General features: G+C 39.2%; 3 protein-coding genes across 3 annotated transcripts; all 3 read left to right on the forward strand.

Moving 5' to 3' along the window:
- The first annotated feature begins 8,300 nt into the window (after positions 1-8,300).
- LOC124283383 lies at positions 8,301-9,434 on the forward strand. The gene is made up of 2 exons (XM_046719433.1): positions 8,301-9,024; positions 9,134-9,434. Exons 1-2 carry the CDS (start codon positions 8,441-8,443, stop codon positions 9,294-9,296), a joined length of 747 nt encoding a protein of 248 aa, XP_046575389.1. The 5' UTR covers positions 8,301-8,440; the 3' UTR covers positions 9,297-9,434.
- Positions 9,435-9,647: 213 nt separating this feature from the next.
- Positions 9,648-40,226, forward strand: LOC124283405. Its single transcript, XM_046719456.1, has 22 exons — positions 9,648-10,294; positions 28,219-28,238; positions 28,439-28,559; positions 28,914-29,697; positions 29,907-30,037; positions 30,302-30,412; positions 30,648-30,697; positions 31,087-31,129; positions 31,290-31,381; positions 31,963-32,032; positions 32,115-32,218; positions 32,327-32,390; positions 32,870-32,916; positions 33,087-33,126; positions 33,272-33,321; positions 33,653-33,728; positions 33,943-33,992; positions 34,164-34,206; positions 34,405-34,490; positions 35,475-35,618; positions 36,162-36,216; positions 40,210-40,226. The coding sequence occupies exons 2-22, from the start codon at positions 28,224-28,226 to the stop codon at positions 40,224-40,226; spliced, it is 2,193 nt and encodes a 730-aa protein (XP_046575412.1). The 5' UTR covers positions 9,648-10,294; positions 28,219-28,223.
- An 883-nt stretch (positions 40,227-41,109) lies between these two features.
- Positions 41,110-45,942, forward strand: LOC124283384. The gene is made up of 2 exons (XM_046719435.1): positions 41,110-41,178; positions 44,876-45,942. The coding sequence occupies exon 2, from the start codon at positions 45,136-45,138 to the stop codon at positions 45,553-45,555; it is 420 nt and encodes a 139-aa protein (XP_046575391.1). The 5' UTR covers positions 41,110-41,178; positions 44,876-45,135; the 3' UTR covers positions 45,556-45,942.
- Positions 45,943-72,089: the final 26,147 nt, after the last annotated feature.

Consider the following 72,089-nt stretch of genomic DNA (forward strand, 5'->3'; position numbering starts at 1 on the left):
CATTGATGGAGTCAAAATTGAATAACGTTTATTGAACTACACAGAAACTTTGTTTTCATCACTACTGTGACTATGTTCACTGCTACTTATCACATTTTCAATAGCAACACGTGGTTAATGAACCCTTACAACTAAGCCCTCTTCTTGGGAACATTCCCAATGAATGTATGACGTTCTTGAAACCTTTTTAGTATACATATATCCATCACAACAAAGTCTTTAACCACCTGTTATCTTTTTAATTTCCATCTTGTAATGCTATGTAAATATGTAAACACTGAAGTTAATGCCTATGAGATCAAACTTATATACTCTATTCAGCTTTGGTGAAGCGCAGAAACTATATACAAGGGAAACCTGATAAGTAAAATTTCAAGGGACTCGCCCAAATTGTTTACTTATCAGGTATTTTACTTATCCAAACTTATAAAAACCTGCAAATGACAACCATATGCATGTATATGTATGCATATGTAACAATGTACAACTTATCATCCTGAGCAGAGCATGTGTGAGAGTAGTAAGGTTAGTATTAATTGTAATTAGAAAAAAGAAATTCAAAGCAGCAAAGAAGCTTTGGTGAAGTGCAGTTAATGCCTCATCTCTTTAAAAACAATATATCCTGAGCAGTGTGAATGTTAAGGTGTAATAGGAGTAAGGCGAGCTCAGTGGTTAAAGCGTTTGCTTGTCACGCCGAAGACCCTGGTTCGATTCCCCCACATGGGTACAAAGTGTGAAGCCCATTTCTGATGTCCCCCGCCGTGATATTACTGGATTATAGCTCAAAACGGCTTAAAACCAAACTCACTCATTCACTGGACTGTGGGGACTGGTTTTCCTCGTATTATGGCTATGGTTTCAAGTACTTTCGTCTCAACGTCAACATTCAGGCATGGGGCATTCGTAAAAAAGGTTGACGTCGTTCAGAGACAGAAATGAGTCTTTGAATTTTGCCCAAGATGGACACATCTTGCCGACAATACTTTAAAAGCCCGACCGGCATGATGGAAGACTTTTGTTCATTTCCCCTATACCGCGCCTTGAAGGTCTCGATAACGTCCCGAGACATGCTATCCCGGTCGTGCCAAAAACTGAAACGCGTCTACCGGTGGTATAGCAAGAAGTAAGGCAGAAGGGGGTCGTTGTCGGCACAGGTACTACAGATACGTACCCCAGGTACGCTTCTGTATACAGATTTGTACCCTAAACAAAGTCAAAATACAGAAACTACCCGGTACCCTAAAAGGCGGACGAGTCCATATTCCTCAATCCAAAACCGAAACCGCGGGTGTAGTTGTTCCCGTTCAACTGATTGCGAGTGGTATTCATATGCATCGCGAAATATCCGTTTCTGTGTATTCTCATTACTTACATAAAGTAATCAAATGTATCTAATACAACAGCCTGACAGTTCCGATCAAGAATGCGACACAATGGGAATGGAATCGTCCTAGGGTACGTTTCTGTATTCTCATTATGGCCAGAAACGTATGCAGAAACGTACCTGGGGTACATATCTGTAGTACCCGTGCCGGCAACGACCCCAGCGACAGCTTTTACTCTTACAACCACGTTTCCTGCACGTATACTCTCGTGGCGTGCGTATCGACCGACTTGTACTCCTTATGGCATCGTCAGGAATACTTGTAAAGTATCAATATCAGGGTGAGTGTTCGGTGTTCGGCTATGTCATTAAGGGTATGCAGAGCGTACAAAACAGACGGACGATTAGCAGGTGTGACAGTGTGTACACGTGCATGCGTCTATTAAACATACTACATGCATGTAGTTGAAACACCTCCCACGCAGGACTACATTCCATGTATTTTTCCTGTCTGAGACCTGTAGAAATCTTCCGTATCTCTAGCTAGTTTGCGCGCGCGCGTGCGTGCACGCACGCACACACACACACGCACACACACACACACTCTCTCTCTTTCACACACACACATTCTCTCTCTCTCACTCTCGCCCAGACACACACATTCTCTCTCTCTCTCCCACTCACTCTCTCTCACACACGCACACACATTCTCTCTATCAGGGAGACTATATAATGTTGTAGATTATCCCTGTTTCTATCTATCTCTATCATTCTCTCTCACACACACATTTTCTCTCACACACATTCATTCTCCCTCCCTCTCTCTCTCCCCCTCTCTCTCTCACACACACACACACATATACACACACACACCCGCACGCACCCGCGCGCACAACCCCTGATATAGTCTTAGATAGAACACTTGGTAGACCCTGTAGGCGTCATGGTCAACGCTGACGTCATCTCGCCCTTCGTGCCCGTCACCGTCGTCCTGCACCTGTTCTCCTACAACCCCAAGGGCGATCACGTCGTCTTGAAGTCGGCGATTGTTGGTAGTAGGACGTCGAGGACGTTCCCCTGATTGTAGACGAGTGTCACGGGTGACGTGTTCATGGTTTTCGTCATTATGTTATACAATATTATCATCTTCCTCGGTGTCTTCCAGGAGAAGTGTGACCCTTTCCACGTCTCTGAATAATTCATAATCATGCACGTCCGCCGTGACCAGAGATCAAAGTTCATCCCTTCCTAATATTATAATTTTCCAAACATGTATAAATTTAAGAACCCTCTTAGCTCAAAATATGTGTCAGTATTAAAGAGGTTGTCTACGTTTGTTGCAATATTAGCTTGTACTCTAAGACACGTCGTTAACTGTCATGTCGGCCATGTTACGTGTAATACCGCTATTTGTAAATGTATGCTCTTGTACCAAAATGAGTGGATATTTTTAGAATAAAACCTTGAACCTTGACAGAGCGATCGTCGTCGCCCACCCCGTCTATTTCGTTTAGCCTCAGGACATCAGACATAATATCCAACTTCTGACTCTCGGTGAGGGACTGTAGATTCGTGTTACCTTCTGCTGCCATGCCAATGTTTCGACCGTAAAATGATAACTTTTAGGGCGGTGTCCGCCCGGGAAGGCCACATTTGAAAAATACCAATTCCCGCTAAAGCCACATTTCAAGCACAAACCTCGTTGCCGCGAAAGCCACAATGAGTAAGGGAATTATTACCGTTTTGTCAAATAAGCGTCACCCATTGACCACAATGGATTAAAATTGTTTGAGTGACTTGTCCTGTGTTTAGCTGACATATGATGGGCGGCTTCTGTATTCTCGTTGAAGCTTTTAGTTAGCATTAATCTTTTTATGCTTATTTTGTTCTTTAATCCTGCATTCTCTGCTTTTATTGTAGATTGTATTATGTTAATTCCTATGTATAGGGAGAGCCACACCATTTTCAACTCTGTTTTTCTTAAATGTGGCTTTCCCGGTCTGTTATTAACCGTTAGAGCTATGTATTGGCAAAAACATTGTATTGCAATATATTGCGATTCAGGTACCCATATTGCGATACATACTGCGATACGATGAAAACGTATGTGTTTGGCAGTAAGTGACAATATTTGTACATATCGATCCAATTTTCTATAAGTCCCCCAAAATATATGTTCTGATAATAGCAGTCTCAAAATTAGGTTGCATAGTCAGCTATTTTCTATTTTATACGATTTGTTGCACTACAGTTTGCTGTTTTGTAATTGAATAACGAAGGAAAACATTTGCTGTGAATGAAAATCTGTGTACATTTAAATGTAAGCTATAAAGATACTCACGAAAACTTTATATATGTTCTTTACCCAATTTACCGGTTCTCAGAAAAGATACTACATTATGTATCGTTTGAAAAGTGTATTGCGGTATACCGGTGTACCGGTAACACCGTGCAGTCCTAGTAACTGTAGGGAAATGTTGCACCAATACGAACTAGTTTTGTTTAAAGACTGAGTGAGGGAACTGTTTAAATATGTTATTTTATTGTTCCCAAGAGTACACCGTTATACAGCAATAGACATTTTCAGGGTTTGGCCCACAGAATTCAAGAGTACAAACCAACAGTGAATCCAGGCTTATTGTTGAGTTGGGAATATAGATAGCCATTTTTTGTCGTGATTCTGAAGACTATTATTTATTTTCAATTACCCTTTTTACACTGACACTTTCTCTCAAAACAACCAACAATATTTGAAGTTTTGGAGCGTGTTGTTTAATCCCACATAAATGGATATATTTTTAGCAGGTAAGATAATATGATTCAATAATCTATCAATGTATAATGTTCCAAACCAAACAAAGTATTTTGTTACTTCAATTGTGTTCTTTATTATTGTTGTTAATCCAAACAAGTTCATTCAAAAATGTTTGTGATTCTCTACATTCCCATTAAACATGACAAATACCCTGACAAGGGGCGTAGTCGGGAACACGGGCATATGGTGACTGATTGATCATTGTAGTGTCAACAAGGACCTCTCATCAGGTATGATTGTACATATGAACCTGTCACGTGACGTAGTCGGGAACACGGGCATATGGTGACTGATTGTCATTGTAGTGTCAGCAAGGACCTCTCATCAGGTATGGTTGCACATATGAACCTGTCACGTGACGTAGTCGGGAACACGGGAGCATGGTGACTGATTGGTCATTCTTGTGTCAATATGAACAGGCACATGACCACTCTTGAATAATTCTTTACAGGGGAAACATTGTGCCCTAGCCTGTACTCACTCCGATACAAGAGGGCACTAGCTGAGGACATGTGAGAAGCTTCAAGGAGGAGCATGGAGTCGCTGAAGACAAGTTCACACCAATTGTTCCTGTCGAGAATGCTGTTCCTACCGTCACGGCTACTGTGTTGATGTGAGACATCCCAACCCCCAACAAGCCATCAATGTCATATTTTCAATGGAGGCTAGACAATATGACATCAATGTAATGTTCCCACTGGCATTTGGGCAGTATGACATCAATGTAATATTCACAATGGCATCTGGGCATGAATACACAATGTCATTTAGAAAGTGGTCAAATGTAACATATGTTATACTTGGGAGTACACTTTCTTAATAAGGTACAAATTCTAGCACTTTTTGAGTTGCGTCCCATCCGGGATTCGAAGCCAGACCCTCAGAGTCAGCTGCCTAACCCGCTCAGCCACCGCGACTTCCACAGAAATGGAAGTCGGACAACTGGTAGTCTAGACTGAGGACTTTGTGTAACCCTCTGATAATTGTAAATTGGCACGGCTTCCACGGCCGAAAGCTATAATTACACAATGCCATTTAGAAAGTGGTCAAATGTAACATATCCCATATTTGGGATAACGCTTTCTAAATAATGTACAGATTCTACTACTTTTTTTTACTTTTCTAGTATTATTCGAATCCCGGATGGGGCTCAACCCAAAAAGTACTATAATCTGTACTTTATTAAGAAAGAGTAATCCCAACAATACAATATGTGGCAACTGGGCAGTATGGCAACAATGTAATATTCGCAATGGCATCTGGGCAGTATGACATCAGTGTAATATTCCCAATGGCATATGGGCAGTATGACATCAATGTAATATTCTCATTGGCATCTGGCCAGTATGACATCAATGTAACATTCTCAATGGCATCTGAGCAGTATGACATCATTGTAATATTCTCAATGACATAAGGGCAGTATGACATCAATGTAATATTCCAAATGGCATCTGGGCAGTATGACATCAGTTTAATATTCCCAATGGCATCTTAGCAGTATGACATCAATGTAATATTCCCAATGGAGGATGCGAAGTATGGCATCCATGTAATATTCCCAGTGGCATCTGAGCAGCATGACATCAATGTAACATTCCCAAAGGAGGATGGACAGTATGACATCTATGTAATATTCCCAGTGGCATCTGAGCAGTATGACATCAATGTAATATTTCCGATGGCATCTGAGCAGTATGACATCAATGTAATATTCTCAATGGCATCTGAGCAGTATGAGATCAATGTAATATTTCCCCAATGGCATCTGGGCAGTATGACATCAATGTAATATTCCCAATGGCATCTGAGCAGTATGACATCAATGTAATATTCCAATGGAGGATGAACAGTATCACTTTAGTCTTATATTACTGACGGAGGGAGGAAAGAATGACATCAATGCAAATTTCCTAATGGAAGCTAGACAGTATGACATCAATGTTATATTCCTAATGGAACCTAGACAGTATGACATCAATGTTATATTCCTTATGAAAGCTAAACAGTATGACATCAATGTTTTATCATCCAAAACTGTGTTCCACAGGAGATATCGCTTGTGTGAGATCAGGCGATATCTCCTAGGAGATATCGTTTTGACAGTAGATTTTGCACAATGCCCTCACAATGCTATGACGTCATGAACTTGATGACGTCACAATGCTATGACATCGCTGCACTGCAAATCTTATGGCAGTACTGTGTTCAGAGATGTACATTTTTCATTGAAAATTAATGAAGAGTGATTTTGGATGATAAATAGAATCTCACCCTCGTGTCTTCTGATATCGAATATATCAACACTCGTTGATAAAAGTAAAAATATCCTCGGCAAGCCTCGGATATTTGTTATTTTATCAACTCGTGGTGATATATTTGATATCAAAAGACACTCGGGTGAGATTCTCTATATATTCCTAATGGAACCTAGACAGTATGACATCAATGTAATATTCCTAATGGAAGTTAGATAGTATGACATCAATGTTATATTCCTAATGGAAGGTAGACAGTATGACATCAATGTTACATTCCTAATGGAATCTAGACAGTATGACATCAATGTTATATTCTCAATGGAAACTGGGCAGTATGACATCAATGTTATAATCTCAATGGAAACTGGGCAGTATGACATCAATGTTATATTCTCAATGGAAACTGGGCAGTATGACATCAATGTTATATTCTCAATGGAAACTGGGCAGTATGACATATTCCTGATGGAGACAGGAAAGTATTACATCAATGTAATATTCCCAATGGAAACAAGGCTGTATTAGTACATAAAACACTGTGCAGAAGTGGCCAGGAATGTCCATAGTTAGATACAATGTACCAATTTTACACATATTATAATAAGTATTAAACTGTAAAATAAATTCCCATGCCATTCACCTCACATATTTTCTGCTTCTATTTGTTTACATACTCATTTCATTTTAAAAGGAAGAAGTATTTTAAGTCATGTTTCAAGTTGCTGAATGAATGAATGAATGAATGAATCAGGAACATTGTTTGTTCGCTCCCTTATGCTAAGCTGGATACCCACTAGCCCGATACCAAGGTTCGGTAATTAAAATAAAGAACATGAAAATCAATTCTATTCCGTTTCAGTTTCACATTTCTACTTTTGTTTGCGCTACTATGTTTACATGCCGATACTATAGCGCACATCGACCATGTAGCTATAGAATGCTGTCATTGGCATTTTTTGCAAACAATAGTTAAAATAAAGCACACGAGTAGTGCAGGTGATTTTGCTCTTAATAATTGTTTCTCGAGTAAAAACATGGTTGAGAGTAACAAATATAAATCTTCATGGTGTATCTCCCAGTTCTGGTCGCAGCATACGCCGTGTCAGACGACCACACGTGGTGCAGAGTAGAGGGGCGGAAGTTAGAGCTAGACTCAACTTCGAGGAGTCGGAAGAACATAACGCAAATCCAGACCATAATGTAAGGCTTGGTTAGCCATATATGGACTGTACCGTCCTTTACTGTGTAGCCCTGCCGTCCTTTACCCAACAAATGTCATTGGCTTCAGCAATGCTATATGACTGTTTGTGTCGCTGATTTGTTGATAATTAAACAAACGTAATTCATCATCAAGTTGTATGTATTGCATAATGTTACATGTGATGAAACAGAGCAAAAAATAGGAGGATGTTGAGTTAGCTGTTCGGTAATATGAATTGTTTGATTACATACACGCTTGTTTTGTGTTGTTTGGGAGAGCTAAAACAGCTAAAACGATCAACTGACGTCGCAAACGGGCGAACAGCCGAAACACAAACGGTTACGACAGCCATGAATGACGTCACAGGTCGATGTACAACGCGTCATTACCCCCATGAGCGCACAAACGCATCACACACATACACACACACACACACGGTCACCGACCTCCAAATGGCGATCACCCAACAATACAATTTGGCCGCCATTTTGTTTGTGACGTCATCATTCGGAGGGGTCCTGAATTTACGAGATCTCGTCGATCTACCGACTCCAGTGTTCTGCTAAGCAAATAGATCACCTCGGAAATCCGCTGGTATCACACCACTCTCTGTGTTCGAGTTATCATGTGCATAACTATGCTCTCATTCGCTGTGTATCACGTGATGTGTTGACGCTGTTGCCACGCATACGTATGAGTCAATACCACATTAGGTACGGCGCAGTTTGACAGACACCTCGGTTTCATGCGATCTGTGCTTGTGCCTCTGTAGGAGATTGTATTAACAGTCAAACTTCTGTGTTCATATGTGAAACTTTAACACCAGGTTTCCAGATGCCATGATACTATGTGACTATTGTGGAGATGAAATACAGCCAGATTTACCAGGCGTAAATGTGTACAACAAGGATGTGGACGTGCGTTATGTGACAAAGCAGGATTGTATACCAGTTGGTTTTACGTGCGTCGATGTATGTGTCAAAGATGACAAAATCACATATCTGAAAGAAGGGAGCTCCTTACCGAAAGGTTTTGACTACGTAACTGTTTCTGTCATAGGTCGAGACGTAGTATATGCAAGGAACCAGAACTTAATACCAGCAGGTTTTGAACAAGTCACTGTGTACACCAGGAATAGGGAAGTAAAATACGCAAGACAAGGGGACAGCCCCCCAACAGGCTTTGATCAAGTTTCAACCTATGCAAAGAATGAAGAAATAAAGTATGGGAAAGCAAGTCATCTTACCCCAGTAGGATTTGAACAAGTGACTGTCTGTGTGAAAACAGAAGACATATTATATACAAGGCAAGCAGAGCATAAACGAAAAGGTTCTGAGCCCGCGGCAGTATATGTGAAAGATAAGGACATAGCACGTGCAAAGTGTCGCCAAGTAAAAGGAGCATTTCACACAGAGTGCCTGAAGTAAGTATTGCATTTTAACCACGGAATAAGAACATTTTGTTGGGTTGTTTTTTTGTTTTATTTCTTGCGTTTTATTCCGTGCATTTGTTCTGACAATTTTTCATTTCAGTAACTATATTCCACGGCGTGAGGAGGCAGCTTGTAAATTCCTGGAAAGGGCTTCACCAAAAAAGCAATGTCTTGTCTATTGGGATTCATGTCAAGTACTTATTTGGAGAAGGGACAGTAAACCAAGAGCAGAGAAGAAGAAAAAAGGAGAAGAGAGATCGTAAAGCTATTGAGTTACTGAGAAAAGTATCGGCTCTGCGGAATTCCAACTCTGGATATATACTTATTCATCTTGTTGGCCTGGCACCTGGAGATACTTTCACTGGCGCATTTGATGAGTTTGCTGACCCCAAACTTCACGATTTGATGTTTACAAGAAACAGGCACTGAGCAGTTGTTATGCTTGTCATGACTTTGGCGACTTTCACGTGCTGTATGTTGGAGCTTCTTTAAATGTAACGACTTCTAAATTCAATACGAAAACACCACTCGATGACCGCATCGAAGATATTCGTGCAGAAACGCTCAGAACATTTCTTAGAGAGGGGAAAACCCGTAAGCGAAACATTCCATACACTTCCTGGTTTGACCCGGGCACATCACCTTCAGAATGTGCACGAAAACAGATCAATTCAAATGAAAAGTCACTTTTCTCAAAAGAAAGATGGTCGAGCAATAGCACAGGACATCATCAAGAATCATAAACTTGCAGAATATATAACCGCATTTACTAAAATTGAATGTGGTGGCTCCTTTCTTTATGGCGTCCATGAGGAAACTATTTTCAAGAAGGGATATGGTTATGAGACTAGAGTAAACCGCATCCAACCAGTAGTCCTGAAGGACAGAACCGTTTTCGGGGACACTTTAGGGGATAACATCAAGAATACTGTCCTGGTCTGTGACTATGATGGAAATGAACTATGCCCAGATCCAAATATTTTCCAAATTCATTTTATTCCTTGCACACCAGCGGAGGAATTAGTTTATCGGCGAGACAGTGGAGAAGCTGTACATGATGGACATGGTGATGAAGATGCTGTAGTTGTTCATGTTGCTGTCAGACCAGTGAGTGGGATAGTGTTCCATGACAAACAAGGACCGCTTGCATATAGATATGACAGACAATTCAAACTGATCACACGGATAGATATCAAGGACTGGGTTCGTGCCCTCACAAAACGGAGAGTAACTCAGCAGTAAACTGCTGTAACGCACGAGGGTAAGTTACTAAGGTTCATCTAACCTTATCAAATCTATATAATCTAATAGTATAATATAATCTTGGTTTAGGTGAGCGTCGATCGCGTGTATGGGATATATCATTACTTCATGTCGAGAAAGATTAATTAAAACTTAATGGAATGGAGAAGCCTTCACAGATTTCAATTGCAAGTTTGATTTGACACACAAAATATAACACCTAAAAATGTGCATAACTGGTGTGTGGAAAGAACGTCACAGTTTGTGAGATGAACCACAGAATGTGCCAAGTTTTTCATCTTGTTTTAGTAAATTACAGTTTTTACTGTTTGATGATGATTTAACCAACAATACGTTCATTTTTGTACTTCAAATAAGCGAACAAACGAATTCATTGATTTGTTGGAAATTACTCCCATTCACGTTTACTGACAAATGTTATTTTAAGTAAAAGTGTCGCAAAGGTTTGGTCACCTGTCTGAAACCCTGTCTTAAAATCTCCATTTATATTATATCATGCATACGTTTATCAGATCTGTTAACTGTAAAAAGGCATTTTGATGTGTAGCTATGAGACAACATACATGTACGACACACGAAACAACCTTATGTGATATATATTCAGTGAATATCTCTACAGTTTCCTCACATAAACAAAAGTATTCATTAAAGGTGAACAACGTTTATAAAGAAGGCGAACGAAGTGAAGTCCTAAATACTTAACAGCAGAGGACGTAACGTGTACGCGAGACGGTCTTCCGTTATGCGAGGAGGTCACTCATTCACGTGACTGTTTGACTGCGGACAGGGATATTATTTTTTGTTGTTGTATTATTATAGTATATTTATATAGCGCACATATCCATGCAAATGGTGCATGCTCAAGGCGCTGGTATTTTCCCCTCGATCATTGGATGTCAGTTTTAACGGCACATCGTAATATCAATCTCAACTCCCTGGGTAGAATACTACTCCTGCTGCCACTCGGCGCACCGAGTTATTGTGGCTTTCTCATCCTAACGAGGTACCCATTCACAGTTGGTTGGACTGGAACACATAGTCACAGTACTTTGTCCAAGTTTACTGCACTTTGCTGTACCCGCAACTAGGTGTTTGCACCTATTCATGTGGCCACCATCTGGTCATATACCAACGGATTGGTGGGTTCTTTTAAGTGCACAAGGTTGTGTACTTACACTAGGGGTTGTGACAACACTGAAAGAGCCTGCACACAAAGTTGACTCCCAGGTTTTAACCTCTCTGGACCACTAGCCTAGCGCCTTAGCCAGCTCGCCCACCGCGCCCCGTCACAAAAAAAACGCGTTTAAAAGTGTTATCAATGAAAATACATTAACTTGCTAGGGCCATTGACAGTTGTTCAAGTTCATGAACGACATGAATGAAAACGTCAAAATCAAAATCAAATACAGTCAAATTTGCACAAAAACGTGCATTATTTAAGCAAAATTTGACGATTAATAACAGCGAATTTCACGCATATGCATATTTTTCAGAAACCTAAATTTAGTATTTTCTGAAAGCTATAATAAAAGCTGTATATGCAGTTTTCGAGACACACGAACGTACACCTGTTTCTTATTGCGTTGAAAAATCCAGCATAAATACTTCATATTTACTTTCTTCGAAACTGTGCGAAGCCGTTTCGCGTAGAAGTGATTGAGGAAGCTAGCTATTAAACCTTTAGCCTGCTGAATTAGTTTCAGCATAAGGTGTTGTAAGATTCGGGTGATTTCAAACAGTCGGTGTGTCATTAAATAAGGGACAGCTGAACCAATATTTTGCACATTAATACTTGGTAGAAAAATTAACATTATTAGCTAAAAATATCCTGATAATTTCCAAACATACACAGGTTAAGGTCAAAATAGACATATTATAATGTAACTTTTGTAGAGTTTACCAGAATTACTTGATTGAACAGTGGAATGGGTTTCATGTTAGGAATCTGTATAATCGTTAAATTAGGGCAGGGTAGGGTACGGTTAACTTTTCGCGAACACCTAGTATCATCACTATGTCATAGTGATTCATAAACACATGCTCTGTCATCGTATCGCATGGTGACAATCACTGGATTGTCTGATCCAGACTCGATTTGATTACAAACAACATCGTACAGCTGTAATACTGCTGAAACAAATCTAAACTCATGATAAAGACAAAGTTGTACAGTCGACTCTTCGTTTAGCACAGATTTCGTATGGATGTGGTAAAGGTTTTGTCGCTTCTATTATTATGACTTTTCACCAGTCCTAATTTCAAGTGTTATGGTCATTGTTTTCGACGCTAACCTACATTAAAATACCGGTTTTGCATTCTGGTACGCGTACGAAAACCAACCTCAACATAAAATATTGCTATTTCAATTTGAACAAAGTTTACACGACTTTCATGTGTAAACCCCGGCGAATTTAACGAACTTATCATTCTACGAGAGTTCCATTTATCATTTTCAGTTGAATATGACGAGTGGAAAACGAAACTTAAGATCGCGAAATCTAAGCTTCAGTTTTCCTGTAGGTGCAAAGGTCACCGGATGTAATGTCACAGACAGGGGTTGTCTGCTAATAATCTTTCGTTATTGAATACTAACAGTAAATTTGGAGATAGTTCGTGTGTCAAACCCAAATGTAACACAAATAACTATCTAGTATGATTATTCATAGCTCATAGGAAAAACACAATGTGTTTTTCACCATATAGTTCAGATATCATAAAAGCTTATTGACCTTGTATGCGTCCGTGACCCAGGAACAGTAGTTTATCAACAGTCCACATTTAAGTTTCTCAGTATCTTTCATTTGAACTTTTGTTGATATTAGGAAAATCACTTGATTCGTCACTTGATATGTTGAAAAGAAACATATAACTGTAAGTCTTGCTGATGATGCTTTGATTTTTTTACTCTGTCTGACGCAATAACGACATCGACATCGGCAGCTGTCCGGCCTCAACAACAGGTACGGGGATATGAGGGTGACAAAAATTGTGTTTTAAAATAACATTCACGCTTTTCTTATTGTGATAAAATATTAGCAAATGCATAATGCATATATACTCTCCCCAAAAAAGAAACGCATCATGAAAATAGCAATTTCATGTAGCAATGAATTAAAACGTGATTCATTTTACAAAATGTTTTGCTCTGTTTATGGGTCCTATGGTGTTTATGTTTTGAAATATCACAACAAAACGCACCATCCGTAAAATACCCGTATTTAACAGCATGATTTTCAATTTCGGCGTGTAGTGTCACAGATTTACACAATTCACATGCAATTCACCTGCAAGTTGGGGATCAGATAGTCTCAATGATAGGTATAAAAGGTTGATCGCTGTCTGTCGATTATTCACTGTATTTGGAATATTGTTGACGAACGCAAAATGCCACGTCTAAGTGAAGCCGACCGTCAGATCGCCATTGGTTTGCTTGAAGCTGGCCAGTCTCAACGTGCAGTTGCCCGACGCATGAATGTTCACCAAAGCACCATTTCACGGCTCTGGGAGAGATATCGCCGGCAGAATGCGGTAGCAGACGCCCCTCGTAGTGGGCGACCTCGAGCGACCACTGCGGCGCAGGATCGCTACATCCGGGTACATCACCTGCGTCATCGAACAGCTACGGCGACCAGTACAGCTCGACAAATACCCGGATTGAGGAGGCTTTCTGCACAGACCGTCAGGAACAGGTTGTGAGAGGCTGGTTTACGTGCCAGAAGACAACAACATCGCCGACATCGAGTTCAATGGTGCACCAACGTTCAGGCCTGGAAGCTACCGAATTGGCGTAGAATCTGGTTCAGTGATGAATCACGATTTCTATTGGAACGACGCGATGGAAGAATGCGGGTGTACAGACGTCGACGTGAACGTTTCGCCGACGCTTGCGTTCCCCCAAGTAGACAGATTCGGCCGGGAAAGTGTTATGATGTGGGGAGCGATCACCCGCCGTAGAAGAAGTGATCTGGTGATGATCCAGGGCAACCTGACAGCTCAACGGTACTGTGATGAAATCCTACGCCCACACCTCCTTCCAATCATTGATCGCCAGAGGGAGTTGTTTCAACAGGACAATGCCAGGCCCCACACAGCACGTCACACTAGAGATTTCCTCCAGAACCAAGACATCAATGTGCTCCCCTGGCCCTCAAGATCACCGGACTTAAACCCGATCGAACATCTTTGTGATGCCCTGGACAGACAGGTGCAACGCCGTAACCCTAAGCCCCAGACACTTCAGCAACTCGCACAGGCACTACAGGCAGAGTGGGCTGCGATTGGGCAACACGAGATTCTGAGACTTATTCGTTCGATGCCGAGGCGATGCTGTGCAGTTCTAGTTGTCCACGGTAGTCACACGAGGTATTGACTTCAGCGCCACCATTATAATTACAATTCCTATATGCGCTTTTTTTTCTTTTTTTTCTTTTTTTTGGGGAGAGTATATTCTATACTAAAATATAGTATCAATAACAGTTTCACATGGATTGATTTTATAAAAATAATTTCATTTTGCATGCAGGCAAAATTATACGTTTCACTTCTGGAAGAGTTTGAATTACATGCATAAATTTATGCAATGAATTAAAATCCTTGGTGAATATTGACGATAGATGTGTCAATGCTTAATGTTTCACAGCTGTTCACATCTTTCAACATTTTCAGATATTTTCATACGTTAATAGTTATTAATAATATCATTAATCATTTACTCTCCCAAATGGTCATGAGTAAAGACTCTAAGAATGTACATTTATCTATGTATTAGCAAAGTGTAAATAACTAATCTTCAATCATTGTCTTTCATCAGAATATCAGTGATGTGGACAACTAACTATTTGATATAATTATATTGGATACAACTATACCATAAGATATATGGACAGGTTTCACATTATTGTGTGTATTTTGTTTCAATACAATATCTCAAATACACATGTGATGATTTAGTTTATTTCTCAACAGTAGATCTTTGTTTTGTGAATTATTTTCAATAACAAATACCTGGGGTCAGATATGCTGTTCGGGTGACAATATATTTATCAGAAAATGTTATCATTTGATGAAAGTCAACAGGGCACATATGTCGATTTTTCGCTGTTAAAGTAAATGGAAATTACCTTACCTTACCTTAGTATCTTTTCCTGGGTTTCTGAGCAATGACATAATATGTTATTTGTCTACAGAACTTTCGTAGATAGTTGATGTTTGCTGACGTGCTTGATATGTGATATGCACCTATTACCTATAGTATGTAGAATTGCTTCTGCCATCATAAAACATGAAATGTCAAGAATAGTCTTCTTTGAATTTTGAAATGTCAAACCTTGAGCACTCTTTCATTAAGGACCTGTAAGTGTTTGATATTGTCGTTGCCACCCACGTATATGTGGTATATTAAATAAATATCTGAATACATTTAATAAATTAGGTCAAAACAGGACATACAAAAAAATGTATTGCATTGCTCAATTAAGGGAAACAAAACCTGCCTGCACCTGGTGCCACCTTAGGTGATGACCTCGACGCCCCAGACAAAAACAGATTGCACCTCAATATATAATTTATCAAGTATTTTGGGTTTTTGTATTGATGATTTACAACATCACCACAACAAAGCGTATTCTGGTTCTGATATCATCTGCTTCATAAAATTTCAAAACATGAACAATGATTAGTGCCATCATTGCACCAAGCTAACTCCTCATCATTATATTTTTAACAGCAAAATATGAACATGTACATTGTGCAAGTAGGTATAAAAGTGAGGTTGCACTATCTGTACCAATTCTAAAGCGAACCTTGCATTGGGTCACTAAGCTAGTATTTTTTTGTGTGTAAAAATGGACACACGTCAAACAATGTAAAATACTTGGTAGATTTAAAACTTTGAAAGCTCTGCTTTCTGAGGCAACCAAATTATTTAAATTTTGCTTCTACTCGGAGAACGAAAAATGTGCTGTTTACCTATTTCAATGTCTAAAATAAACACATATTGAGAGCGAAATGTTCACACATGCGATGAATATTTCTTGAACCCACCATTCCAAGAAATCTAGGTATCATAAATCTAGTTTCTTACACTAGATCTGATTTCACTCGTTTCTGTGAACTACAGGTCCTCCATCAGAAAAAAAGTTTCATACATCGACATCTTGTCCTTTTGTAACAAAAGACACATAACTATATTATGTTATTGTTATGACATACTGACATTTTATAATATCCCCCAGCGTCAAAACATTATTCGAAAAGCACCGACCCCAAAATCCATTACGACTTCGGATTTGTGAAAAAAATAGGTTTTCCGCACCGGCGGCAATATATTGCAGTTTTCAACAAAAAGTAAAATGACCAGTCAACAGTAACCAAGGGAAAGTGATTTAAAAGTTAATTATACAATATATCTTGCACCTAAATGTTGTTTGTTCACCAAAGAACAAACATATTGGTCAGGTTGTAAAAAAAAGATTGCATTATAAAGAATATATTTGACTGAGTACCACTCGACGTGAAGTGCCAGAAGTTAGCAATGGCCGTTGATTGTGGCTTTGTGCCGAGACATTCGGGGAATACATCTTTAATTTGAAGGTTTTCGTCTTAAGGTACACAAACTACTTAAAGTTGATATATTTAGAAAGTGAGTTTTCATGCATTCAATACATAATTCAAATGAGACGTAAATCCTACTTTGTCAACAGTTATTGCAAGTTTTCTTTGGGGTTGTGATTATAATGCTCTCCTGTCAAATGGATATGACAGAAGCATTGAGAGAATTAATTGGAGGTAACCGATGCCTGACTAAATTGTTCAGTCAAAACGTCCTTCTTGTTACGTGGACTGTCTGAAGCGAACATAATATATAAGGCGAAATATATCTCGCGTTTTAAAACATTTCTTCTTCAGAGCTAAGAGGATAGAATACATTTCCACAGTAGCATGGATGACAATTTCTTATATTACTTGGATACTATATGGTGGAAGTAAAACCATTGCAAAACTATCACCGAGAGAGGGTGTCCCTTCCACCGATGTAAAACCAAAGCGCCTGAGACTTCACAGTCTTCATTTGGCTTTCATAGTGGTCCGTTTTGACGACAGACTTTACTCCTATGTGCAATGTTCACAGAAACGTGATTTTAACATTCTCTGAAAGCTTCCTCAACGGAGTTCTACCTCAAGTAAGGTGTGCCATCGAGTTGAAACATATCTACTGTCCTCCCACTGCTCGTCACAAACAAACCGCCCTCGCAGTACCGTTACGCGTAAGAGAGACGCCTCTCATTATCATGTGCACGACAGTATTGAGAGACGGGTCATTCGTAGGCGTGACATTCGCGAGTTAGACAATGCCCGGACATGTCACCTACGGCAGTCACAATGTCAGTGCCGGAAAGTTTATGAAACCGGATACCATAGAATAATATGGTGTCTGATCCAACAAAATTATTAAATGGATCTCGAAAAATCTGATATTTCTTTTACAAAGACATGAACAGTTACTCGTACATAATTGGGCCATGCAATTAATTCCAGCGAAAAAGGTTGGATATATTAAAGGGATGGCAATACTTTCTGTCAAACATTGCGAGCTTTTAAGGAAATATAACGGAATGTGAGCAAAATAATCGTTTTTTTATGACATTTATCCCCTCTGTGCAAATTTCACAGAACATGGTTTTAATTCTTTCCTGAAACCTTATTCAAAGGAGATTTACGTTATGCAAATACATTTTCAGATTAGGCTGGGATATTGATTCGGTATTGTTGCGGACAAAGGAACAAATTGCCTCACATTTCAGCGTTTTAACGTCAGAATTCAGGTAAGGGTATATGGAGTGCAATAAGCACATGCCTGTCAATACAATGAAATTAACACTCGATTACTACTTTACCAGTTTCAGCAATACATAACACACAAGGAACGATTTGAACTGTCTCTCTTTGATAATTTCTCGTATCTACATAGTACCATATTAATTCATTGCAAAACTATTACTATCCATTCAATTTTTAAAAAGTATTATTCATATTATAGTTTCATTTACAAGTGTAAATGTAAAACCCATGTCTTCCATCAAAGAAGGTGAGGTGAAATTGGGTTTAACGTCGTGCTTGAGAATATTTCGCTCATATGACGACATGCATGCGTGTGTATGTGTATGTGCGGCTGCTTGTACTAGCCCAGACTTAAGCTGGTTTTATAGTGCTAGCCCACTGAGATACCATGCCGCAGTGAAGCATGAATACCCCACTCAGACACAGTATACTGACTCCGAGCCGACCAGTCCTTATTGTACCCATTAATGCTGAGCGCCAGGCAGGGACCAACAAAGACCATGTTTTAACGTATTTTGGTATGACGCCGTCGGGGATCGAACCCGCGACCTCCCGCTGTCCGTGCGGACGCTCTAACCACTACACCACGGAGGTGGTTCCCATCAAAGAAGTATGTTACTTGTTAAAGTAGTGAAAGAACTTAAGCGTATTAAAGCTTAAAATGTATATAATTTCATAATACAATGTGGCAGGTAAATTTAAAAAGGTGTAAATGTCTCAATTGGGACTGACATTGAATGATCTGTCTTCGAATATTTTAAAAGACAGACAGGCAGACAGACAATATTTTATCTACGTCTCACTGTAGATACAAATGATATTTACAAACATTCAAAAGAGTAAAATGAACAGAGAATTATGAGAGACAAAAATCATTTTAAAAACCTAAAAATTATCAGAAGATTATTAAGCATAAAAAAATGTATTCCTTCTGTTGAGGATTAACAGGCAGATTTTGGCTAAACATGAAAAAGATTAGGATTGTTGAATATAAAACATAATTTGTCGATATCAGGTTTATCTAATATACCTGTACATAAATTAACACTATCATTTGAAAGTAGACATTTAAATCATTTCCTATTTTCTAAAAGAATATTTTCATAGCGACCAGTTTCAATTCTTAAGGGGGCTACGCCACATCTAAATTTTGCTAATGCAGATCTGTAGTGTCTTGGCAAATGCATTGAAATACAGGTTTCAGTAAAATAACAATTCATATATTCTCTATACAACCTAAGTTTATTGCGCCTCGTTCTTCCTTCCTGTTTACTTAACTGCTCATACCAAGACGTAATATACCCATTCATGATAAAATTCTCAACAAAACGACAAATAGACTATTTATGAATATTAACAGGTGCGTTTAAAAAGTGTTGGCAACCAGTACCTTGAAACTTTTTCCTTATTCTAAAATTTCATTGTTTAACTCCCATTATTGCACATCTGTAGTGTTAGCCCACATAAAAACATGATTATTTAATCCACCTTCCATGTTGTGCAATCGACACCTATTTCTAGCGATACAGGATCACTGTCTAACAAGGTATGACGAAGAAAGGTATGGCCCTATAATGAACAGCATTTACTGCTGATACTAGCTTTTTCACTGTTTCTTACATACGCCCGCTTGGCCTGTTGTACAGCTTTGCCAACTGTCTTATGTAATGTGACAAAGCGGTGTTTTAGAAGTGGCTTGCCAGGTCCATGCTTGCATTGGCACCATCGCTTTTCTACCTCGCACATTTCCATTCTTGAAGTTGGTCGTATAGAGATAAGACTTTATGGATGTTCAACTTCTTTATTTTAGCAATGGCGACGTTTCGGAATAGATTCTTACACAGTTTTCAAGCATATGGGGGGAAATGAAGGGGTACACCAGTATATATACAAGATAAGATAAAGAGATAACAATAACAAGGGTGGAAAACAAAGCATCAAAGAAAGTTACATGATGAGCTACAATAGCATGATGATAAGCTAAGATAACATGAATGAGATGAGTGGGATTACCAAGACAATTACTGACTGTAGGTTAATTAGGCAGAAGCCAGGGTGGTGGGGGGATTAATTAGTGGGAAGCCAGTGAGGAAACATCAACTGGGACACTGTCAAAACACTTTCAAACAACACACATGATTACACTCAGCGTAAATTGGACGAGGCATTACAAATACGCCGTTTTAACCCCTCTATTAACAGGGATCACGGCTATTACATCCCATCAGCTTACAACCACCTAATCCACAAATAATTACCCACTCAAACCACACTGGCTTCTAATCACCTGCCTAACTGACATTCCTCACACTGGCTTCACACTAATTAATCCCCCACCACCCTGGCTTCTCCCTAATTAACTTAGTCACTAATTGTCTTGGTAATCCCACCCGTCTCATGTATGTTATCTTAGCTCATCATCATGCTATTGTAGCGGTCTACTCCCATTTGTGAGAACTCCCAGTTGTGAGACAGTGGAGTAGGTACTTAGCAAAGAAAACACACCTTACTACCCTATCTGATAGAATGGATTAACCCCAGCTAATTATGGATTAGCTATTTAAATGAATCTTGTGGAGGTAATCTTAATGAAACTCTAAAAGATAAAGTAATTAACCCACTCAGATAAATGGCTTTAAAAAATAAAGACTTTGTGTAGGTAACTTCGTGATCATTTGAAAGAGAAATTAATTTACCTACTCGGATTTATGTGTTTGAAAAATCTAGCAATAACTGTTGTAACAATAATTAATCCAAATGTATTTATTAACCTTTGACTACTCTTTCCGATCACCATTATGGCAGGCCTTCCACAAGTAGAATATATCACCAGTTCAGGATAATCTTTTTCAGTAATTCAGTATCTATTGAAAACAATAAATGCTCTTCAACGAACAATGTCTTCTGTGTTAATTAACTCATTAATGAACTATGCCTCCTGCGGGTACTCCTCAGCAACAGGGCTGTTCCCACTTTCATCGTAGGGATGGGGAAGCACCACCTGTGTGCACTGAACCATTAATTAATGTGTCTCACAACTTGGAGTTCTCACAAATGGGAGGACACCATTGTAGCTCATCATGTAACTTTCTTTGATGCTTTGTTTTCCACCCTTGTCATTGTTATCTCTTTATCTTATCTTGTATATATACTGGTGTACCCCTTCATTCCCCCATATGCTTGAAAACTGTGTAAGAATCTATTACGAAAGGTCGCCATTGCTAAAATAAAGAAGTTGAACATCCATAAAGTCTTATCATCTCAATCCTTAACGACAAGACTAAAAGATATGTATATTCAAACATGGTGTGAATGGATAACCTTATCAAATAAATGCATGTATTATTCATTGTCTAAAAAGCCATAGTCATTGAGCCATATCTATCCTTTGTTAATGTAAAAAAGTTTAGAATAGCACTGACACGACTCAGGTGTTCTTCTCTTGATTTGTTGATCGAAAGAGGCAGATATGTGAATGTAAAAAGAGAAAATAGATTATGTACACTTTGTAATTTAAACGAAATAGAAGATGAATTACACTTCCTCCTAATATGTCCATTTTATGACCGGTTGCGAACCAAATATATTATAAGATATTACTATATCCATCCAAATCTGATAAAATTATCCTCATTTTTAAGTAGTAAATATCCAGTTCTTCTCCAAAATATGTCAATGTTCATTTTCTATGCTATGATTACCCGATCCAAATCCCTCTCAAATGTAACATAACTTTATGCCGGAGATATCAAGTCCAATCCCGGACCTCCCAATGTAAGCCCAGATCAAACACTCTCTATATTTCGCTTAAATGTTAGAAGTTTTCGTCACACGCAAAGGTATTTGTCTGAAATGTTGTCAGATTATGATGTTGTATGTTTGACTGAAACTCACCTTGATGAATCTGGTTCTGATGAAAATCTAAAATTGGATGATTTTCATAACCCCGTTAGAAAGGATAGAAATACTTTAGTGGTGGTGTTATGATTTATGTTAGAAACAATGTTAATTTTAAAAGACTAGAAAATATAAACGACGAATCCATCTGGATTGAAGTATTTCTTCCCAAGAAACCATGAATTATATGCGCAATCTACAGACCAGAATATAATAGAGAACAGTTTTGGAGTAGACTTGACAACGCTATTGAAGCCGCTCTAGACATATCGAGTACAGTTACTGTTACTGGTGACATAAATGTAAATATGTTGTCTGCCAGGACTCATGCTGTCCATAACATTCTGGATAGAAAAAACTATGCAAAATATTATTCGTGAACCGATTAGAGTTACAGAACATGTCAGTACTTTATTAGATCCAGTTATTGTAAGCGATGATGTTGAAGTCATAGACTGTGGAGTGATAGATTACGGTAGAAACATTAGTGATCATAAAGGTACCTACGTTAATATCAATGCTCATATATCTACACAAGTGGCTTATACTAGAGACGTATGGTGCTATAAGAAAGGTGATTTTGAAAAATTAAATCAACTAATCGATTCACAAGACTGGTTTTCCATGTTTAATAATTGCAATGATATCAATGAATCTTGTCAGTTAATTTATGAACACTTTAGTTTTATCACAAAGCAGTGCATCCCAACAAAGGTTGTCACCATCAGACCCAATGATAAAATCTAAATTAGATTTAGAAAAATAGCTTTAAGAACACGGAAGGATGTCGACTTTACAAAATATGGAAAGCAACGTAACAAAGAAAATAACATGAAAACTTATGCCAAAGAATATTTTTACTCAAACTTGGATGAATTATTATTTGAAATGTATACAGAAAACAAATCTTCTTATTGCTAAACTTTACATTACATTGTAAAATCTTCCGGTTCCAGCTCAACTATTCCATGTTTAAAAGAGAACAGTAACGATAAGCACCCATCTATGTTTTCTGATTTAGGTAAAGCTGACAAGCTCAAAGAATATTTTCAATCAATTTCAAATCTTAATGAATACATAGAACTTCCAAAGTTTTGTCAAAGGACTGATGCATCAATTGCTATAAAAACTATAACAGTGAGAGAAATTTCTGATATCATTAATTCAATTCCTTCCATGAAAGCAACTGGACCAGATAAAATTAGTCATCAATTGTTAAGAAAACTGTTAACTCTATAAACAGTGTTCTTTGTTTATTATTTAATTTTTCTTTCGATCGAGTACTTCCCCAAATGTTTGGGAAAAGGCCCATGCTATGCCGCTATTTACGAAAGGTGACAATTCAATTGTATCTAATTATATGCCGATATCACTAATCAGTTGTGTCAGTAAAATATTTAAAAGGGTTGTTTTCCAACATCTTAATAACTACTTTCTTGATAACAAATACCAGGCTGGTTTTCAGCGAGGCCACTCTACTGTACATCAACTTATAGAAATTTACCCCAATGTATGTACATCGCTTGATAACAAAGAAAACTATTGTATGGTATTTTGTGATCTTTCTAAAGCTTTGGATCGTGTCTAGCATAGAGGGCTTTTTATTGAAATTGGATATATATGGTGTTAAGGGTAACTTACTAACTTGGCTTGCTACTTAAATAAGCAAACGTACTCAATCAGATTTGTGAATGGCACATTATCTCATTCGAGAACACTACCAGCCGGAGTCCCACAGAGTTCAGTTTTGGGTCCGTTTTCATTGTGTATGTGATCGAAATAGCCGTTGAATTAAGTTGCGCAACAAGATTGTTTGCTGATGACACATCACTCGGTGCACCTTCCAATAAAATGCAATCATTGCAAGTAACTATGAATGAAAATTTAAGCTCGTTAAGTGATTGGGCTAAGAACTGGTTACTCAATACAACCCAGATAAGACAGAAGCTGTATTGTTCTCTACCAGAGATAGTGACAAGCTAGACAATTTAAATCTTGACGGCTGTAACATTAAAACTGTACCTTTTCATAAACATCTTGGTGTAACATTATCTTCAAATGGAGGCTGGTCTCATCACATAACTGATATTTTACAGAAAACCTCCAAAATGATAAATTCCATGAGAAAGTTAAAGTTTAAGTTATTTGTGTGTTAAAAAGTACAGCGCTAAATAAGATCTACACTGTTTTCAATCGTCCTCATTTTGAATATGCGTGTGAATTATGGGATGGATATACAGCTAATCAAACTAACTCCTTAGAACAGTTACAGTTAGAAGCAGCTCGTATAGTGACAGGACTTCCAAAATATATTACTCGTGATCATTTGCATTTTGAAACTGTTTGGAAAACCCTTAGTGAACGTAGAAGAAAAGAAAACTTTGCTTATTTTATAGGATTCTTCACAATATTGCACCATCATACCTTCAGGAATTACTACCTACATATCTTGGACATAAATCATCTTATAACCTCTTTAAACTTCTCCCTTCCATTTACGAGATTGAAACTTCCTTATCATCTTTTTGTTCCATCTACTATACGAATGTGGAACAATGTTCCCATAGAAAAAAGAAACATAGATTCTTTAGCAGGTTTTAAGTTGAAAATTGAAAGTAAAATAAATGCCTCCCCACCTCTCTTTTGGTCTGGTACAAGGAAACTGAACATTATTCACACAAAACTAAGGTACAATACAAGTCCGCTTAATTACGATTTATTCAGAATTAATTCAAGATCAGATGCTCCTTGTACTTGTGGTTGTTCTCGTGAAAATTCATGGCATTATCTCTTAGAATGTTCTTTGTGTACAACGCAGCGTAAAGAATTGTTTGTTAATGTAAATACTGTCGTCAAACATCGCATACCCATTAATCTAGATTTATTGTTATTTGGTCATGTTACACTATCACTATATGAAAATGAATTATTATTTGAACATGTATATATATATTAAGCTCACTTAAAGATTTTTGTAGTTTTATTCTTGTATATATTATACACAACCTCTTTAAAGACCTTGTAAATTCATTCCATAAATCCCTGTTGTCAATGTTTTTTATATTGTAAATATGACATATGTAAGTTCTGGGAGAGGGCGTTCCTAAGTTGGATAACTTGTGCCCAATTCATTTCATTTTCGAATAAAATATGTTTAAAACAACTTTATGTACTATGGGCCTGTGGCCTTTTCAGTGCAAATAAAGATTATTATAAATAAGGAAAAGGGACGCGGTTATTGGAAGTTTATTGAGACGAGAGGAATATATAATACTAGTAACTGACTTACTTAATAAAACCAAACGTGAATACGCAGACATTAAACAAGATTAATGATGAACACTTACCTTTGACTATCAGTGACACTCTATTTTTGGAAAGTTAGAGGAAAATCCATTTCATACTCTTCATATCTTAAGAAAAGCAGAACTACAAAACATAAAGAACTAGAGGAGAGCATACGTCGAATAGAAGACGAAATAAGAAGTAACTTCTAAAACGCTAATGGATCATTTTTTGCTGATTTATCTCAAAATTAACATGAATTGGAAAAATTAAAAAGAAGACATGACAGGAATCCAAATTAGAAATAGAATCCAATGGTTTGAAATGGGGATAAACCTACAAATTAATTTTGTCATTTGAAGAATACAAACCATGCAAACAAACTTATTAACTCTCTCATCATTGATAATGGTAAAGAAATAGCAGATGGACGAGAAATAATAGTGGAACAAAAACAATGTTATGTAAACCTCTATAAATCAAATTGTGACATAGATGATGACATTAAAGCTGTATTTGAAAATATTGCCATTCCTTCTTTAAACAAAGAGCAGTCAAATAAACTAGAGCGTGGCATTAGTGTTGAAGAACTTTCGCATGCAATTAACTCAATGAAAAATAATTAAAGTTTAGATGGTTTCCCTATCGAATTCTTTATTTACTTCTGGATAAATCTGAAAAATTTGATTCACCAATATATAAAAGAAACTTTCAACAAGACTTCTATGACAATGAATAGAGGAGTAATTACTTGTATCCCTAAATCAGGTAAAGATAGAACATTTCTGAAGATTTGGCGACCTATATCTCCCCTAAACGCATTATATAAAGTTATGAGCACTTGTATAAGAGGATTAAAAAACATTGAATGTTCTCAAAAACGAAACTTAAACGGGATTCATTTCAGGAAGATGCATTACGGAAAATATTAGACTTCTCTGTGACATTATGTTTGAAACTAAAAGGCAAAATAAAAGGTTTACTTATCTTAATTGACTTTGAAAAATCTTTCGACACCGTGTAAAAACATGCATTTAGATGGTCCTAGATAAGGTTGGTTTTGGAAGTAACATTCAAAAATGGGTTAACATATTGGTTTCTAATGCATCCTCGTGTATGATACAGAATGGTCACTTGTCGACGTTTTTCGACAACGAAATGGGATGTAGACAGGGTGATCCCATCTCCCCATATTTATTCTTATTGGTAGCAGAAATATTAGTAATAATGATCAGAGCCAACCACGGAATTAAAGGAATTGTGTTAAAAGACATTGGTCAATATGCAGACAACACTGAATTGTTTTTGGACGGTTCCGATACCTCTCTTAACGAAGCTATGAAAACTTTGCTCTCACTGGACAAGATGTCAGGTTTGAAAATAAATATGGCAGTATGGCTAGGTTCAATGACAGATAGTAAAATAGTTTTATCCCATGACTATAAGCTGGATTGGCATAATGAGAATTTCGACGTATTGGGAATCAAATTAAATGCTCATTTAGAAAACCTATGGGTAATCAATACAAAGAAGAGACTCAAAATATAAAAAGAATTCTACTGAATTGGAAAAGACGCAATCTAACATTAATAGGGAAAATAACCGTCGTAAAAAGTTTAGATTTATCCACGATTGTCCACATCTTCTCATCTCTCCCTCATCCCCCAAAAACATTTATTACTGATTTTAACAGGTTATTCTTCAAATTTATATGGAATGATAAAATTGACAAAATAAAACGAATTAATATAGTGCGAATGTATGGAGAATGTGGTCTGAGAATGGTCGATGTGAAAACCTTTCTCGACTCTTTAAAACTTTCATGCTTGAAGAGATATATTTCAAAATCTAAGAACTATGCTCTCGCCGGTTTCCCTTTACAAAACCTTCTTCTCCTAGCAGCCAACATCACAAAACACTATAAAGTTAAAAATCCATTTTGTAGAGACTCTCTTGATGCCTGGCATAGATGTGTTAAAAGATGTATGTAACAATAACGATATTAATGAAATACTCATGCAACCACTATGGCTAAATCACCAGTGTAACCAGCCAAGCTTGATCATTCATAACTGGATTAAATGTGGAGTAGTTTATATTAAAGATATTTGTGACGACCGCGATTTTCTAACATTTGCGGAACTTAAAGGAAAATTTGGTTTCCATAAAACCTGGTGTACATGTACAAGCGTGAGCCACGCTGGACATAAGTTCCATAAAACATGGCTTACAAGCGTGAGCTTCGCTGGACATAATTTCTATAAAACATGGCTTATAAGCGTGATGTCCGGTGATAGCTTTGGTGAAACCTGCATGTACGATATTATCAGCGATACAATCACAAATTTCAGACATGCCCCTGGGTCACAAATTCGCACTACATCTTCTGGATTTCTAACGTAATTACGGAATTGTTAATCAAATTTGTACAGAGTATGACTTGTATTGTATGTTATCGTGCAGCTGTAAGGCATATGACGAAAATAACGTCAAAAGAACCGAACGTTTTCCAGACACATGAAGATTTGGTATTAATTGAATTCTAATTGTATGTTTGTTTCCTTTACATCTTTTCCTCGATATAATGCATATTCTCATAACTATATTTCAACTGTTATCATACGTTAATATAAACCAGATTTGGTCCTTGATCATCTTTGACAAACTAAGGTGAAATCTCCGACAAAAGCTGTATGTATCCGACTTTATCATGAGCATGTGTTTATGAATCCTTATCAGTTACAGGTGACGTCAGGTGTTTGCGAAAAGGTGAATGAATTGTGCCTCACTACGTGATCTAATGTTATATTCGAGTAATCCTTACTGAGAACGTAGTATAGTACTGGTTGGTGGAATTTATTTTTACAATATTGTTAATGTCTCGTCTTTTCATTATTGCAGGCAGGATGTGGAAGCTTCTGGTAAGTGCATATATAATCGGTACAATGACTAGCCATAAAGCTGCTCAAAGCAAACACCATCTTATATTCATAAATGAAAGACAATCACAAGTCCATTAATGTTTCCCTAAAGAGATGAAAACTGTTGAACGTCTAGGTCATCAATAATACTGTTTCCCTCTGTTTCATTTAACATTTATAACCTTTACTTTATGTTGCAGCAAAATACCATAGAGGAGGATGAGCAGGATCTTTATCTTGGGACAAATGACATCTTTCGTCCTGACCTGAAACAGATTGGAAACAGTCTCTTTGAAATCAGAAGTTACTTTATTGAAAAGGGTAACTGAATCATTGTAAAACTTAGATCGTTGACGTAGACTCTGGGATTGTCTTCAATAGTTGAAGCAAACCATACATCATGTAGCAATGTCTTGCTCATGTTGCAAATGGATTTGAATCGGATATTCTGATTATCTTAGACGTATTGCACCCCCAAAAGGCTTTTCCAGTACCCTCCAAATACACAAGTACATCAGCTTCCATATCTGGGTTGCCCAAGTGAAGAATTCCTTTCCCATTACGATTCTTTTATGTTATATTCGTGTCTAAGCAGTGTCACAAAATTGGCACAGGACCATTCTATGTGTAACGAACATATTTTCATCGAGATGTATAATTTGGTTGTTTTTTCAGATGGCCAGAGTATTGCACCAACAAAACTGAGGACCCCTTTAGCACAAGTGAAAGAACGACTCTTGGAACACATAGAAAATCATGCATACGACTTTGTTTTTGATCCTCTCACCAACGAAGTAGTAGATCTCCAAAACCCAAAGGCTGGACCATGCTTTATGTTCTTATCTCATTCTTTAGCAGTTGCGTTAGATTTCTATACATCGCCCCGACCAAGCAACGCTGTATGTGATGTATTCCTGGCTCTGCCTACACAGTCTGTGATAGTTTTGTCACTGGTTGATGGGGATGAAGACTGTCCTGAAGCAGTGACATACAGTATGTCAGTGGCGAGAGGAGTTATAGAGACACTAAGCAGGTTCACTGATGAGGATATCAACTCAATCCATGGAGCCATTCCCATTTCTCTCCTTGAGGACGCTGTTGGATTTAAGAATCGATTGAAGAAGCTTGCAAATGAGTCTTCTCATTTTGTCACAAACGATTCTTTGGTAATGACTCCCAGTAGGTATGAAAAAGTCCTCACTGCTTTCTGGGCTGGTGTTGCTGAAACGAAGTCGGTGCTGAAAGCAGAAAGAGGAGACACCGATGGCGACTATCTGAGATTTCTCACTAAAGAACAATGTATCATTCTGGTGGAGAACATCAACAGTAAGGACGTCCAGGTCAAGTGTATGCCCGGTAGTGGAGCTACGACTCTGATGCTGGAGGTGGCCAGGAGACTGAACAGACTGGGGGACACTCTGCTTGTATGTAGGTCACGACAGGAGAGGGACAGGCTCAGGTTTGTTGATTTAGTCAGTGGATGTAGTTAGGTGTTATTGCCATTGGCAACATTGGTAGTCGTATCCAGTCACGAATTATCAAATGTTCTAACCCAAAATATGAATTTCGTAAGTGCGTCCTCAGGAAAAAGCCTCTACTTTAATATGCCCCATTATTTGAATGATTACTTGAAACCTGTGCTTAAGTTTTATACAAACCTGGTTTCAGGTCGGTGTACCCATCAGCTGTAGCAGCAGAGGATCTCAGTATGGTGGACATGTCTTCTTGTGTGAATATAGTCGATGAAACCAACACAGTCATGGAACAAACAAGCGGCCACAATTGGCGGTTTACAACCTGTAAGTATATTTACATATTGGAAGTACTCTGAATATACAATGCTCAGTACATTGTAATCAAATACAAGCCTGTTTCTTTGTTACAAACACACTACCATGTCAGGTCATAAAGTATGTTTTTTTATAGATGCGGGAGAGAACGAGAGCAAACATCACTGGGTTAGAATATCCACAGTAGTTCTTATGTACTGGTGATGCAAAACAATCATTTTGTATGCAACAAACATTTCAGTTGGTTGAAGACTTGGACTTTCTTCACTTCAGATCCAACTGCTGTAAAAGAACTGAAGTCCCAACTACTTGAGGCAGAAATAGTCGATGAAACCAACACAGTCATGGAACAAACAAGCGGCCACAATTGGCGGTTTACAACCTGTGAGTATATTTACACATTCGTAGAACTCTGAATACACAATGCGCAGTACATTGTAATAAAATACAAAACTTTCTTTGTTACACACACTACCGTGTCAGGTCAGAGAGGAGGATTTTTAATAGACGAGGGAGAGAACGAGAGCAAACAGCTCTGGATTAAAATATAATGGTTATGTAATGGTGATGCAAAACAATCATTTTAGTTTGTTGAAGACTTTGACTTTCTTCACTTCAGATCTAACTGGTATCAAGGAACTGAAGTCCCAAATATTTGACGCAGAAATGGTAACGTATCCTTCTGTAATGATGAGATCCTCATGTCAGGGTTTAGAGATGTTTCTTACAACACAAACAATTAAACACATATGTACAAATCCTTTTCATGAGTTTGCATATGGGTCTGGAATGGCTAATGTGGTTCCACCCAGAGATTCACCTTCACGATCACTAATCCACATGTTAGCGTTCCAACCAAACCAGAGTTCTGTTGAGCAATGTCAATTCCATCCCAATGAGCTACTCGCTATCAGGAAATCGAACGTTTTGTCACATGGCTGTGGAATTGGATTGAATGCAAGGTTAAAAGGTTCCCTCAATGTAAAGTTTTAGCATAGTATTGTTCCAGATCTTGAGTTATCTATTATAAACAGCTTACATTTATTTTATTTGTAAAGGAAATCGAAGGAATGGAGACACAAACAGATGCATTATCTGATGGTAAGTGTCTTTCATTCGGCAGCTTATGGTGATATGAATAACTGATCTTGTGGAAATAACAAACTCAACAAATATAATAGTAAGACTTTAGTACAAACTATGCATGCATGAGTTAGTTTAGGGTGATGATTATTATACTTCTATTTTAACAACATTTCAGAATCCTGGAAGGAACGGATTGAAGAACTCCTCAGGGACTTCAGTGTGCTGAAAATACTTAGTTTCAAGCTGGGTTCAACAGGACCTATGTCCGTAAGTTCCCTTTGGATGTGTTGACATTTTATGGCTTTGTTATATTGTACATATAACCGTATGTTGTTTTGTTTACGGGTGTCATCTTAAGAGGTGGTGGGAACAAATCTTGTTCATTTACAATAACCTACAGTTATAAAGAACTTAAAGGGACCAGTTTTTTAGTTCGTTCAGTCTGTAATTTCCTGTCCGTATTTCGAGCAAAACATCCGGAACCACCGAATCAGTTCGTTGTACCCGTTTGTTCATTATATCCTTAAGTTCGTTATACCCGTTACTTCGTTATATCCGTTTATTCGTTATACACGTTAGTTCGTTATACCCGTTAGTTAGTTTTAAAAGTGTTCATTATACGCGTTAGTTCGTTATACCCGTTAGTTCGTTCTAAAGGTGTTCATTATACCCGTTAATTCGTTCTAAACGTGTTGGTCATAAACGCAGCTTACTGTACATTGTTACTCTACATTTACAACTCTGTCCCAAGACATGGGCATAACGCACACATATTAACAAAGATATGTCTGTGTGATAACGTATATCAAATAGTGATTGTGTGTTTATACCACTTTGCTACATTGTAGGCTCATGAAGTACGCCATAGTCTGGAATACAAGCCAAGTCTCCTTACAGCAAGCAAAGGTCATTATGCATGTGAGTAGCTGTGGTCACATCTGGAACGAATATTTTAGATGTAAGTGATAATTTGTTACTTATTTACTCTTATTCATTTCAGCTTTGGGTGGTTTCAAGCAACTGTCTGTTACACAAGAGGCTTGGTTGTCAGACCTACATGACGGACTAAGACAAAGGAAAAATCTTGCCCCGCTTCTCAGATCGGTAAGAAATTGTAGAGAGCTTGTATATGAATCGCAAACAAAGTAGTGACTGACATCAAGGCCTGAAGATGAAAGACCCATTGTGAGTAATCTATATATTTCTTTTCAGATCATTATCCAAGATAAAACGGATCAGTTCTATCAAGACGTTAAAAATGTTCTCTTGAGAGAAGGTTTGTTGTGTTGGTAATAAGACAGATGATCACCATACGCCTCTAACACTCTGTGGCCAAATAAATACAGCCGGATTTGATAGTGTCCCTCCGTCATTTCACCGGTCCAACTTCCATTCTTGATCGATATAACACAGAAGCTTTGTCCAACCATCTTCTCTCCATCCATGTCTTCTGCGTCAGATTTCTAGAATATGTATGCTTTTTCTTCTCTTTATCCTCTCTCCAACAAATTCTGTGCCTCGGTGCCAAGTTAACCATCTATCATTCTGTTTCTGTCATCTTCGTGTACCTGCACTTTATCTTTCCATTCACCTTCTGGATGTAGTTATTTTTCTACCTATTATATATTGTACCAAAGGAAATGAGAGTTCAGATATTGATATATTTTAAAGCAGTGTGTAATACAGCAGCTGTAAAACATTTTCACAATATCTGAGTCTGAATTGTAGGTCCTGTTTGAACTTTTGATCTTTCAGCTTTGGAGATAAGGAAACATGCAGAATCGAAACAAAGCTTTGCTATGGTAAGTTGTGACACATATAAGTATAGCACCCGAGGTTATTCTTAAGATTAAAATATCAAATCTCGAGATTCGTTGTGCCAGTGTCATAAAAACTAAAGCAGTTGTCGTGATCAGCTGATTCCACTTGTTACTTTAAGATCAAGGGAGGTAACTTTTCATTTCTATCCTAGGTTGGCCATGTTGAAAGTCCAAACATTCAACAACAAATGGGTAAGTTGCAAGTTGGGTTTGTGTTTCTTAGTTTGGAGCAGGATTCAAATTGGATTTATTATGACAGCACGTTGCTCTCAATTCACCCTCTCTCAATCTTGAATGAAGTTAGTTTCAACAAAATCTTTGTTTTTGCATGTTTCAGAGATGTTCCACGTTGAATCAGAGAATGCAGGAATGGAATCTAATATCTCAGTACGTATCTTACTAAAACCCTTCCTTCCTAGTAGGGTTGCAGACTACTTATCTCTATTCATATTTAATATTATGTTTTGATTGCTTCACATTCAGGAAAGATGTATCTTATCTTTAACTGAAGTCTGACAAGATCAGAATTATAGAAAGCTGAAAACTAATACCATTGAATGTAGAAAGAGTCACAGATAGCATTACTATACTCATGCCAATAATGGTTGTCACACAAGCCCCCACCCACCCCAGCCCCCACCCCCCACCCCATGCCTCCAATAAAAAATTGAAGGGGGTGACAACCATTATTGGCATGAGTATATATACCTTTCAGCAGGTACGGAAGGAAGGATGCCAGATAAACGATATGGAAACTGAGATGCAGAACACAGATGGAAAAGATCTTGAGAGCCGTAAGTATCTATGAGTGTCCTTCCGGTTAGTTCTGCTTGTCCAGTAGTACATTCAGCAATAACAACTGTATCTAGTTTGAAGATGAAATGCTGCAGGGTGTTTCCTAAGCAGCCATTTGTGTCTGCAAATTTCGGTACAGTAATTAGGTCATTCACATATTGAAAGGTTGCCTTGAACAGGTTTATTAAACCTATAGGTGATGCTTCTTTGCAGGCTGGGACGAGATCCAAACACTTAATCAAGAACTGGACAACTTACTGAAGGTAAAGACTTTTCTAATTGTTTATGATTTCACAACAGTAAACACACTGGACCACACACTGTATGCTTGAAAACATTCATAATCATTAATTAATTGTAATACTCATTACTTTCGTTTGTTGTAGATAGATATATTGGGTCCTATTGTTATTTACATATCTTTCTTGTTTCAGGACAGGGATCGTAGAAAAGGACAACTCCACAAATTATACACGGGTGTGTAATCAGTTTCTAGAAACGGTTAAATGTAACTGAATATCCCATACAGAATTACCACCACTTTCACTGTCACTATTACTACTACCACTATTGCCCTTTGAGACAATGACTCATTTCTGATGACGCATTATTTATGGAAAGGTACATGCACGTGATGCATCATATACACACTATATACACAATTTTGTTCTTCAGTGGAGTGGCAGGCTGTGATGGAATACCTGGCCAACCACAAGGCGGACTTATCTATGCTAGACATAGAGATACCAGGGTTTCAAGTCGTGAGTACTGTCTATGTAGACTGACAGTGAATTACTAATATTTTCTGAAAATGACGCAGTTTTATTTGAATTAGTTGACAAATAAAGCAAGCAGTGTTTGAAATAGCCACTGGACCGCTATCCCGTGACTAGTAAAAATCCAGTCGGGCCAGTAAATCTCCACAGTCACTGGCTCGACTGGCTAGTGAATTTTCATGGGGTCATTTTGTAAATACATGTGTCCAAGAGCGTCCGTTGGGGTAGCTCTCGGATGGTAGTTCAGGATGGTGGACAAGAGACGGAAGTCAGCAGCAAAGTTGAAGACAGCAGCAGCCATCTTTTATTATGGTTGGGGAATAATGGTTGAAATGGTACATCAGTTGGTAATCACATGACAGAACGCACACCGGTACCGAGTGGCCAATGTTCCCGATGTGGAGACCCGCTCTGTCACTTAGTAGTCGGACTGTGATTCTTCATCGTCGACGTAGTCGTTGGTGAGGCGACGGCCTTAGCCGACGCCCCGACTAGCCGCACAATCCGTCCGCTTGTGTCGATGATCTGGGCCCCGTCTCCCTGACTGGTCTCGTTTCCCTGACTGGTCTCCCTGATTGGTCTGCTTGAGTGACCATAGTATATTCTATGACACATGTATATCACTCTCTCCGACTTGTTAAGTTATAATACACTTTTAAATCAATCAAGATTATGGCCTGATGAAAATTGTTCATCATATTAGCAGCTTAATGATGAAACCCGTGTCTACATTCATATTTCGGGCCAGTGAATAATTTTGTGGGCTAGTAACTTTCAGGCACAGCTAGCCCATCTGGCTAGCAAAATTTGGAAACTATTTCGCACACTGAAAGCAAGTGTGTGCGTGCGCGCGCCTGTGTGTTATAATCCACGTCTGAATCATGACATTAACCTGTACCCTAAGATAATTTGAATTCAAATATAAGATTTGTCAGCATGGAAACACTAGTCTTGTGCCTCTGACATCAGTTTCAGGGTTTACCAGGCAGACAACCTTCAATCTTCCCAGGACGTGTCACCTCAGTGCAAGGTACATCAGCGGTATCAACAGTAGGTCACGAAGAAATTGGGGAACAGTTCGGGCCTTCCAAAAGGAAAAGGAGAAGACTTGACGTAAGTATGACGACATTGTTTCTGTCGACACACTACATAATCAGTTGCAAGGTGAATACCATGTGTTCTTGTCATGAGTTGAGAACATGAAATGTACTAAAGCTCTACACATATCCACTTCATGCTGAAACTCCATGCTGATGTTGGAAGTATCTATAAAGGCCTTTCAGGATTACCCTTGCAGTCATATCAGTATCCACTTGACCCTTACACCATGTAAATCACTTCATTAACATTTTCCATGATGCTTCTTATTTCTTTGTCCGCTGTGGTCTGGTAGAAATACACACAATGCACTGGTAGTAACTTGTGAATGTACGCAGTCCTTTGATCATGCGTATTCATCTCTAAACAGTATAGATAGAATAGATAATCACATTATGCATGAGTCCAATGGACACCTTGAAACGCCCTCCTTTGTTGATTCCGTGTTATAAATAGTCCACGGGAATATGTGCTACACTATGTAAATCAAAGGCAACAAGACATCAAGTGAAACATTAAGAACTTCTAACATGTACGTGTCTATCACTTTTCATACAGGTATCAGGTTCTGCAACATCACAATCTGACAACACAAATAATGGTCGAGACAAAGGTATGGTAAAACGCAAGCTTGCTGCATCTAATACATATAGTTATCCTATCTCTATAATGCTATCTTATGTGCTTGTACACGAGGCATTATCTTACCTAATACATATAGTTATCCCATCTCTATAAATCTGTCTTATGTGCATGTACACGGGGCGTTATCTTCAACTAATACATATAGTTATCCCATCTCTATAAAGCTATCTTATGTACTTGCACACGAGGTATTATCTTCAACTAATACATTCAGTTATCCCATCTCTATAAATCTGTCTTATGTACTTGTACACGAGGTATTATCTTCAACTAATAGATTCAGTTATCCCATCTCTATAAAGCTGTTTTATGTGCTTGTACACGAGGCGTTATCTTCAAATAATACATTTAGTTATCCCATCTCTATAAAGCTGTCTTATGTGTTTGTACACGAGGCGTTATCTTCAACTAATACATATAGTTATCCCATCTCTATGAAGCTATCTCATGTGTTTGTACACGAGGCATTATCTTCAACTAATACATATAGTTATCCCATCTCTATAAAGCTATCTTATGTGTTTGTACACGAGGTATTATCTTCAACTAATACATATAGTTATCCCATCTCTATAAAGCTATCTTATGTGCTTGTACACGAGGCATTATCTTCAACTAATACATTAAGTTATCCCATCTCTATAAAGCTATCTTATGTGCTTGTACACGAGGCATTACCTTCAACTAATACATATAGTTATCCCATCTCTATAAAGCTATTTTATGTACTTGTACACGAGGCGTTATCTTCAACTAATACATTCAGTTATCCCATCTCTATAAAGCTATCTTATGTGCTTGTACACGAGGCGTTATCTTCAACTAATACATATAGTTATCCCATCTCTATAAAGCTATCTTATGTGTTTGTACACGGGGTATTATCTTCATCTAATATATATAGTTATCCCATCTCTATAAAGCTACCTTATGTGTTTGTACACGAGGTATTATCTTCAACTAATACATATAGTTATCCCATCTCTATAAAGCTGTCTTATGAGCTTGTACACGAGGCGTTATCTTCAACTAATACATTCAGTTATCCAATCTCTATAAAGCTATCTTATGTGCTTGTACACGTGGCATTATCTTCAACTAATACATATAGTTATCCCATCTCTATAAAGATATCTTATGTACTTGTACAGGAGGCATTATCTTCAACTAATACATATAGTTATCCCATCTCTATAAAGCTATCTTATGTGTTTGTACACGGGGTATTATCTACATCTAATACATATAGTTATCCCATCTCTATAAAGCTACCTTATGTGTTTTTACACGCGATTATCTTCAACTAATACATATAGTTATCCCATCTCTATAAAGCTGTCTTATGAGCTTGTACACGAGGCGTTATCTTCAACTAACACATTCCGATATCCCGCTTTTCTAAATCTGTGCTTTTACACGTAGTATTATCTTCAACTAATACATTAAGTCATCCCATCTCTATAAAGCTATCTTATGTGCTTGTACACGAGGCGTTATCTTCAACTAATACATATAGTTATCCCATCTCTATAAAGCTATCTTATGTACTTGTACACGAGGCATTATCTTCAACTAATACATTCAGTTATCCCCTCTCTATAAATCTGTCTTATGTGCTTGTACACGAGGCGTTATCTTCAACTAATACATATAGTTATCCCATCTCTATAAAGCTATCTTATGTGTTTGTACACGAGGTATTATCTTCAACTAATACATATAGTTATCCCATCTCTATAAAGCTATGTTATGTACTTGTACACGAGGCATTATCTTCAACTAATACATTCAGTTATCCCATCTCTATAACGCTATCTTATGTGTTTGTACACGAGGCATTACCTTCAACTAATACATATAGTTATCCAATCTCTATAAAGCTATCTTATGTACTTGTACACGAGGCGTTATCTTCAACTAATACATATAGTTATCCCATCTCTATAAAGCTATCTTATGTGCTTGTACACGAGGTATTATCTTCAAATAATACATTCAGTTATCCCATCTCTACAAAGCTATCTTATGTACTTGTACACGAGGCGTTATCTTCAACTAATACATTCAGTTATCCCATCTCTATAAATCTATCTTATGTGCTTGTACACGAGGCGTTATCTTCAACTAATACATATAGTTATCCCATCTCTATAAAACTATCTTATGTGTTTGTACACGAGGTATTACCTTCAACTAATACATATAGTTATCCCATCTCTATAAAGCTATCTTATGTGCTTGTACACGAGGCGTTATCTTCAACTAATACGTATAGTTATCCCATCTCTATAAAGCTATCTTATGTGCTTGTACACGAGGTATTATCTTCAAATAATACATTCAGTTATCCCATCTCTAAAAAGCTATCTTATGTGTTTGTACACGAGGTATAGCCTTCAACTAATACATATAGTTATCCCATCTCTATAAAGCTATCTTATGTGCTTGTACACGAGGCATTATCTTCAACTAATACATATAGTTATCCCATCTCTATAAATCTGTCTTATGTGCTTGTACACGAGGCGTTATCTTCAACTAATACATTCAGTTATCCCATCTCTATAATGCTATCTTATGTGCTTGTACACGAGGCATTATCTTCAACTAATACATATGGTTATCCCATCTCTATAAAGCTATCTTATGTGTTTGTACACGAGGCGTTATCTTCAACTAATACATTCAGTTATCCCATCTCTATAAAGCTATCTTATGTGCTTGTACACGAGGCGTTATCTTCAACTAATACATATAGTTATCCCATCTCTATAAAGCTATGTGATGTACTTGTACACGAGGCATTATCTTCAACTAATACATTCAGTTATCCCATCTCTATAACGCTATCTTATGTGTTTGTACACGAGGCATTACCTTCAACTAATACATATAGTTATCCCATCTCTATAAAGCTATCTTATGTACTTGTACACGAGGCGTTATCTTCAACTAATACATATAGTTATCCCATCTCTATAAAGCTATCTTATGTGCTTGTACACGAGGTATTATCTTCAAATAATACATTCAGTTATCCCATCTCTATAAAGCTATCTTATGTGTTTGTACACGAGGTATAGCCTTCAACTAATACATATAGTTATCCCATCTCTATAAAGCTATCTTATGTGCTTGTACACGAGGCATTATCTTCAACTAATACATATAGTTATCCAATCTCTATAAATCTGTCTTATGTGCTTGTACACGAGGCGTTATCTTCAACTAATACATTCAGTTATCCCATCTCTATAATGCTATCTTATGTGCTTGTACACGAGGCATTATCTTCAACTAATACATATGGTTATCCCATCTCTATAAAGCTATCTTATGTGTTTGTACACGAGGCGTTATCTTCAACTAATACATTCAGTTATCCCATCTCTATAAAGCTATCTTATGTGCTTGTACACGAGGCGTTATCTTCAACTAATACATATAGTTATCCCATCTCTATAAAGCTATCTTATGTACTTGTACACGAGGCATTATCTTCAACTAATACATATAGTTATCCCATCTCTATAAAGCTATCTCATGTGTTTGTACACGAGGTATTATCTTCAACTAATACATATAGTTATCCCATCTCTATAAAGCTGTCTTATGTGCTTCTACACGAGGCGTTATCTTCAACTAACACATTCCGATATCCCGCCTTTCTAAATCTGTGCTTTTACACGTAGTATTATCTTCAACTAATACATTCAGTTATCCCATCTCTATAAAGCTATCTGATGTGCTTGTACACGAGGCATTACCTTCAACTAATACATATAGTCATCCCATCTCTATAAAGCTATCTTATGTGTTTGTACACGAGGTATTATCTTCAACTAACGTTTTTGTATATCAGGATAATTGCAGCATAAGCAATGTACATTGGACAGCTTTACAAATATAATAATATATGACCCTCAATACTTTATTTTATTTTATCTTTTTTGGCCATTAGCAGAGCAAAGACAATAACAAGAGCTCCAGGATCCATTCTTTCAACAGGAATCCATTCCTGTGTCCAATGAGATAAACTAAGATATATGCAATGTTTGTCCTTTTCTCTATTCCATCCTCCATTCCTTCCTTCGGCATTCCATTCCATTCATTTCCTGTCCATTCCAACCATTCTTTGTTGTCCTGTCCCTCCACTCCCCTCTTCCTCCCTGTCCTCCACTCCCTCCCCTTCCTTCCTCCACATCTTTCCACCTAGTTCACCACCCTCCACCCTCCACCTCCCCTTCCTCCACTCTTGTCCTTCACCTGCCTCCAAGTGCCTTTGTCCCTGTCCATGCCTGTGTCTCGTGTCCCTGCCTGTCTGCCTGCAGGTTGTGGTCACCTTTTCCTTGTGGCTGTCCGTTGTCCTCCAGTGTCCTGTCCAGCCTGCCTCCTTGTGTGCCTCTTTGTGTCCACCTCCACTTCCCTCTTTTGTCCCTCCAGCCTCCACCACTCCTTCCTATTTTCTCCATTCCTCCTCCTTCCATTCCACTCCTTTGTCCTTCCTTCCAGCCTGCCTCTGGACCACCTCCACCTGCCTCCACTGTTGTGTCGGTCCTGCCACCTCCGTTTGTTTGGTCCTCCTCCTCCTTCCTGTCCTCCTGTGCCTGTGTGCGTTGTGGGAGTTGGGATCATCAAGTGTTTGTCCATTCATTCATGTCCGTTCCTTGTGTGTGTTTGTGGCCAGTCAAGTTGTGTTCTGGGTTTCAGTTCCTTTGTTCTTCCGGTTGGTTGTTCTTTTCTTTCTGTCGAGGTCTGGTCAGTTCCGGTGATCTCCGGTTGGTCCTTGGTCCGTTAGTCTCCTTGACAAGGCATGGTTGCCTGGATCAATGATTCTTCCCGGATCTTCCCGGGGTTGACTCTCACCTTTCAGATTATGGAAGCAGTGTACACGTTGTTGGCCTGACACGTCGACCTCTTCTGGTTTCATGTAAGTATTTCCGAGAACAAGTGATGGGATGACTGAACGTTCTTTAAACAACAGAACAGTGAATCAAGAAAGATATCGTGGTTGCTAATGATCAGGGCCTAGATTTTCGAAGCTCTCTTCGCGCTAAGATAGTCGTAAGGGCCGTACCTTAACATTAACTTACGACTATCTTAGCGCTAAGAGAGCTTCGAAAATCTAGGCCCAGGTCACCTTTATCATCCGATTCAAGTCTATTAAGTTATTACATCAAACAGTTACATCACACTATAGATAAAACATATATGTCGAAACTTTACAATGGTCAGAAAGCTAACCTTTAATTTAACATTTTCAAATGTTGGTTAAGACGTCAAATAAAACAAAACAGATAATTTAAGACAACACCAGACAATAACCAGTCTCCAGTATCCAACCGATACACCGATTCAGATGGACATAAGAGGACGTCAGCCCACCAACAGTTACATCAACCCAGTAGAAGTAAATACAAAATATGAAGGCTAGAGGATAACCGGTCTTCATCATCCACCGAGGCGAGACGTAGTTTCCGAGCTTTAATCACTGCAGCAGAGTGTATGTGTGTCATACCTGGTCTCATCGCTGTCGTGCCGCGAAGGCAAAATTTATATTTCGGATATCCCGGGGGAGCTCATTTCTCAGAGTGTAGGGGAGTACCACCATGGCTAAAGATAGGGTAAATAATTACAGTGAAGCATAATCCATGTCGGGAATAGATAGATCTATGGATAGGGTAATTTCTGCTAAAAACATTGTTATAAAGAGTGAATTTTATTTAGTAGCGTGTACAGATTATTTTAGAGCTATTTATCTTCAATGAATACCCATGCTTATAAATACTAAGGTGTCTGGTTGCAAGAAGATTTAGATTTAAATTTTACCTAAGGGGAATCAGCTAAAATTTGCAAATAGAACACTTAGTGTTATAATTTGTAAATTCAGAGCAGCGGGTGGTTTTGTTTATAATGTTTTTAATTCTTTGTATGAGAATCTCGTTGAGCCTGTCTTATCATATGGGTCGGCAATTTGGGGCACTAAAGAATTCAATTGTATCAATGCTGTACAGAATCGAGCCTGTAGATTTTACTTAGCAGTTGGCATGGAAACCCAAAATTAGGCTGCCCGTGGTGATATGGCCTAGACCTCCGTGATAACAAAGCAAAGGTTTGAAATACTCCGATTCTGGCGCAGATTACAAATGTCGGGGCGGTGGGGTAGTCTAGTGGTTACAGCGTTACTCAATAGATCCCAACGCAGTATTTTAGGTACATTTCCACGTGTCCGAACTGCTCAAACTTTCGTTATCTTGAAGTACATTGACAGTAGTCTGTTATTGTGATGGAAACCTACAACGGGTTTATATAGTGTCAATATGGGAATGATAATTTGATGTCGAATTAAAGAAAAAGTATGTGAGGAATAGACCTGAAAAGGTGTAAATAAGTTTATTGCTATTTTTATACGTTCCCAAATTAGAGAGTATTTACGTTGATCCTGTTTTACTTGTAATTTGTGTGAGCCTCTGAGTGAGACGGCTATGTTCATTCAGACATGACATTGTATTGCAAGTACCGCCAAGGCTTCGCTCATTCAACCGAGAAACGTCGCGAATTTAGTTTCCGGCCTTGAACCTCCCCATCATTACCAAAGATTTGAAGAAGTACGTGCCTGCTAGATGAGAAGGATACGTAGTGTAAACCCCAGTAGATTGTTATTCTAGAAGGTTTTCTAAAACTGTGCATGCGTATTTGCACATGTTCTGAAACAAGTTCAGTTTTATAGGTAATAGATAGCTCATACTGCTTATTCCACCAAGGAACAGCCAATCTGCAACTTTGGGAGACAGCTCACATCTTTATTCTCAAACAGAGTCTTCTGTACGTAGTAATCGATAATTTCTCGAAATGTTTTGCCCAGACATTTAAGTCGTTAGTTCGCAATTAGTTTGCGTTGATGTCCACCCACTTCGACTATTTTCAGAAATGAGAATTCTAGAAAAAAAGAACTTGTTAATTGTCGTGCCACAGGTTAGGAAAATATATTCTTAAACAGCGAGGGCATTCCTGCATGTGGTTTATGTATCCACTTCATGTTAGTTCCCTGGAGTGAGGAGAACTGTTCTACTGGTACCAGGTACTTTTTCACTTTGAACAAATTAAAAGACTTAGTGTCGGTGCTGATGATTCTAAATTCGCACATTTTTACTTTTCTAAAACAATAATGTTCAGTAAAGGTGTATCATCAGCAGATAAATAAATATCGATGATGTTCATAGACAAGGCATGGTTCAAAAGATAGATTATATAGACCAAATAACTAATAACGAAAATCGGGTGCTCTAGTCGCGGTCGGGCCTCAAGTCAAAGTCAGGTCTGGTGGGAAGCCTAGTGGTTAAAGCGTTCGCTTGTCACACTGAAGACTCGGGTTCGACTCCCCATATGGGTACAAGTGTGAAGCCCATTTCTGGTGTCCCCCCGTCGTAATATTGCTGGAATATTGCTAAAAGTGGCGAAAAACTAAACGCGCTCGCTCGCAAAGTCGAGTCTGTTTTGTCTACGAGATTAAAACAAGCGTGAATGTGATAAACATCACTTGTGATGGTGTGTAATACCATCGGCAAACCAAACACACGCACACGCGCGCGCGCGCGCGCAGTGCGCGACCTCAACTCGCTCAACGAGACTGTGACCGTCTATCAGTGAAAGAGTGGACATAGTTGTAACCAGTTCATGTAAAATATATTTCAAATATATTGGGTTCAATATATTGTTCAAACAACAGAACGAAGTAAAACATTGTGTGCTATTTCCTCTGCACTTTACTGTGAAAGCATTGACTACTTTCTGAACAGCATTGTTAATTCATGAAACAGTCACGTTACCTGTAACAATTGTACTTTCTGCATAATAAGCACCTGGGCCATAGTATAACAAAGTACATACTTGGATTCCAGTGAAATGTTCAAACAACAGAACGAAGTAAAACATTGTGTGCTATTTCCTCAACCGTCTTCATTGCTGTAAAACGCATCTGTCGGTTAACTGAATCTCCAAACCATTACTGATGTCAGTACAATTATAAAACCATAGAACTGCTTCTTTCAACACTTAAATAACGTAGAAAGTTGACAAAGTTTGGACATCCATCTCTGACCAGCGTTTGTAAACATGTCGGGACACACTGACTGACGGTGTAACTGTGAAAGTGACTAAAGCGGACATAGAAGTTACCTGTTCATGTGGTGTGTGATGAACACAGAAATGTCAAAACTACTCTAAAACACGATACTGTTAAGTTTATTTGTTTATATTCACTTACTGTGATCGTATTTTACTCCCGAACATCGTCCACGTCTGTCAGATATCACAACAATGGGGTAAATCAGAAGTGTACTAAATATTCTTTTATATTACGTTTTTCTGTAAACTAATCCACTTGTTTCTTAATGAAATGCATTTTGAATTCTCGTAGTAATATTTTTACGTAATAATTAGCGCGCTAATATAGCTCAGTAGTGAGAGATATTCTACACGGATGAAAAACACAGACGGACATTCAGCGCACTGTTTGGAAACAATCCACAATCAGCCGATATTTTAGTAAAGATCTTTCTGTGTCTCAGTTTGTGACAAACAGTGAAATAAACTTGCTACACAACAAATACAATGTTTATTTCCAGGTCCTAAACTCCACCTGGACGCGGCTCGGGCCAACACAGACTGGTGCCACGTAACTACAGACGGTCTGCTAGTCAGCTCGCCGCCCGACACACGGGATGAGGGGCAGAACAGACTACGGAGGTACTGGGGAACCTGTAGCTCCCCCATCCCCCTTCCTCCATCCTCCTCCACCCTCACACCCCTACCCACCATCCCCAGATACTGGGAGACAGAAACCAGGGTGAGGGTGGGTGGTAGGGTGTTACTGCCAGCCCTGGAGATGGGACTGTGCGAGGCAGGACAGGTGGACAGTGGGACGTATGTTTCTCACCAGCGCCGCTCCTGGTGTGTCAGTGTAGAGAGATGTAACAGACACGGGGAGAGAATCTGTACCAGGGTGTATAGGGAGAGGGAGCAGGGCGAGTGTCAGCAGAACACCATGTCCAACACTCCCGGCACACAGGCCACCCTCCACTATGGCGTTGTACTGGATGTGGGGAGGGGACGAGTGTCATTCATTGACCTGGACAGACAGGTTGTTCTAGACAAGTATAATGTTGAGTTCAGTGAGCCAGTCGTCCCCATGTTGTGTGTTGGGTTTCCGTCTTCTGGCGTCACTGCGTCCATGAGTCTGATCAGCGGGGAGGACATCAACATGACTGACACAAAGAAGGCTCTCATCTACCAAGCGCTGAAATAGGAAATTAACTGGCCATGAAACTGTGAAATCGGCCATGAGACTGTGTGAAGTCAGCCATGAGGCTGTGTGAAGTTATCTGTGTAACGGAGATATTTCTATCAACTGTTTCAAGGAAAGTGAGTGAAGCGGACATAGAAGGGTTCGGTTTGTGTTCTGTTTGTTGTGTACAAAATACAACCAAGTTCTTCGAATGTCTGCTTTCACCACTTTCCTGGGTTCTCCTGAGACTGGAAAACATTTTAAATACTCACATGAATATCAGTATGATGAAATTATTGCTGTAGACGATGTAATTGTCCGACAGTAAATGATTCTAATGACGTGTGATGTAAGTCAAGGGACACAGAAGAAGTGAACACACAAAATGTAAAAATTGTTTCAAAACCAGATTTCTTTAGCTTATATTGATTTTTCATACCGAAAAAAAGGTTTTTGAATCCACACACAATTATTCATATATTGAAATTATCACAGTAGTTGATGTGAATATGTCACAGTGAAAGCTCTGAGGAAACGACTCAGAATCGAGTGTTTCGACAAAATGTGAACAAATCTTTCAAGCAGGATTCCCCCTTCTTATGTAGAGCGGTGCAGGGTATTACCGAACAGCTAACACCATATCCCCTAATTCCTGTTGAGTTTTATTATATGAAGCAATAAGCACTACTGAAAAAGAACCGGGAATCAGATACGCATAAAGGCAAGTAAGACTTGTCTACCAATCATTTTGCTGTTAGATATTTCACATTATCAAATTTTCTTCTTTTTTAAAATCGTGTCAACTCGTCCAAACACCCTTCTTGGATTATTCCAAACAGTCATGTCGGGCTATTCCAAACAGTCATGTCGGGTTATTCCAAACAGTCATGTCGGGCTATTCTAAACAGCCTTATCGAGTTATTCCAAACAGCCATGTCGGGTTATTCCAAACAGTCATGTCAGGCTATTCTAAACAGCCTTATCGGGTTATTCCAAACAGCCATGTCGGGTTATTCCAAACAGTCATGTCAGGCTATTCCGAACACCCTTCTCACGCTATTCCGAACACCCTTGTCAGGCTATTCGAAACAGTCATGTCGGGTTATTCCAAACAGTCATGTCAGGCTATTCCAAACAGTCATGTCGGGTTATTCCAAACAGCCTTGTCAGGTTATTCCAAACAGTCATGTCGGGCTATTGCAAACAGTCATGTCGGGCTATTCCAAACACCCTTGTCGGGCTATTCCAAACAAACTTCTCAGGCTATTCTGAACACCCTTGTCGGGCTCTTCGAAACAGTCATTTTGGGCTATTCCGAACACCCTTGTCAGGCTATTCCAAACAGTCATGTCAGGTTATTCCAAACAGTCATGTCGGACTATTCCAAACAGCCATGTCGGATTATTCCAAACACCCTTGTCGGGCTATTCCAAAGAGTCATGTTGGGCTATTCTGAACACCCTTGTCCGGCTATTCCAAACAGTCATGTCGGGTTATTCTAAACAGTCATGTCAGACTATTCCAAACAGCCATGTCGTGCTATTCCAAACACCCTTGTCAGGCTATTCCAAACAGTAATGTCGAGTTATTTCAAACAGCCATGTTGGGTTATTCCAAACAGTCATGTCGGGCTATTCCAAACAGCCATGTCGGGCTATTCCAACAGCCATTTTGGGCTATTCTAAACAGTCATGTCAGGCTATTCCAAACACCCTTGTCGGGCTCTTCCAAACACCCTTGTCAGGCTATTCCGAACACCCTTCTCAGGCTATTCCGAACACACTTGTCGGGTTATTCCAAACAGTCATGTCGGGCTATTCCAAAGAGTCATGTCGTGCTATTCTGAACACCCTTCTCAGGCCATTCCGAACATCCTTGTCGGGCTATTTCAAACAGCCATGTCGTGCTATTCCAAACAGTCATGTCGGGTTATTCCAAACAGCCATGTCAGGTTATTCCAAACAGTCATGTCGTGCTATTCCAAACACCCTTGTCGGGTTATTCCAAACAGTCATGTTGTGCTATTCCAAACACCCTTGTCGGGTTATTTCAAACAGTCATGTCGGTTTATTCCAAACAGTCCTGTCGGGTTATTCCGAACATCCATGTCGGGCTGTTCCAAACAGTCATGTCGGCCTATTCCGAACACCCTTATCACGCTATTCCAAACAGTCATGTTGGGCTATTCCAAACAGTCCCAAATTCCAAACAAGTCAAGGTACGCTATGTTACAACTGATATTTTTTATCTCTTCGGGATAACCCTGATACTCGAGTACTGTTCCTGTATAAAAAGCAGCAAACATGAATTGTATTTTCTCGGTATCTTGTCAAATATGATAATACATGTACATTTGTATTGATAAAAAGATACGTTTTCAGATACGTTTCTTACATATAAAAAAATAGGATGAATATATTTCACGATTTGCTATTACATTACAGACGATCATTCGATCGACTTCTCGTCATTTGTTTGAAGACAAAATTTGTCACCTTTTTAAAAGATAAACGCATACATTGGTGCAAAATCATTAACATTATAACATTATTATAGCATTTATCGGTTGATGGTAAGGTATGCGTTTTTACGATTCGTTTATTTGGGTTTAAAATATTACTAATTGCAACATATTCCTACTATCGCCCATGCTCTGCACAAATTGTAGCTCTGTAGTAATTATTATTTGATCTTTTACATAACTGACATGTATGTATTTTCTTATGGGGTTTGAGGGAATAATTTTTCATAGAATTATTTATTTCAACATGGACAGTAGTGATAATAACGGAATTGTTACAGATTTTAAAAAATCATGTTCATGGTCCAATTAAGAGAACCAAGAAACGTGTTGTTTAAGACTAACATTCATTTGGTCCTTATGGCACTTTTAGTATCGGCTAACATTGATTTATGTGACTGAAATTTTGGTAACTAAATAACATAATGGTGCCTGATACATGACGTGCAAGGTGGGGCAGTCAGCAGAGTGCCCTCTCACCAAGGTCGTGAGATTAACTACCTTTGACTTCTAATTGGGGTACCCGTGAAGATCCGGGGAAGAATAGGTCTTCAGCAACCCATGCTTGCCACAAAAGGCGACTGTGCTTGTCGTAAGAGGCGACTAACGGGATCGGGTGGTCAGGCTCGCTGACTTGGTTGACACATGTCATCGGTTCCCAATTGCGCAGATCGATGCTCCTGCTGTTGATCACTGGATTGTCTGGTCCAGACTCGATTATTTACAGACCACCGCCATATTGCTGGAATATTGCTGAGTGCGGCGTATAACTAAACTCACTCACTCACTCTATCTGGGGTCATCGGGAGGTTTCCGCTGCAAATGCTGTCCACCATCGTTCTTTAAGATGTTTTTGGGGGTTGGGTATGCTTCTAACGTTGCTGTGAATGGGGACATGGGGTGGATCCCTCCAATTGTTAGACAATGGGTGTGTATTGCTAGACAATACTGTCGTTTTAGAAAAATGTCTTTCAGAAAAAACAAGTATGTTTTTATGTGGTGTGATGTGCGAGTGGACGTGTGAGAAATTGGAATGTTCGAATTAAAGCAAGGTTAAATGAATGGGGCCTGAGTGTGGAAGCTGATGTTAGTGTTAAACGTGTATGTGAGTGTGTGCGAGATATTTGTATGTAGAACTATGTGAGTGGTTGGTAGGAGTTAGTACCAAGCCAAGCGGTAGAACGGGAGGTAATAAACTACGATCGCATGGAATGTTTAAGGATGTGTATGGCTGTGAAAGTTACGTGAGTATAAGTATGCCCCGTTCATACCGCTCTGCCTTCCCCAGATTCAGATCAGGTACTGCTCCTCTGCATTTGGAAACCGGCAGATATACAAATGTGAATGTGAATGAGAGGGTATGTATTCCGTGTAGTGAGGGTGTTGAGGGTGAAAGACATGTTCTGTTGTATTTCCCTGTATATAATTGGCAGGGGTGCGGGCACACCCTCTCCTCCTCTTCCTTTTGTCCCGAAGTTTTTGTAATGACTATTGAAACTCTCGTGGAAACGGGTGAAAATGAACTGTAAGATTCTCTGAAAGCCCTGACGCTACACGCTCAGAAAAAGCTGTAAATACCAGCAAATTGAGAAAAATATACGGAAATAGAATTTTGTTCGATGATAGCCGCTTGTTCAGTAATACCCGACACTGTTTTAGATTAAATATAATTTATTCTAATTTGTTGTAATATTTGTTTCACATATGTGAATATTTTCCACTTCATGATATTTGTTTCTACATGATATTTATTGCATAATATTTCTATGTACAAAACTGATGACTCACCCCCATCCCCCCTCTTAAAATCATCAGCATTGGCCATGCCATGAAGGTTTATCCTCACTATGCAGGCAGCCTGTAGAGGATTAGTGATGTTTTTAGGAAAGCGATCGTCTCATGAACTAAACTCATGGCCTAGGGAGAGATTCCAAACTGATAGATTGTCAGACTGAGATCAACTCACCAAATGCCCATGTTCAATCAATGCCACTGAATTAAGAACGGGCTCCTACCTTCATTTATCAATCTTTATAATCTGATCAAAGGCGACTATGCTTGTCGTAAGAGGCGACTAACGGGATCGGGTGGTCAGGCTCACTGACTTGGTTGACACATGTCATCGGTTCCCAATTGCGCAGATCGATGCTCATGCTGTTGATCACTGGATTGTCCAGACTCGATTATTTACAGATCGCCGCCATATAGCTGGAATATTGCTGAGTGCGGCGTAAAACTAAACTCACTCACTCACTTATAATCTGATCACTTTCATACGTAGCTGATGTAAGAGTACACACATGTTTATGCTTGGAGCAAGTCATGCGGAGGGAAACGTATCACTTACAGTCATTAACTTCCTAATTAAAACACATGATGGCAGCTATAAGATGCTGGAAGATATATTGTTACCTGCACCGAGTGCAACCTGTTACTGATGGTAACCTGCACCAGCCATTTTTAACATGCACCGGTGCTAGTTGTAAATAGCGAGATCGCACCTAGGTATACCTAATGTAAGAGATATACGCTTCCTTTTTTGTCATAGTAATCATGTATTGCCTACAGAGTAGATACCCATGTTGTTTTGTTTGTTTATTAGTTGGTTAACGCTGCATGCCACAATATTCCTCCAATATTGAATCCCAGTGTTTTGTTTGTTTGATGTTGTTTAACGCTGCATGCCACAATATTCATCTGGTATTGGATACCAGTGTTTGTTAGTTTGATGGTTGGTTAACGCCGCATGTCACAATATTCCTTAGGTATTGGATACCAGTGTTTGTTAGTTTGATGGTTGGTTGACGCTGCATGTCGCAATATTCCTCCGGTATTGGATACCAGTGTTTGTTAGTTTGATGGTTGGTTAACGCCGCATGTCGCACTATTCCTCCAGTATTGGATACCAGTGTTTGTTAGTTTGATGGTTGGTTAACGCTGCATGTCGCAATATTCCTCCGGTATTGGATACCAGTGTTTGTTAGTTTGATGGTTGGTTAACGCCGCATGTCGCACTATTCCTTAGGTATTGGATACCAGTGTTTGTTAGTTTGATGGTTGGTTAACGCTGCATGTCGCAATATTCCTCCGGTATTGGATACCAGTGTTTGTTAGTTTGATGGTTGCTTAACGCCGCATGTCGCACTATTCCTCCAGTATTGGATACCAGTGTTTGTTAGTTTGATGGTTGCTTAACGCCGCATGTCGCAATATTCCTTAGGTATTGGATACCAGTGTTTGTTAGTTTGATGGTTGGTTAACGCTTCATATCACAATATTCCTCCGGTATTGGATACCAGTGTTTGTTAGTTTGATGGTTGCTTAACGCCGCATGTCGCACTATTCCTTAGGTATTGGATACCAGCGTTGCATGTCACAATATTCTTCCGGTATTGGATACCAGTGTTTGTTAGTTTGATGGTTGGTTAACGCTGCATGTCGCAATATTCCTCCGGTATTGGATACCAGTGTTTGTTAGTTTGATGGTTGGTTAAGGCTGCATGTCGTAATATTCCTCCAGTATTGGATCCCAGTGTTTTGTTTGTTTGATGGTTGGTTTACGCCGCATGTCGCATTATTCCTCCAGTATTGGATCGCAGTGTTTGTTAGTTTGATGGTTGGTTAACGCCGCATGTCGCAATATTCCTCTGGTATTGGATACCAGTGTTGTGCTTGTTTGAGGGTTGGTTAACGCCGCATGTCGCATTATTCCTCCAGTATTGGATCGCAGTGTTTTGTTTGTTTGATGGTTGGTTAACGCTGCATGTCGCAATATTCCTCCGGTATTGGATACCAGTGCTTGTTAGTTTGATGGTTGGTTAACGCCGCATGTCGCAATATTCCTCTGGTATTGGATACCAGTGTTGTGCTTGTTTGAGGCTTGGTTAACGTTGTCAGTTTTGCTAGACGACACGAGGGGACACACATGTAAAATTATTATTATAAAAATATTATTATTATAACAGCTAACACCACATCCCGCCTAATTCCTACTGTGTTTCATCACACGTATCAATAATTAATACACACAACGAACCTCTCAATGTGTATCATATTCACGTTTGAAGACGAGTTAATCCCGTCCAGTAAACCTTTTTCAGGCAAATATTTGACACGATCTAATTTTCAGATTTTGCCCTCTTGTCGGCTCTGCCGAACAGTCACGTCGGGCCATTCCGAACAAAGACGTCGGGCTATTCCGAACAACCTCGTCGGGCTTCTCCGAACACTTACGTCGGGCTTTTCCGAACACTCGTGCTGATCTATTCCGAACAACACCTGACGTGTGTTTATGCTGAAGTGCGGTCATTTCTCCGTGATGAAATTTCGTACATATTATATACTCTGACCTCAAGCCTTTTACTGAAATTTGTATAATTATAGTCCGTTCCAATATATTTTGGAACGGTATACTAAAAAATGGGATTTATCCGTTAATCTAGATAAAACTAATATTGTTATATTTAGAAAAGGTGGCCGGATATCTTCTAAAGAAAGGTGGTCCTTTAATGACCAACCTGTTATTGTCTCTGATCATTACACTTATCTTGGTATTAAGTTTACATCTGCTATGAACTGGAAAACATCTGTTACTGAATTATCATTGAAAGCTAAGAAAGCATTGATAAGTCTTTTATCTGCCTTGTGTAAAATTGGTGTGTTGACGCCCAGTATTTACTTTAAACTATTTGATTGTCAAATTCAGCCTATTCTTTTGTATGGATCCGAGATTTGGAGATTCCAGAGATATGAACGCATAGAAAAAATACACCTGATGACCTGTAAGAAATTTTTAAATGTAGGACCCTCTACTTCCAATTGTATGGAGTACGGTGAACGTGGGAGGTATCCCCTGTGTATAAATGCTCATATTCGATGTATAAAATTCTGGTTTAAGATATTGTGTATGCAAGAACATAGATTACCCAAAAAGGCTTATAACATGCTTGTTCATTTGGACAACATTGGTAAAGTGACGTGGGCATCTTATGTAAGAAATCTTCTGTTTACACATGGTTATGGTTTTGTATGGTTAAGTCAGTCAGTTGGTGATGCAAAAAAATAATTTTAACTCAGTTTCGAGAAAGAAGTCTTAATATGTTTAATCAAGAATGGTATTCAGTAATAGATAATAGTTCACGGTACGACTCTTATAGAATATACAAATCACTACTCCAGCCGGAGAAATATCTGTCGTTGTTAACATCAAAGAAATTAAGATATCCATTTGTACGTTTTAGGTTAGGTTTGATCAACATAATGGTAAACGAAGGAAGACGTTTTTATATTGAACGATGCAAGAGAATGTGCCCACTGTGTAATATAGATGTGGAAAATGAAATCCATTTTTTACTTGTATGTCCTTTGTATAAAGACTTGCGAATGAAATATATAGCTGAATATTATCTATGTAAGCCATCTACAATAGCATTTAAACTACTTCTTTCATCAACTGACCAGCATGTAATGATAAAGCTGTCGTACTATATCAATCATGCTCTTATTAAACGTAACAATCTGATAAAAAGTTTTGTACGTCCTTCGTATTTCACTACTTGTACATAAGTTACTGCCTATATCAAGATTTGCTGTTTGGATCACTGATTACTACTTATTGCGCCATATGTATAATGTATATGTATAACTCCAATTTATATGGGCCGGAGGCTTTTTGTACAATGAACATCTTTGACTTTGACTTTGAACAACACCTGACGTGTGTTTATGCTGAAGTGCGGTCATTTCTCCGTGATGAAATTTCGTACATATTATATACTCTGACCTCAAGCCTTTTACTGAAATTTGTATAATTATAGTCCGTTCCAATATATAGCTGGAATATTGTTGAGTGCGGCTTTAAACATCAAACCAACCAACGAATATTTGAAACATGCAGATATATAGGTACTGCGGGAGATTTATCACGCGACGTTATGGATAAATGGAATTCCTGTAGATTTGCTTGCAGTTTCAGGAAGTGTTTGTTCTGAATAAGGAATAAACGTCATTATACTGAAAGTACAAAGAATAAAAAAAATAACAAGACAACGTACTGTTTATTGTGTATTGTTATTACCTTAATATTCAAAAGCGTTTTCACTCTATATATTGGTATACCAGTTCCACTCCCTGTAACGGTATTGTGTAATAGTGTAACCATAACAAGGTCAGATATGTTATTGTTTGATATGGTATCTCAACATCCAGTTAGTCATGATAACATTCACCTGTAATCAGGTAAAACAAGTCACATATGTACCATTCAAATACTGCCATGAGCGCATCATATGAAATAATTTATGCCGGTATAATTACGCACATTTATGCAATTTACGCATGTCAGGACGTGTCAAAAACATTTCATGTGGTTGAAAAGTTATTTATCAGGTGTGGTGCTGAGCAGTTATATACCAGGTAACAACTCTTTCATATGTGCGTATGGCGGAGGTATTTTCTTGTTCTCTGTGGAACAAAGTTGTTACGAACGATTCATCTCATGACAGTACTATCTACAACTGTTAAAGGCACGGGTTGTAGCCACCAGCAACCAAAGATAAGCCCCCCTCACTGGGGATTATGGAGACTTACGGTACATCAGCTTCCTGCACATACCCCAGTAGGATTTCCGTCGTCACTTTAGCTACTGGTGGTTGTGAACAATGCTCGCCTATTTACAGAAAAATCAAGAAGTGAGTTATCATAACAATTATAGGTTGATGGGAATTACCAGTTGATGATAATGCACAACCATTCGTCAACTATCACCAGCTATTGACAAAGACAAACATTCTTTGAGCATTGATCTTAACCTGATTGAAAGTACTTGATAGGTATTGATCAGTACACTTTACTGAAACGTGTAACGTATGCGAAAGAGCAATATGAAAGAACCACAAACTATAAATCAGACCACACCGAGTCTCCTTAAAGAAATATGGTCAGTTAAGCCAGGTAACGGGTAACATGATAACCATGAAAACACAGCATATGTTATATTTGGGATTACACTTTCTTAGTAAAGTACAAATTCTAGTACTTTTTGGGGTTGAGTCCCATCCGGGATTTGAACCCACACCCTCAGAGTCAGGCACCTAATCGCCAGCACACAAAGTCAACCGCCAAACCCGCTCAGACACCGCGACTTCCACAAAATGAAAGTCGGACAACTGGTAGTCTAGACTGCGACTTTGCGTACCCCTCTGATGAGTGTGAATTGGCACGGCATTGTGTAATCATAAAAACACATGTGATTCCACTTACATGTAACTTAACGATATCAATTCCGTGATTTTATATACAGTAGGCCTAAATACAGAATAAAATTTATTCCTACATTTTTGTTCATAATATAGCAATTTGAAGGTAAACATTCACTATTCACAAATTCAGCAGAAAAGGCATTCAAACGGAAGTCCATGATTTCTTCAGGTGTGAGGTCATCAACAGGTACATCGGTGCAGTCGAGATGAAACAAACGTTCACATTTTTCACAGGAAATCCAAACTAAGGGCCTGTTGTCATATGCTAGTTCACACTTACAACATTTTGAGGTTTGTCTGACAGGGTTCATCTCGACATCAGTTGAGTCATTTAGAGAGAAGTCCTCCTCCTCGCTGGTGTCAAGCATGCGTCTTTCAGCTCTTCTTCTTTCTTTCTCGGCTTTCTTTAATCGCCGTTTCGCGTCCATAGCTCTTTTCTTCTGTTCCCGGTCCTCTTCTCTGTTCCTTCTTTTGTCTTCCCTTTCTGTACGTTTCATCACCTTTAGCTGTTCAATATCTTCTTTCTTTCTTTTTGTATCCTGCAAAATCTGCCTATAGGCATCTCCCGTTATCGCCTTTGGCAGTGACTGTGTTCTTCCTCCTCGTTACTTTTTCCTCTGCGGTACACTCGGCACATTGGGAAATCTCCCGAATGGCGATATGCTGGTCTGTTTCAAGCTCAACCACATCTGGTACATATTGTCTGGTACGTCGTAGCCTTCTGCTTTCCTTTTCTCGTACAGCTTCACAGTGTCCTCGCCAAGAATTGATTCAAACAACCGATCCTGTCCTTGTGTCACTTCTGTGGAATCATGACCGATGGGCACAGACGCAGTAGAGGCTACTCAATAAGTAGGATGTCCAGGATATGTAGAGGCTGGAGGAGTGAACCTGTTAGTGGCAGCGGACGTGGACGGCCGTGATATCTGAACTGTAGGTCGGACAGCCGTACGTGATTCACGTTGTCCAGGATAGGCAGAGGCTGGGGGAGTGAACCTGTTAGTGGCAGCAGATGTTGGCTGAGACATCTGAACTGTAGGTCGTACGTGATTCATCATGTCCAGGATAGGCAGAGGATGAAGGGGTGAAAATGGCAGTGGCAGCGGACGTTGACGGCTGTGATTCACCATGTCTAGGATAAAAAAGAGTCAGCAATTTGATGGGACACATTTATATTTACCCAATGAGCTCCCTTGCTCTTTTCAGTGCGGGGCAGGTTAAGGCCAAGGTCGTCAATGGCGAACGTCACGACACAATTCTGTTTGCGATGAATAAATGTACGTAAACTCATTATGACAGCGAGATGTAAGTGTCTCCGAAAGAATGGTGACTAGCGCGCTGACAGGCGCCATCAGTTCAACATGTTTTGGTGAATATCGTATGTGTATTCTGTGAAATAAACAAGAAAATGGATGAGTTACCGCTACAAATTCTGAGCAGGGATTTTAGCTCGGAATCGAGAAATCACGAATTTTCAAGCTTCCGAAGACCCTAGCTCCCAAAGTACTGCTTCGATCTTTGTGCCGTATGTCTTATTTTGTAGGTCAATCCATGGGCTTGAAATGTGTGCATACTTTAAATGGAATAAATACAGTTAACATTGTTGAATTCGCTCTGAAACGAATTTGGTGTGTGGACCTCGTTACATCCCTTTCCTTTTATTTCAGAATTGAATGTCACTTTGTGTGTTTGCACTGAAAAATGAACGATGTCATAGCGTTGCTCAAACACACAATATCGAGTTTGAACAACGCTTTGACATCGTTCATTTTTCAGTGCAAACACACAAAGTGACATTCAATTCTTATAATTTCGCACTTTGATGTTTACACATACGTTTTTTACCTACTTCTACATGATCATTGTTTACAGTGATGTGTTTTAATACCTGTAAAATGTTGTAATGTCATTCTGCTCAAGACCGTATTGTAGCGATGTTTGTATACTTGGCGTTTTGTTTACACATGTATCCCAACCCTTGAAGAAATAGTTCTCAAAGTATTCCTTAAAATATTACAACAAATTCGTCAATAGGTTTGAAACTGCTTTAATAAGCATAACAACAATAACGTTGTCAAACAGAAACAAATATCAATAACAATATCATTTTAACAAACTGTCATTGTACCTATAAAATATGACGGATTCGTTTGACCACGTAATAATACACTGACCGACTTCGAAGTTGTGCGGCGTGGCGAATAGGAAGCCGATTTCGTTGGTGTATTCTATTTATTTTGCGATTGTTTATTGTTTAATGTGAGATTAAACTCTTGTGATAAGGAACAATGCTCGGCAATTGGAAATCCGTTTGGTCGTGAAGAAGTGACATTGCCAAAATTGGGGTGACTTGAAACAAGATCGCTCGCTAAATTGGCATCACCAAATGCAACAAGCTCATTGGAGGTCCTTGAAACCGTAGCGGAAATTTAAAATTAGGTCGCACTGGCTGGGACTTGTTGTCGGACGCGTTGTCGGTCAGATTTTTGCAAAACTGTGCTCAGTTGGCGCTTTTTGTTACGTGCAAAAACAAGTAAGTGATATGTATAAATTAAAAGGAGTGTGAGTGCAAATGTTTTATTTTGTTTACGTCAAGCTGGACAGCGAGTATTCTGGGGAAAACCCGGAAAGTAGTGCCGGCAAATGTTCACATGACCCAGATCGACTAGAAAACGTTCACACACGTATGAACGATGTTTACACACGTATGAACGATTTGAAGGGTTCAAGGGAAATGAACCTTGACATTTAGATCACATGACCGCTCTCTCAACCAACCAATTATTTAGCACTAAGACCCCGTCAGAGACAGTATATACCTTGATGGCAGTTTTTAGCGTTACAAACTCCTTTGGGTTTATATACCACATGGGTGAATTATTATTGTTTGTTTTATTATCCACAAATTAGAGACACAAATGGTCATTCTCATAGCGAAAATTGCTGAGGCCAATGACGCTTGTTCGGTAAAGGGCGACAGGGCTACAAAGTGAAGGGTAAGTGTTGATCGAACGGTACAGTCCATGTATGGCTTACAAAGCCTTACATTATGGTTTGGAACTGCGTAATGTACTAAAATAGACATGGTGCTATATTTAGAATGGGGTATCCCAGTTTTGACCAAGACTTGTTGGCTTAGCCTTCTCATCGTCGATATACGCACCACGTTTAAGGATGTAAAGCCTGTTGCTTGTCTTTTCGTCAGTTTTCTTCTCTGCGTCCTTTGAAGTATATTTAAGGAGCAGGTGATCGTTCGTCCGGAAGAGGAAGTTTCTCTTTCAAGGCATGCGCATGAAATTTGCTCTCACGATCGTCAACTTGAGAAAACAATGCGACAATGGAATTTTTGTTCGGTAATAGCCGCTTGTTCGGTAATACCCGACACCTCTCTAATTATTAAGGGGTGGGGGCGAGGGAGTTATTAATGATGGAATTACTTATTTCAACATGGTCAGTCGTGATAATAACCGAACTGTAAAAATGCTAACAAATATTTTGGTCTTTTGTGGCACTTTGAGTATCGACTAACATCGACTTTTGTAACGAAACTTGAGTAATTAAAAATAATAGCAAAATCTGTCTGACTGTACAAAAAAGGATTGGGATAATACTGAGTTTTGTTGAGACTTCTACTTCCAGTTCTACTTCCTACAATTACAAAATAATTGTTAAAGCTCTTCAAGCACTTTGTTTTAAGCACGTGATAAACGAGGGTAGCCAGCCTAGCAAGCCCTCATCAGGATAATATAGTACAGTCACATGTATATTCATTTCCGGTTACGTAGAGTTCAATACCACAAGCTACCATGTTACGGCCCTTGTCATATAAAAAATCAATAATATTGTGTAGAGGATACAAAGCACGCACGCACGCACGCACGCGCACATGTATACACACAAATACATGCATGCATGCATGCATCATAAATCATCACGCCATGTTTGCTCATCCACATGTACAACACTTATTTCATTAGAATCAATCTTCATTGAGTACTGAATATGCACATGCATATGTAGTACTGGATATGCACATGCATATGGAATACTGAATATCCACATGCATATGTATACCGATGATTGAAATGTCGGCCTAAATTCATCATTTCCTGATAACCCTGCTGAAATTATGACAATTCTACAATGGGTTCACGATGCTACAACGGGAAGTTATTGTCTCACGTCAAACATATACTTAACTTGTAAGCTGTAAAGACTTCAGTTCCAAGTCCTTACGTATCACACAGAGATGCATTGGCGCCATATTGTAACAGAAGACGGACACAGTCCTGCTTCCCCCTTTTAGTAACAACGTGTAACGGCGTTTGTCCTTTGTGGTTCTGTACACATGGATTTGAACCATTTTCCAAAAGACATTTCACGTATTTGTTTAATCCCCTATAAACTGCAAGATGAAGTGCAGTGTTTCCGTCATTATTCTGAATGTTGGAACTGGCACCGTTTTCAAGAAGCAGTTCATAGCTGGAGCTGGGAGTCCTTCTGGTTACAAGATGAAGAGGAGAGTCGCCATTTTTATCAGCAGCACATACATCCGATTTTGCAGCGATCAACAACTTTACACATTGACTATCATTGCTTTTGACGGCGAGATGAAGAGGAATTCTCCCTTTCACGTCTTTCTCACATGGGTTCGCTCCTTTGTCTAGCAAGAGCTTTACATTGTCGCTACTTCCCCTTCTTGCAGCGACATGAAGTGGCGATCTCCTCCTTTCGTCAAGTACGTTCGGGTTTGACATTTTCTGTAGAAGTAAATCGACAGATTGGCAATGCCCTTCTGTACACCCAACATGGAGGGCTGTTCTCCCTTGATTGTCCTGAATGTACAGATCAGCCCCGTTGTCCAACAGTAGTTTGATGTTGTCCTTGCGGCCATATTCCGCAGCCGAGTGAAGTGCTGTCCATCCATCTTCATCAACCGAATTTAAATCTAGTTTTGATGTAAGGAGGTGTTCCAGGCTACTGGTGCTACTTGCCTTTGCAGAGTGGTGGAGGACAGTACGACGTTTGGAGTCCTTGATGTGCGGGTCTGCCTTAAAATTGAGCAGAACCTGTAGGCAATCAACACTCCAAAATGCTGCAACATGAAGTGGGGTCAGACCGTTAACGTCTTGAATAGAGTGGTCAGCGCCTCTCGTCAGTAACATTTTCATGCCATATGCATTGTCGTTTATGGCAAGTATGTGAAGTGCAGTACTGCCTTCATTAGACTGGATGTTCAGAAACTGGCGATCAAATCTTAACAACACTTTGAAAACGGATTGATTGAAAATCGTTTGAGAACATAGTGAATAAAGAACCGAATAGCCATGGATATTGGTATGCATATGATTGAACTGTCGTTCTATCAAAAGTTCCACAATTTCTGCATCTCCTGATAAAACCGCTGAAAACAAGGCAGTTTCTTTACGGCCTCCTTCTTCAACATTAACCGGTGCATGTCTCTCATTCAGCAGGTACATCAGTTTTTCAAAAGGTTCAATTTCTGACGTGATTGCCCTGTGAACAACGGAATGCCCCTCAAAATCTATAGCATCAACCCTTGCCCCCTCATCACATAGGAACATCACCGTATCGATATCACTTGTCACAACTGCTTGATGTAATAGAGTTCCATCAGCAAAGTTCGAATTCACATCAGCACCATTCTCACACAGCAGCTTTACTTTGTCTAGTTCATCTTTTTGAACGGCCTTCAGCAAGTGCCCATTGAGATCCGCAGTGTTGTTTAAGCGTCCTTTTACAACTGAAACAATTGCCTTCAAAGAACCGATGCCACATCCAAAAGGCATGGCCAAAGGACGGCATTGGAACATGTCCCGAATTCCCAAAGATGTATTTGCTTTTATAAGATGCTTGATACATTCCGAATGATCTTGCATCACGGCCAGGTGAAGTGGGGTCATGTTAGAGTCATCTGTATCATTTATTCTAGCTCCAGCATGTATCAAGAACTCAACTGAATCTACATTTCCAACGTTGGCTGCCACGTGAAGTGGTGTAAAGGTGTTTAAATCCCTTTTATTTATTATATTTTCTAATATCATAGGGTTTGAAATGTGTTTCGTTTGTTCTTTATCATTTATGTTAATAGTTGTTTGTTGCAGAAATTGGTTTGACTGGTTGTAAACGGCAGTAGTTTTCATGTCTGAGGCAATGTTTGCAAACATCATTTCCAGTTTCTGCTTACTGTTTCTTTTCGATCTTGCTGCCATATGAAATACTGTATATTTGTAAGGATTCTTTTCTGTCTCAGTTATTTCCGCACCGTATTTCAGAAGCAGAGACACACATTCAGCTCCTCCATAGTGAATCGCACGTCCTAATGCAGTTATTTCCCCATGCTTTTTGTTCACAATAACATGGGGGTATACCCTGAATATACACCTCATGGCTGTTGCTGTTGCATGATGTGCTGCCGTATTCAGAAGGGACTGTGGGTCGATCTTGCAGCCAGTTCTTAACAGCCCCTCAATGACAGTAGTGTATACCCCGTCACTATCGTCATTAAGTTCAAACATGCTGCTCTGTGAATAAGGCAGTTCTTCCAAAACATCAAATAGCTTTTCCACACATTCACTAAAGATCGGTAAATGCAATGGGTCTGGATTCAAAAGAAGCTTTGTCATCTGCTGATTTTGATTTAGCACGGCAATTGTGAACAAGTCGGTAAAATCTGTCATCTTGAAATATTGCACATCTGGTGTAAACACAATATGATTGGCCATATCCAGATCTTTCTTTTGGATGGCACACATTGCTCGGAAACAATTTTCATTAAAATGTACTCCCATTGTCATTAGCATATCATACAGGTGCTGTTTACAGCCAAATATGGCACATGCAAGCACCTGCTGAAGCACTGAGGGATTCAAATGTTGTTCAGAAACGGGTATAAGTAAGCTCACAAGTTCAGTGTTTCCCTTTAATGCCATGCACGGGAGCATATTATCACATTCAAACAATGAAATCATTTCACCTTTTCTACAAGGATTTGGCACTTCTGCCTTCAAAACGTGTGTGAAAGTGGCCTTGAACAGTTTAGATACAACATCATCTTCGCACCATTTGCGAAGCAAGAACTGGACAAAACATGGTTCTCGTAAGGACGGATGGTCAAGTACATCAATATCCTCATCTAACAACAGTATTACAGTGATTCTGTCAGCTAGTATACCAAAGCTCTCGAATGGGATCTCTAAAATACCACTGGTTGAAGAAAGATTTTCTTGCATTTGTGCTCTCACATGTTCAACCAGCAAACGAGCTGGACATATTTTCATACAAATTGAATGTTCTTTTTGACCCACTTTCAGAAATAAAACATCGAATATTGATTGATGACAAAACTGGAAAGTTTTGTTGCTATGAATGAGATAGACATCACTTAGTGATTCAGCTTTCTGTCTTATGTTGATGCGTGATGGCATACATGGCAGCTTGTAAATGTCTTTCAAAGCATGAACTGCCTTACGAAAGTCCTCTGATGGTCGAATGGAGTCTAGCTCATTTGATCCCAGTCGACCGTTATGCATCATCACAAGCAGCAACACAAAGTACCCAAAAGGGTCGCTCTCTTCCAAGATGTCTAATTCTTGGGCTATAAACTCATACGGTTTCAAGAAAAAAATGTTTGCCATTTGACTGTGCTCGACTGCTGATGGCAAAGAAATTGCAACACTGTGGAAACCCAAGGGGCGGCTCAGCTTTCTCTACTATCTCCTGGACGTCTTCCTTGGTGAAACCAAACTTCCCACAATACAACTTCAGCAATCTCTTCTTCTCACTCTCTCTTAGCTTAAACTCGTCTTTGTCCAGAGTTATACATTTGAGGCTTCTCATAAGTATGGTTGTGTTTAGTTGTTTTGCACACTGGTCATAAATCTCAGGTCTTGATGTTAAGACTATGAAGATTCTTCCTGTCTCTATGAATGGCCACATGGTATTGAACTTTCCTAACCATTCATCAACATGTCTTTGTACCATACTGCTGGAACCAAATATATCATCCAACATCACAATATAGTTTTCTTTTCCTGACTTAGGAATGGTATTCCACTGAGAGGCAGATGTGATTACAACAGGCGTCCGTTTAGTTTCTGAGTTGATATGCGCTAGTAACCTGAGACCAAGGTTGGACTTTCCAGAGCCTGATTTTCCCTTGATGAATATCGATCCAGTTCTTCTGAGTAATTTTAGGGCTGATCTTTCGTAAAACGTGGAAACATGTTTCCTTGTGTCTTCATACTGTATCAACGTCCTTGTTGCATCTAAAAGGACAGACAGGAAAATAAGATATGAAACACCGGACTTCCTTCTCTTACCAGATATAAAGGCTATTTTTGACAAACAGATAATTATGTTTTACCACATACTTTGCAATTTATAATAGAGTAAAAACTATATAAATCGATCTCATTAAGCACTGTGCACATGTAGACTTTCACTGATGGCCATAATAAGAAAAGAGCGCTTCCATATCTAAGGTGTCTGCACTGATGAGGTTCCAATATACTAAATATGTTACTTTATCTCTCTAACTTGTTACCTGTGCAAACACATATTTGACACGCAGAAGATAAGTAAATAATAACTACGACGATATCACGAATCAACCCACAGATTCAAATCAGGCCAGGATCCACTTGCACAAAGTGACCTTAGCGTGACGATGATGTAGGGCTATGTTAAAGTATGGGTGTGTGATCACCTTAGTGCTAGGATGATGGGAGGGCTATGCTAAAGTATGGGAGTTTGATCATCTTAGCGTTACCATGATCGTAGGGCTATGTTAAAGTTAAGGGTGGGGTCACCTTAGTGCTACGATGATCGTAGGGCTATGTTACAGTATGGGGGTTTGATCATCTTAGTCTTACCATGATCGTAGGGCTATGTTACAGTATGGGGGTTTGATCATCTTAGCCTTACCATGATCGTAGGGCTATGTTACAGTATGGGGGTTTGATAATCTAAGCGTTACCATGATCGTAGGGCTATGTTACAGTATGGGGGTTTGATCATCTTAGCGTTACCATGACCGCAGGGCTATGTTACAGTATGGGGGTTTGATCATATTACCGTTACCATGATCGTAGGGCTATGTTACAGTATGGGGGTTTGATCATATTACCGTTACCATGATCATAGGGCTGTGTTAAAGTATGGGAGTTTGATCATCTTAGCGTTACCATGATCGTAGGGCTATGTTAAAGTATGGGACTTTGATCATATTACCGTTACCATGATCGTAGGGCTATGTTACAGTATGGGGGTTTGATCATCTTAGCGTTACCATGATCGTAGGGCTATCTTACAGTATGGGGGTTTGATCATCTTAGCGTTACCATGATCGTAGGGCTATGTTAAAGTATGGGAGTTTGATCATCTTATCGCTACGATGGTAATAGAGCTAGGTTAAAGTATGGGAGATTGATCACCTTCGTTTTACGATGTCATTGTGCAAGTGGAGCCAGTGCCATTATGTCTTTAGTCATTCGGAACTTACCAGTGATATTTTCGAGCACTGTTTTACCTGAAACAGCAGAAAAATAATGTCACAGTATGATTACTTAAATATACTCTGCAAAAAAAGAAACGCACAGGTGATAATGAAATTTAAAATTAACTTTATTTTATTTCTATGCAAACAAAACCCGGTTACTTTAACCAAACATAATGTATACTTGTTCATATCCATTAAGTATCGCTCAAACACACCATTTCATGAAATATTGTTGTTTGATGATGGTTTTTGAAAATATCATGAAATTTTCACGTGTAAATGACACTTCGAACGATATGCACGTGAAAGTTGCTTCACCTATGCACCAGTGTGTAGGGTATATGAGGAAGGCAGTTTAACGTGTTCAATTCACTTTCAACGCCAGTTTACTGACGAATTCAACATGCCACGACTTAGCGAAGCTGACCGGAACATCGCCATCGGACGTCTTGAGGCTGGCGAATCTCAGTCATCAGTTGCAAGACACTTCAACGTGCATCACACAACAATTTCCCGTTTATGGAGACGCTACAATCAACTGGGCTCGACCCGCGACCGACCTCGGAGTGGTAGACCACGGGTAACCAATGCTGCACAGGACCGCTACATCCGGGTGTCCCATTTACGTAACCGGGCCGTCCCAGCAACACAAACAGCAGAGAACGTCCCAGGTCTTCGCCGCGTCTCCGCCCAGACCATCAGAAATCGCCTCAGACAGCACGGGATACGCCCTCGACGACCTCACGTAGGATGCACACTACGACCTCATCATCGCCTGGCACGTGTTCGATGGTGCAGGAACGTCCAGAGATGGAATTGGAGACATTGGCAGCGAATTTGGTTCAGCGACGAATCTCGTTTCCAACTTCAAAGACACGATGGTAGGACGAGGGTCTATAGACGGAGAAACGAACGTTACGCCCGTAATTGTGTAGTTGAAGCGGACAGATTTGGAAGGGGAAGTGTGATGGTATGGGGGGCCATTTCTTACAACGGGAGAAGTGACTTGGTGCACGTCCGTGGTAACCTGACTGCAATTCGTTACAGGGATGAAAGTCTGCAACCTGTCTTTTACCTGTCATCAACCCCCAATGTCACGTTTTCCAACAGGACAACGCCAGACCGCACGTGGCTCGCATCACGATGGACTACCTGACGAATCAGAACATCACAGTTCTTCCCTGGCCTTCAAAATCCCCCGATTTGAACCCAATAGAGCATTTGTGGGACCAGCTTGGGAAACGCGTTCGACGTCGTCAGCCTCAACCCCAAACGTTGCAACAACTGTCTCAAGCCTTGCAGGAGGAATGGAGGAGGATCCCCCAAGCACGGATTCAAAGACTGATCATGTCCATGGACAGGAGGTGCCAAGCTGTGTTGCAAGCTCGAGGTGGTCACAAAAGGTACTGACCTCCACGCCATCTGTACGCCCGGTGCAATGGTTTCAGAGACAAATGATAGCTGCATGTTGTAAAGCTGACTCTTGACAACATCCATGTGAAATTTTACGTTCGTGCGATCATTAGTTAAAGTTTTATTTGGAAACAAAATAAAGTGTTTACATTCCTGAGTTTTCACCAGTGCGTTTCTTTTTTTGCAGAGTATAGATCTGGTAGCAGTGAGTAGTGAATGAGTGATTTTGTTTTAACCTCGCCTCGAAGGTTTTATGTTTTTATCAGTATTATCAGCTTGATAAAGAAGTACAGCAGAGGGTGACGAAGATCATGTTCGTTTACCACTGTGGTGAAACCCAAAAGGTATAATGTACTCACACACACTAACTCACACACACGGTTTTCGGAAACTATAAGCACACGCCTCCGAAAAGATTGGTGAAAGTCTTTAAAAATAAGAAGCATTTATAGTTATCTCCCCTTCATATTAATGCATCAACGTACATTTCCTTTTAATTGTACGATCACTGTGAAGAACGTATTCTGCACTTGTACACACGTGTAGTAAGGAAGTTTGCAAGAATGACAGAGGGGCCGCCCGTTACATCATCATACAACATATCGTTGTGACTAAGAGTTGCACATATAACACACATGGGTGAGTGAGTGAGTTCAGTGTTACGCCCCATTTAGCAATATTCCAGCAATATCACGGTGGGGGACACCAGAAATTGGTTTCAGACATTTTACCCATGTGAGTAGTCGAACTGCGGTCTTCGGCGTGACGAGCGAACGCTTTAACAACTGGGCTACCCCACCGCCTTTTGACGACACACATGGAGCGGATATGTCTAAAAGGCAAACGTGAAAGACGGATGGATAGAAGGACAGCGGGCGGTCGACGCCACAACATACTTTCACATGACCTTTTCTTCTGTAACTGACGCAGTGTGTAAATTGTTCCATATTCTATTTTGTCACATTAAGTCGTTCCATTTTTCATCACATAAGCAAATATTTAATCCACCATCATCTACCTCCACAAAAGTTTCCCTTTCACTCGTATCATCACGGAGACAGGAGAAGGTTATTTCCTGGTTGTCACTTCATGTAGACACATTTGTAACTAGTACACTGAGGAACAACCTATCCCCCGATAACACGTGTGTGTAAGCATACATGCATGTTATCTCTGTCACGGGCTACAGGTTGAACAATACAAACACGTCGCGATATAAGCCTAAAAAACCATTTGTTCATGAACTACCCGCGCTGTGGGCAATGTACACTTGTCAGAGGGGTACAAAAAATACAAAAAGTTGTCAGGCATCCATTTCTGTGGGAGCCCGTAGGCTGAGTGGGTTAGATTGCTGACTTTGTGTGCTGTTGAGAGTGTGGGTTCGAATCCTGCATGGAACTCTGCCCAAAACAAAAGTATTAGAATGTGTACTTTCATTATGGTAGGCCAAATGAATTGATTCGATATACATCGAGGAGAGTTGAAAGAGTCTGGATAGGAACAATGAGCGAAATTAAAATTGAATCTCCAGTTCTAGAACAATGAACAGTGCGTTCCCCATAATAATAGCCTGGATCCTTGTGAGCAACGTGAAACAACGGATATTCTGTATTGAGACGTTTTTGAATCATATTTAGGGCCTTCTTTACTTCCGTAACTGGGAGCAAAGATGGACTCAAACGTTGGTTAACTAATTGCTGAATTCCAAGGTACATTTCATCAATTTCCTGTCGAATAGTCGTCAAAAATGTCAGACAATCTCGCAAAAATTTCATAGTAATGAAAATACTTTTTTCTACATCTTGTACCTGCTCGGCGAACTGAGAAATGTCCCTATGATTCGTTTCAATACATGTTAGAGTGGAAGAAATACGGTCATTGGTTTTAGCTATAAATGACGACATCTGACGAACTTGCACTTGTACAACACGAGAAGTATTAGTTACTTGCATTGATAATTGTTTGACATACTGCGCAGGCCATTCTACATCTTCGACCGTAGCAGTACCTAAAAGTGAACGACTAATGGATCCGATAAATGGAAGAATTGCCCGTCTCGTGCCTGAATCCTTTTGAAAAGTGTTAATATGCGGAATTAATATTTTAATGTCCTTACTGACATTCGTCCAATACACGAGCAATTCTTGTTCCGCTTTCTTTATGTATCCATCTATAGCATTCACAGAATAACAATGTAACGCGTGCGTTTTACAAAACACTTGGTAATCTGGTCTATTACCCATTTCAGACAAATCTAGTAACTTATACCGAAATACATGGATCCATTTATTCTGTGAAATGTCGATACGTGACGTATAGATAAATGCAACTCCGCATGGAAGTCGTAATTCTGTATGGACAGAATTAACTTGATTCTGGATGCTGACAAGCGCCATCAGCGTGAACAAGACCCAAACTGGTCGAAGGAGACTCCTGGATTCTAAAATTCAAATAACGTAATTTTGAACATAAATAGAAACTTGAAATGATATCATATACATCATCAATATTCTTATGAAAAGTTTCCATCACTGTAAAACTGTATTCATATGGCGTCTTCCCCTGTAAGTTGAAACTTACTGTATTAAATATGATAACAATTGTCACATGAAGGTAATGGTATTTCACACTAGTATTCGTGCGAATAAACAACATTCAACAATAGTAGTAAATTCTGATCGTCCTGTTTCATCAGAAAATTTCTCATCTTTTAACATATTTGTATCGGTACAGTATAACCATTGGACACTGAATTCTCTTGACTGCCTTTCGAGTCATGTACCTGTAGTTCGTTGTGAATCATAGTATCTCCTTGAACATCATCACGTTTCACTGTATATTTTAATGAACCCTGTATTTACAAACATATGGTATCGCCATATGACGCACGATTGTCAGATCCCGGAGATCGTAGTTCTTTTCTTTTCTCCCGTATATACACGCAAAGCGAAACGCTTTGTAATGGTCCGCGAAATATGTGCAACGTCCCTTTTGGACAGCGCGACCTGTAACCTTCCTGTAGAAGGAGTATGAATATGTATAACCTGACCCAAACATTTGGTCAGTAACCCGGGAATGTAGTACGCAACGTGACTCAAACCTTCGCACCGTTTGTTCACTAACCCGTGTATATAAAGGTACTCTTCAATATCAACTAACACGTGACCGTATGCAGTCGAAGTATTCTGAATATGCACAAAGGGACATTTGACAAGAAACAATACACAGTTCAACATATATGCACACTTCTATTTCCTTGTAACCTGGTGACAATTGAATCATGCAACATCGTAAAGGATGATCTATAGCATGGGCTAGCACCATGTGTATAGCATCATTTAGTAATAATCCTGAAATATAACACATATATAACAAAAATCAATTTGTGGGTGATCAGTCCTCAGCATGATATTTGCAGTGTCGTAACTAAAAAGGTAACGAATTATAACAATTTGTCAGAAACAATATTTCAAATATTTTGTTAAAAATTCTAACGCTTTCGTTTCTCGTTTCTCAGTATCATATAGGTCTCCTTCTGGGATTTTGGATTCGTGATTATCTGTAACCACATGTAAAGTGCAGTTACCACATGTAAAGTGCAGTTCTCCTATTAAATCCTGTAATATTTCTTTCCACTGAGTATTCTACGCGCTCACATCCATTTTGCTATACAAAGTATTACTGTATATCCAAAGTGATTTTTTAGGCCTGTCCGATGTTAACGGCTGAGAAATGGGGGTTATGATGTCTGTATCCGTACCAGATTTATGCAATTTATTAATTTGATTGTAATGACCGACTACTGGAAATGGGTAAGTTGGCCTATCTCTGCTGTTGATAAACCGCCTAAGCCGTTTAGCATGACCAGGAACTTTCAGTCGTTTACGATTGTCATAACGTGATCGTTTGCACGTACACGGTGGCAATTTGTTGACTCGTCATATTGTCTGTGTGTTTTTGGAGTAATCTCTTGTCGGGACAGCGGTTACTCTAAGTGAGCTGTCATCATACAAATCTGATGACAAATCTAAAGAGGAAATGAGAATTCTAATCCTCCTGAGAAAGAGATAGGGAGAGGTCATAGGGAGCAGATAAAGGGTGAGACGTTGACGTGGGTTGTTGTATTATGCCAAGTCGGTTTGGATTAGTAAAAATGTTAGAAGTGATGGGACGAGATTGGACCGGACTGTCATAGGACGTAGATGAATCTGAATCATTTCCGCGAGGCATTACAAAAAATTCTAAATATCCTGAGGGAAAACTGCAGATAACATATCCCAGCCGCGAAAAGGGAACCTACCGTCAAACGTCAACGCAAAGGAATAAAAGGGTAGGAACGACCATAAGAAAAACAGCGAAAGGGATCGTCTTAATTATTTTGTTCATGAAGACCCCGCGGACTCCACCATGTCGTAACTGGCGTTTGGGTGTTAGTAAACCCTACCACAGCTACCTATTAATTATGGTCATTCCACATTGTTCGGGGAGATGGTAGCTCTGGCGCTCCACTCGCTTCGTCCGTTGCAGTACGCTAAGTCAAGGAGTGAGAGTTCGGACGACCCAGACTCCTAAGTAACCACATAACATTCATGTACTGGCACACATACATTCAAAGATAAACGCAACACCAAATTCCATCTCTCTAACTACAACTTCAACATCAGACAGGGCAGGTTCGTACCACACGGGACAACTGAGTGGCGTGGACTGGCTTCCGTCACTAAAAAGCGCGCACCACTCGCTCAGTGTCCAGCCTGTCTTTTTATATGGTTCGAGCCTGGCCTGATCTTGATCACATGTTTCAACTAGTCGTTTCGATTCGGTTAGCCTGTATCCGACCTTGCACTCATGAATATTACGATTGGAAAAGTACCGGTAAGAATCGTTAAGTCACTCACCCCTTTGTTGTTTGTTTCAATATAAGATTAATCTGTTATGTCTTTCACAACAAATGTGTTCTGTCTCTCTTTCCTTAGCCTACGGCTAAACGCCATTCTATGGAAACTTTCCGTCTCCATACCGTGCCTAACCGTTATGACTCATGAGCAAAACTGCAAATCTAAATACGAATCTGATGTAATTCTCTCATGGTTTTTGGGATGCATTTTTGCCTTATAACAGTATTTATGGACACAATAGGAATGCATTGATAATTTAAATTAACTATTTATTTTAAATTGTATAAGGAAATTTGACATGATCTTTACTTCCGGCTTTCAATTGGTGGCGACGGTAGTTTTGTTACACAAAGAATATTTTAAAATCAGCTGAATTCAGTTAAAAGTTGAATTGTTAAGATGCTTGAAGGCACAATTCTATTTATTTACAAACCAAACACCATGGGTTTAAAGCAAGAAAACCTTTTCACGACCATGGGCGAGATATTTAATAACGCCATAAATTCGTTGAAACAGATACTTTACTTATGTGTCGCGATGTTTGTAGAGACACTGTTATTATACTCTATTGTTCTAGCGAGGCAGTATTTCTTGTCATGTCCCGTCTTTTTGGGGGGCATTGCTTCAATATCGTCCCTCTGCCCGGGGATTTTCTGAGGAACAGCCCTTGACTTCGAATTATTATTCGTTTTGAAGTTTGATACGTCTTTGTCTTGCCCTCACCGAATGCGATCGTAAAATATGACATTATTGAAAACTTCCAACATGTAGTGCCAACACCCGGTTTCGAACCCGCAACCCTTCGCTTACTAGCTTGGCGGTTTTACCCACTAGGCTACTAAGGGTTGCTGAACGATAAGAATGTTTGTCGGCATCCAAGTTGCTGTCAACAGTAAATACCAAATATTGAAATTATATCTAATAAATGTATATCTTCGGTCGGT

The sequence above is a fragment of the Haliotis rubra genome, unplaced genomic scaffold (genome assembly GCF_003918875.1).
Source record: "Haliotis rubra isolate DU_JTF1 unplaced genomic scaffold, ASM391887v1 Scf314, whole genome shotgun sequence".
Lineage (NCBI taxonomy): Eukaryota > Metazoa > Mollusca > Gastropoda > Lepetellida > Haliotidae > Haliotis > Haliotis rubra.

Bases quoted from the DNA above. Each gene is read 5' to 3' on its own strand.
- LOC124283383 (XM_046719433.1), top strand. From the start codon at position 8,441: ATGATACTATGTGACTATTGTGGAGATGAAATACAGCCAGATTTACCA. The intron at 9,025-9,133 runs GTAAGTATTGCA...TTTTCATTTCAG, and splicing joins TTTCACACAGAGTGCCTGAA to TAACTATATTCCACGGCGTG.
- LOC124283405 (XM_046719456.1), top strand. The intron at 34,207-34,404 runs GTGTGTAATCAG...TTTGTTCTTCAG, and splicing joins ACTCCACAAATTATACACGG to TGGAGTGGCAGGCTGTGATG. The intron at 34,491-35,474 runs GTGAGTACTGTC...CTCTGACATCAG, and splicing joins AGATACCAGGGTTTCAAGTC to TTTCAGGGTTTACCAGGCAG.
- LOC124283384 (XM_046719435.1), top strand. From the start codon at position 45,136: ATGGGACTGTGCGAGGCAGGACAGGTGGACAGTGGGACGTATGTTTCT.